We start from the raw sequence: 72,089 nt of genomic DNA on the forward strand, positions 1-72,089 counted from the left end.
ATTTCTTTGGAGGAGATGGTATCGTTCTTCCCCATTTGCAAAATTTTTAAGAAATAGATTGCATTCACAAAGGAGAACTTGTTAGAGGATCTTGGTGATGGCACTTAAGCATGCAGAGGAGCACTTATGTGTGTAGTTTCTTTTGAGGAAATATCTGTAGCAAAGTACTCTATGGAAATAGGCTATTTGGGCATAGGAGGTGATGGAATGGTTTCACAGTTGTGCACTCATCGCATAGTGATTCTAATTTGAGCAATGAATGCTCCACTCTTTGTGCACCTCAAGAAAACAATAGCCATTACTGACATGGCAATCATGCATTGGCTCTTCTTATGATGATTAGCAGTGGGATACACAAATAGATATGCAAATTAATGTTAAAGTTATAGTATCTCAAGTGAACAGCTCAATCTGATCCAAATATTTATTTTGTCTTTAGGTATTTATTTTACTTATTTATCAAAGTTTGGGTAGGGCAGCTTGCTAAGGTGAGTAAATAAGGACCACTTGGCCCCCATGGTAATATCATCAATTCATTGCCAAGGTTGGTTGGTTTAGGATTCTCTCTCTCTTTTCCATTCTCCCCATTGCTTTACACTTCACATTGTCGACTTTGACATGGTATCAGTGCGATGTGCTTGATGATCCTTGGAGGAATCAGCCCAAATGTGTTGAGGAAATTCCTTGGGCATTGAAGATCAAGAGCCACGGCATCTTCAAGTCTCTCATTGCAGCATTTGAAAATGTTGTCCAATAGGATAGGGCATCCAATAATTCAAAACGCTAATGTTTTGAAATGTTGGTGAAGGCATCTTTGATGAGAGATTTCTTTCTTGTTGGTGGGCTTACTCCACCAGTGAGCATTCTAAGATGTCGTCTGCAACTTTCTCCTCAATGCCATCTTGCTACAATAGCGTTTTAAGACGTCAATTCTAGAACTTGGTGTGAGACCCTTGCAATAGCATTCTGAAATACTAGGATTTTTTGGATGTTTTTTCTTGGCAAGTTCCATCTTTGACAAATGTTTTGAAACGCCCTGCTTTTAATGTAGCTTGGGAAAATTTTAAAGGTTTATTTAGAGTGCAAGGAGGAAGCTAAGCTTTCTCTAGATCTTCTACGTCAAGATCCCCCCCGCCCACCCGCCCGCTTGAGTTCCAATGACTTAGATGACAACACCAACACATGTATTTGGAAAGTGCATCGACCAGTACCAAGCCAATAGCCTATGTTCAACCAAAGTTCTCCACCCAAGGAAACCATCAAACTATTTCACTCAAAATTGTGAAGCCAAAAGCAAATGCATGAGTTTTCTAGAGGACAAAGGCAAAGGAAAGCTTCACAAGGATGGCAAAACCAATACTCAATTAGCTGCCTCAATACCCATGAGGTTTGATAGCCTTTGTTATAAATGTGAGAAGATGATTTTTTTGGATTGAGAATGTGAAGCCAAAGGAAAGCATAGGAACTGACAAAAGGACAAAGGCCAAGGCAAGTTAGAGAGAGATAATGATGATAAAGATTGTGAGTGCGCGAATGTGGTGTGTGTGCAGAGAATGTGGTGTGTGTGCAGAGAATGAAAAGGAGAGAGAGGAACGTAGGATGTGGGTGGAGAACCTCAACACTATTGTGTGTCAGAGAGCCCCTTATTCTTCCATCTAGTAAAGAATAAGGTGTGTACAAGTAATGGGTGGTCAAACCTCTTTGACGTGTCCGATCGAGGTAAGAGGCACACCGTCTTTACCCCAACAATCTCCCACTTAAAGGCAAATGTGTCAATAAGTGGTACTACTATAGGACCTAGTAGTATGTACGATAGGTAAGGGAGGAAACTCATCTCAACCTATGCCCACTATCTCTCTCAATGCATGCCGTCGTGTAGGCTCTAGCGGTGTGTGAAAGTGTATATCCCTGCTAGGATCAGCATGCATACCATGCAGGTATCTTGCAATTACCTGCATCACTCCATGATGCATCATGCTAGTGTTAGTCATTTCACAACTAACAACCCCAACTACAAATGCTCCCTCTGTAGCTGCTATGTTGCATCTTGACATTAAGAGGTCATACATGAGAGTCTCGAAGGATGATGACAAAAGCGTAATCTCTGCCATCATATCCATGCTAGTTGCATCAACACCATGAACAGTGCCCTCTTCCAATCTATTTGAAGTAGGTATCTCAACCCTCACTGCATCACCACCAAAACTAGTCACGTATGGACGCGTCAATCCTGACTCTACAGTAGTGGTCACTCCCTCATCATCCATAAGGACTGTATCCTCATGTCCTTGCATCACCATATCATCCTCTAGCATGAGCATGTCAAAGAACTCCATATTGCTCATCTCCATGGTAGGAGGCATTTCTATCCTAAGAGGATCAATCCGATGTGTCTCGCTAGAGCATGGTTGCTCTAAATCTACATCTACAAAAATGTCATGCACAGCACTTTGGAGCTCATCTGCAAAAGTACATGTCTATAAAGTCAATAAAACTACACTATCTTGCACATGTGACTCACCACTCTACTCTTTGACTGGCAAAGCATCAAAATCCATCATCACCATCGGTGACTGCTCTAGTCGTGCACTCAAGGAGTTGTCCTGCTCTACATGTCTATCCTTAGACCTTGCATGCACAACGAGTGAAGTGTCATGCTACTCATCAAAAAAATGCAATTGCCTAGACTACAAATGTCTACATGGCAATGGACTCACAAAGACTATGGCTTCTCTAACACTAAGAACATAGAGAAGAGTCAAATGAGTACCACGATGGCCTTGCTCTATCACAAGAAAACCTCTCCTCATCAAGTTAGACTCATCAGTCAATTGAACATGACACCCATGATCTCTAAGCTGTGAGATGGAGGTCAAACTCCTATGAGAATCAGGAACATACTAAACATCATGGAGCACCCACTCGCAAAGTGAGAATGAATGTCACAACACCATAAACACCATCTTGTCTTAGAGAAGAAAACGTGCTAAACCACTCCCTACGAGGAGTAACATGGCATGAAGCACTATAGTCAAGCTGCCGATCGTGAGACAAAGTCCATAAATGTCTAGGTGAACCTGCAGAAGTAGAAGTGTCTACCACACTCATACTCTCACCAGCAACCAATGGAAAATTTTGCTGGCTCCAACGCATAAAACAATGTCTCCTCCTGTGCCCTAGTCTGCCATAATGCCAACAAACCACATGTCTGCACCTCTGAGATTTTCCTGATACACCAACCTGTGTATCCAATGACAAACTGTCATTGCAAGGTTCCGTAACTAAGCAAAAAATGAGTCTATAGATCAGCCCACACAAAGTGTAAATGCATTGTCCACAAGAGCATAATCGCTCAACATAATGCAAAAGAAAACTACCTGATCAAACACTTGTCACCAAAACTATGGCAAATGTCACACAAAGCACATAACCCTCTGCCAAAACCAAGAACCAACCATGCATAAATAGTGACCATACATAATAAGAGTGCAAGAAAAATGACCATCCGCATAGGCACAAGCCAAAATATGGCTAGAACAACTCTCTAGCATCTGTCACAAAATGCATAAAACCTAGTGAAAATTCAGCAGAGTATTCTTTGTAACTGGAGAAAAATATCACCCATAAAACCACATCCAAGGTGCCAAAGTGGGAGAAGCTCTCAACCACTACAAATTGACAAAAATTTATGAAAACAAAGTATGGCAAAGTGGGAGTAAACCTCGACCGCTAGACCGCTATAGTCTCCAAAAGAGGACTCTAAACCATAAACCATAACACTAAATGCTTATGAGTAGAAATGAAAAAATGGCTCCACATTTTCACAAACAATTGTAATCCTCTCTCAATGTACATCAATGGAGTGACCGCACATGAACAAGCACCAAAATTATTGCAATCCAAAAACTTGATCAATGCAAAAACAATGCTCTCAAGAGAGCTCATCAACACTTGAAAGTGCTCGCCAAAATGCATGTACAATGTGCATCAACCATGCACCATAACCATATGCAAATAGATCCACAAAAACCATGAATTCAAGCACAAAATCACTACCAGAGTATCATGTGAAAACCTGTGAAAGAAGCTCCACCTGTGTGCTCAAAAAACCGTGTCTCTCAAGAGACGGCTTCGATGGTGTGTAAACACCTCCGTATTCCGTTGCCGAAATCACAAAAAACCTGAAAATTCTATATACAGTCAGTCTAAGTTGAATATCAGCAAAACGGCGAGGAATTTGCAAAAAGTTTCTTCTGCAAAGTTATAGACCATGTCAAAACGGATGTTTCGAGCGAGCAAAATTCTCATATCTACATTCTATAAGGAGAAAAACAAATCTAAAAACAGTGTTTTTGCGCGCACAATTTTTAGGACAGCACCTCACTTACACATTATCTTTCACACTATCTTCTAGGCTTTCACAAGAGCATACATCACTCTTAGCTGAGCTCATAAGCTCCCATTGCATTCTCACAAATCTTTCAAGATTTCTTGATCTCTCCACCGCCGAGAGTGAGCGAGTTATCGCCTTGAAACTCTCAAAGTCGTTGTGATTTTTGCAATCACCATGCGCTTTGATACTAGTTGAAGAGTGTGTGTACACGGAGTCGTTGTGATTTTTGCAATCACCATGCGCTTTGATACTAGTTGAAGAGTGTGTGTACACGGATGCGTGCATGCGCGGTGTGATTTTCATGCGGAATGGAGAGAAGGAGAGTATACACAGTGTGTGGATGGAGCAAGACTCTAGTATGATCTGCCCCTTATGTACACAAGAATAAGGTGTCAGTGGGCGGGCGCCCATAGCTTGGGTGGTTGGGCAAGGCACATGCGCCTATCCCAACAAAGATTTGATAAAGGAGATAGGAATGGCATACGTGCGAGAGGCCACCACAATTACCACAATGCTATTTTTCTAGTCAGTTGGTTGTAACCACAACTAGCTTCATCCAAAGAGAGTCTTGTGAGCAATAGAGGGGCAAAATTAAGCTCACTAAAAATGATTTGGACCCATGTGTTTGAGTTCAAGTTATTGGTATTTGGACCTATGGATTGGAGTTCAATACACATGTATCTAGCAATGAACAAAGCAAGTGTATCTAAAACACTATGGATGAGTGCACCAATTCATTGTTGCTATCCCAATTATGGACATAATGTGTTTCAAAGTTCATTTTCTAGGAAAGTTTGGATGTGATGTGCTCGCAGTTCATGAATGGGAATTCTTGGATGTAATGTGGCCTATAGTTCAATTTTATACATGTCAATCTTCTAAAGTAAACAATCATTGGCTACATAACCAAGGTGTGTCCAATGGAAGGTACCTCTATTGGGTGTCCATGGGTAGCCTCTTTAATTGACTTGGTCTTCCTACATATGTCCATTATGAGCTGTAGAAAGGGTGTCAAAGTCATAGCATCTCAAGTCAATAGCCCAATGTGCTCCCAATACTTATTCTTCCTTTAGGTAATTACTTTACTTATTTGTCACAGTCAGGGTAGGGCGATTTGATAAGGTGAGTATATAGGCACCACCTTTCCCCCATTGTAATATCATCAATTCATTGCCAAGGTTGGTTGGTTCAAGAGTGTTTCTCTATCTGTCTTTCTCTTTTGTGTATTCTCCCCATTGCTTTACACTTTTTCATCATTGACTTTTACAATTAATGCCTTACCAATGAGTGTTAGCTGCTTTAGACCTGATCTAAATATCCGATATTTGAGTTTGGACTTTGATGGCCTTCATGCCATTCCTTAGTTGAATAGTATGGTTGACTCTAAACACTTCAAACCTATTGGGATTCAGGCCAACTAGTCGGGCATCCCACTTACTACTAACCCATCTACTAAATTAACCATGTATACACTTATTCTTTAATACAACAGAATAAGGACCTGCAACAACAGGATAACGTTGTTGTGTGCTCCACCCAAAGCAGGTCTCTCTCTCTTTGCTCTCGCACTTGCACTCGCACACAGTTCCCGCGGCACCTTCAATTGGTATCAGAGCAGGGTTTGTGCTTGCCGTTTTTGCATCCATGCGCGTGCACTTTCAAAAGTGAAAATAGGTTTCCAATTTTGGCATCGGCAAATTTAGCATTTCGAGAGCGTTTCCAGTAGGTGTCCTGAGGTTTTACCCCCCTTTCGAAGCTGTTCGTGCAGTCGATAGCTTCATTAGAGCTACGCTTCAGGAGTTGTGTTTTTTCAACTCCACTTTTGCTACAGATAGTGGTACAGGTACTGAACACAGGTGCAGGTTGTTCAGAGACTATTTTGGGATGGTTTATAGCCGCTTTATGGCTCTTATGTGCTATTGAGATGGTGTTTATGGGCTAATTAGGAGCACTTTTCGGCATCGACATTGTCTTGGGTTTTTCAGGCATCCATCTCCTCAAAGGTTCTTGCATACATACAGGACATCCAGGTTTCTTACAGGTTGTAGTTTTTAGCATCAACACGGATTTCAATGGGAGTATTTGATGCGCATATGCATTGTTTTGGAAATTTTGATAGTGCTTGAGCTCTTTTGAGAGCAGTTTTACTCCTCGCAGGGATTTGTTTACTGCTTGCACATTTCATTTGGCGCATGTTTGAGCACGTATACTGCACCTTGCAGTATTGTTGACAGTGGATGTATGTTGAGTTGCGGAAACTTCTATAAGTATCTTTTGTAGAGCCGATTTGGCTTGTTTTTGGCAGTCCCGACCATTTTTGAGACTTGGTTTGGAGGCCCTTTCTGAGACTGGGCTGGTTTCTTGTCTGCATAACCTTTTGTGAGGGTCAATAGCGTGAGTTTTTCTTGAGCTGGGGGATTCTCGAATGTTGAGATCCTTTCGATGATACAAGTTTCTGGAGTACCCCTTTTTTGTGGCCTCGCCATAGGACATGTATAGAGAGGGCTAGGTGCATTTGACTCCGTGTTGGCAGTCTTCGGTCAGTTTTTGACTTTTTATGCACAGTTAGTGATAGTTAGTGGTTGATGCACCTGTCTTATGCTATGAGAGCATTACTTTTGATGCATTACTGATCTCTTGTGACAGTTTTGGACTAAGATTCTGTCAGTTTTTCTGCTTTGTGTAAAGGGAGCTTGTGTGTGTGACTTTCTCTCTCATCCCCTACAAGCAAGGCTCACCCCCTCCTATGTAGGGATTTGTAAAGACTTTTGGGACACACACAAAGTATCCAATTCCCCCCATGGTTGACCTTTAAACACAACCTTTGAATTTTGGAACCTTAACATTTTGGAAGTCTTAATGGGCTGAACCTTAGGGTATAATTAGCCCATTGTTGCACATGGCTCTTTTGCAAATGACCCCCCCTTTGGATCCCTATTTTCCCTCCTTGGGATCCCTACTGTGGCCGGTCTGCTAGCTTAACCAATATTCTAGCTTTTTCTCCCCTGGCACTTCCCATATTAAATGATCAGTTTAACATGAGAAAATCATTTAGGAGAATTAGGTATTGATTATTATGACATTACCTCTCTCTTGAAATCATAGTCGTCCTCAACTATGGTGTAGAGAAGATAAAGCATATTCATGAGTCCTTTTCTTAGTGGGTAGAGGATCCCTTTGTTACCCTACGACATCATTCCACAATGGATGACTAGTCCATTTGGCTCTTGAGAGCCTGATGCTGCCGCAAGCATGTCAACACATTAGTCATATCAATCTTCCATAGTAGAGTGACAAGCTCTACTTGGTGTTTGGGAGACGTCATCTCCGCAAACTTGATCTAAGCATGCATACTACTTCCTTTTTGTGCACAATAAAGAAAAAGAGAGTCTTATAAGACAAAAACTTTGTTCATTTTTAACATTTTGTACATTTGCTTACTCTTGGGAAGCATTGCAAGCATTGACAAGGTTTAGGTTATCCTTTAATTATATGTCTTGCATCCATCTAGCATCTTCAAAAGGATAATTCTTAAACTTAATAAGATATCGTCGGATAGTCTTACCGACTCTTAGTACCTTGTCTTCATGTCGGAGAATGGACTCGGGCTGTAGCACCTCCTCTTGGTCCTCGATCTTCGGTGGGTCTTCAGTAGTTGATTCTTGAGGTGGCTCTCCTTTGTAAGGCTTTAATAGGCTCACATGGAAAGCATTGTGTATGAGCCAATGATTGGGCAACTTGAGTTGATAGGCCATCTCATTGATTGGCCTAAGAATCTGGAAGGGACCATAGTACCTTTTTGCCAGTTTAGCATAGTATTTTTGGTGTCCCGTAGGATTCTTTCCCGTTGTGTACCTTAATCGAGCCTTGGGAAACTTTAATAAGACCCAATCATTTTCTTTAAAGGCTTGGGCTCTTCTGTGCTTGTCAGCAGCAGCCTTTTGCCTTTGCTATGAGATAGAGATAGCATCCTTAATCTTTTGAAAAGATTCTTGTAGGTCCCGGCTATACTCATCTGCAGCGAAGATCTTCCCATGTACCTTAAGTAGCAAGGGACTTTTTGATCTTCCCTCAATTACCTCGAAAGTTGCTTTTCCTGTGGAAGTATGTACAGTGTTATTGTAAGCATACTCCACTAAGGATAAATACTTCTCCCATTGGGATCTTTGATCTACTTCCGTTACATAGGCTTTTAGTAGATCGAGAATTGTTAGGTTAGCTATTTCACTTTGGCCATCTGTTTGTGGATGATAGGCCGAAGAGAAGTTTAGCCTTGTCCCTAAATTCTCAAAGAGACCCTTCCACAAATTACTGGTCATTCTAGGATCTCTATCCGACACTATGGACATTGGCAAGCCATGGTACTTGAAAATTTGTGAAATGAAGAGGGTTGCCATTTGATGGGCTTTGATAGTCTTTTTGACAGGTATAAAATTAGCTTGTTTACTGAGCTTGTCTACTATCTTCCATATTCCCGTATTCCCATGGATAGACTTAGGCAATCCAAAGATAAAATCCATGGATATGCTCTCCCATGGTGAATTAGGGATTGGCAAGGGTTGAAGGAATCCAAGTTGCTTCCCTCTCTCAAATTTTGTATTTTGGCATACCACACATTTAGAAACATACTCTTGTATGTTCACTTTCATGGTAGGCCAATAGAAATATGTTTCAATTCCCTTTAAGGTAGACTAAATCCCTCTATGCCCTGCATAAGGTGGAGCATGAGATTCATACATTACTTTCTCATGTAGTGAGTTAGTAACACATAGTCTATTGCCGTAGAGAAGATAACCATCTTGTAAAGTAAATGGTTCTTCATTCTTCCTTAATGCAAGGGCTGAAATCACATCTCTAAAATCGGGATCAATAGCATACTCATCTATCATGGAAGATAGATCATTGTGAGTTGCTATGGAAACCGCATTCACTATCGGTCGTCTTGAGAGTGCATCATCTACTTGATTATGCTTGCCAGCAATGTGAGCAATATGAAAATGAAATTGCGAAAGGAAATTTTCCCACCTCATTTTTTTGTCGGAGAGCTTGGTCTGCGTCATGAAGTACTTAAGACTTTGGTGATCCATTCGCAGAATGAAAGGAGTCCCCATTAAATAGTGCTTCCATTAGTCTAAGGCATGTAGAACTGCAAGGATTTCCTTTTCATATATGCCTAGAGCTTGCTCAAATAGGGTCAAGCCTTCGACTTTGATAGCCTATGGTGTGCCCTTCTTGGAGCAAAACAGCTCCAAGGCAATCACACAAGCTTCACATTGGACCTCAAATGGTTTTGAGAGATCCGATAGTGTAAGCACAGGTTGAGAGATAAGCTTTTCTTTAATCTTTTCGAAAGCATTGTTCTCCTTAGCAGACCATGTGTACCTAACGCTTTTCTTTGTTAGGTCATGTAATGGTCCCACAATTTGTGAGAACTTTTCTATGAAGCGTGTATAGTATGCACACATACCTATAAAGCTTCTTAGTTCATGAATATTCTTTGGTTTAGGCCATCCTTTTATTACCTCTAACTTTGATGGATCCATTTGGATGCCATCTTGAGAGATAATGTGACCTAAATACTGAATCTCTGGCAAGAAAAATTCACTTTTCTTTCGATTAACATAAAGTTTATTCTCTCTTAAAACTTGAAATATTACCTAGAGGTGTTGCTTGTGTTCGTCTAATGAATTAGAGTAGATGATAATATCATCAAAGAACACTCCAGTGAAGGTTCGATGAGGCCTGAACAACTTCTCCATCAAGCGGTTGAATGTGGCTTGTGCATTGGTCAAGCCAAAAGGCATGACAGTGTATTCGTAAAGACCAAATGTGGTGAGAAATGTGGTCTTTACAATATCTTGATCAACTATCCTTATTTGGTGATAGCCACTTTTTAGGTCAATCCTATTGAAGTAGGTCAATCCTTGTAGCTTATCAAATAGGTCTTGTACCCGTGGAACGGGAAACCTATTCTTGATAGTGATCCTATTTAGTGCTCTATAGTCGACACACATACGATATGTGCCATCTTTCTTTTGCACTAATAGCACAGGTGAGAAAAATGGAGATGAGCTAGGCCTAACCATGCCCTTCTCAACTAACTCATGCACTTGCCGCATAATCTCCTCTTGTTGAACTTGAGAAACTCTATACGGAGGTTTGTTAGGCGGTTAACTTCCTGGAAGAAGTTCAATTGCATGGTCATCATTACCTCGTTTAGGAGGTAGCTCACAAGGGATGTCGTCAATAAAGACATCTTGAAACCCCTTGAGAAAATTGGATAACTCTAATTCCTTTTGGTTGCTTTTATTTCTTTTGCTAAAGCATTAGGTTCATTTTGAGAATCTTTAACAAAAATCATGTACACAGAAATAGATCTCTTTATTGACTTGTTGAAAGCTAGTGTATGTACAATGGGAATAGTGTTACCTATTTCCTTAGCATCTATATACATGTCTTTTTCCCTGAACTTAAAGGAGATTCTCCTTTCAAGGAATTTAACATTGGCAGCCAGGCGATCAAACCATGGTGCCCCTAGGATTACATCCTCATGCTTGAGAGGAGAGATAAAGAAGTCCTCTTTGTCCACATAGCTTTGGACATGAAGCCTCAATTTCCCGATTAAGGGAGTGAATGAAGCTTCTTGCCCCTTGAAAGCATTGTCTGCGGGTTGAACATCTCCCATCTCATAGGCTTGTATGCCTAGCTTGGTAGCCAACTCTATAGATATAAAATTGTGAGTAGAACCAGGGTCAAAGAGAATAAAAGCATCATGTTCTCTTACCTTTCCCCAAGCATGGCATAGAGGAGATCCTTTGTGGTGAATTTGGTGAGTCTCCTCCTCTTGGATTTCAACCAACGTAGCTTTAGGAGGATCTTGGCAGTTGTTCTTTTGGGGACAAGCGCGATACGCATGCCCTTGTTTGCCGCACTTAAAACACCTGTTATCCTTGCGACAACGCTCAAGCTCTTCAGGAGAGAGTTTGTTTTTACCTTTGTAAACTCCCTTCTCTTTATCTTTGTTGGAGTTGCCCTTAGGAGACTTTTGGACATTGTCCTTCCCCTTAGGCTCGTTGGAACCCTTGTTTTCCGTGGGCTTATTATTTCTTTTAGCCCCCATTTGGAAATTGATTCGAGAGGCCACCATAGTATGGTGTATTGCCGCCGATATGGTACGTGGCCTTTGAGAATTGACATACTCCGCCATTTCTTCGGTTAAGCCCGCACAAATTGTTTCTTTTGCTCTCCAAAATCCAACTTTTTGAAGACAGTGGCTTTGAGTTGTAGGTCCCAAAACTTTTCTACATATTTGTGGATGGATTCATAGGGAGAGAGCTTTAAGCTTCGCCATTCGGTGAGTACTTTGTCTTTGGCATCGGTGGCCAAAAACTGCTTCATAATGGAAGCTCTCAAATCTTTCCATGTTCGCGGAGCTTCACCGTTGGCTCGTAGGCTAGACCACCATTTCCTGGCGGACTTTTGAAAGTGCATAGCTACATGGCGTAGCTTAGAGGACTCTGTGAAGCACTCATCTCCAAACGCCGCATCAAATTGTTGGATAAAGGCCAAGACTTTGTCCGTAGCACCAAAGGTGCCATCATAGGTAAGGAAAGAGATACTCTTCCCTCCCTCTTTGAACTTCTTCAGTTTGGACGACCTCTTCCACGCGGCATAGGATTTCCTATTGCCTCTTCTTTTTGATGGTTCAAAGGTTCACCATCACTTTCTTCAGAAGGTGAAGAATTTGAAGAAGGTGGAGAAGAGGGTGACCTCTTTCTCGCCTTTTTCTTGTCTTGATCTTCATCGTCTTCACCATCACTTTCATAAGAGGAAGAGGATGAAGAAGATGGAGAAGAGGGTGTCCTCTTTCTCGCCTTTTGCTTCTCTTGCTTTTTATCATCCCTCTTTGAATTATGGTGTGGAGAAGGGTGCAATGGTCTTCTCTGCTTTGGTGGTGATGGAGAGCGTTTAGCCCACCGTCTTCGTGGATCCATCTCTGCCGAGGTGGCGGGAGACTCACTTCTTTCTCGTTCCTTCAGTGAAGGTTCTTGAGTTCTCCTTTGGGAAGGAGATGCATCATCAAGAAGTAAACTCTTGAGCCCTTCGTATGGATTCTCTTCTTCTTCCCGAATCGGAGAGAGAGACCTCTTTTGGAAGTCTCACAAGGAGGCTTCCTAGGTGTTCTCTCGTCATGGTGATGAGCTTGGAGAATCCCATGAGCACGAAGCTGCCGTTGCACTTCACTTTGGAGAGATGGATTGCCCATGGCTTGTTGAAGCCTAGAAACAAGATAGCTAACAAGCATCGGAGCATCATTAGTAGCTTGCTCATTAGCAAAATCAAAGTTATCAACATTAATTTCACTCTCTTTACTATTGTCAGCCATTCTAACAACTTTTAGGTGTAAACTTTTTAGGTGTACTTTGGCACTTCAAGCCCTAGTTGCTACTTCTCTTTACCCCTTTAGAAAAAGCACTCAAGCTACTGTACCCGTGTCTCGAATACCATTAATTGCAAGGAAAAGAATAGAGGGTCGTTCAACACGAAAACAGCACCGGCTCCTGTCAAGCTTCTAATAGCTCAATAGTGGTTAAGCCGTAGGCAAGCCCCGTAGGACTCCACTATTAAGACCATAGCTCTCGACGGTGATGCCCCGTTAACTGCACGAAGGCAGGCGCACTGCAAGGCTGAAAAATCCCTATTCTACTTACTCACAGAATTAATAATACCAACCATTTATAGCTAGCTTGAGGACCTCCCTTCTTGAGCAAGAAAAGAGAAACCTTGTGCTCTGATACCAATGTAACATTTAATGGCCTAAAAACTTGTGTGTACCGGAAATTAGCATGAGCATAGTGGGCATTTCATTAGAATAGATTCCTAATGAGAATTACAAGAGTGCTTGGGTGGAGAGAGCAACAAAAAGCATAACACCTAGTTAGATAGCATGAAAAATACTTTCAAAAGAAAGAGAAATTAAGCTATTGAAAACAGTTGAGGACCGGATTTTCATGGAGCCGGTCCCCCCTCCAAAAGGCTTTGTATTATGGTTTCTCCCATCAAGAGAGACATTGCACAATACAATCCTTTGTGTTCCTTCAAGACTAGCTAGTGCAATGAAGATGAAAGCTTCATGCACTAAGCAAAACACGTATCAAACACAACATCAATTCCCCCCAGTCTCAAACCCAAGACCTCACACACCTTCGAAGATGGTGAGAGCTAGAAGGGTATGAGAGTATATTGAGAGGAAGTAGGAGTATTCTTACAAGAAAGATGTACATATCCTCACATAATCACTCATATTAGCATAGCTTAGCTTAGTAATTATCATGGTAGAGGAGATGAGCATGCATTGAAGCTTGGCTCTTGGTTGGATTTGCATCACAAAGCCAAGAGTTGTTGGTGTAGGCCTCCCTTCTCACAAGCTTGGAGTAGGTGATAAGCTTTCCATTAAAGCTTGAGAAGGGGAGAGAGTCTTCTTTACTTCACACATGAGATTGTGTGAGTGTGTGTCTGATAATGCTTTGCAAAAATCAGCCCCCTCTCTCTCTTGTTCGACCCCTCTTGCTATTTGCTCATGCTCTACTCTCATTGGACCTCCCAGGCCTAGCCAATGGTAATTAAGCAGTATAAGTGATAGCCTTCTGACATGTGTCCCCCTTTCCCCTTTTGTGAGAGCTTTAGGTAATTTAATAATTCAACTAAACTCTCATTGGACCCCTTTGCCTCCTGGCCAATAGGAATCAGGCAAGCCATTGGGCTGCTGAATGCTCATTGGACCCCTTGGGAGACTGTCCAATAGTCTTCTAGAGGACTTAATTCTCATTGGTTATTTTATTAAGTGTTTTTAAATTAATTAAACTAGATTTACTCTAGCCTAATTCTCATTGGTCCACCTCCAAGGCCATCCAATAGGAATTGGGTACACCTTGTGGGCATCTGGGCTAGGGAGCTGACATGTGTCCCTCATTCCCTTTGTGTAAAGGGAGATTGCGTGTGTGTGTGTGTGTGTGTGTGTGTGTGTGTGTGTGTGTGTGTGTGTGTGTGTGTGTGAGAGAGAGAGAGAGAGAGAGAGAGACTTTCTCTCTCATCCCCTACAAGCAAGGCTCACCCCCTCCTATGTAGGGATTTGTAAAGACTTTTAGGACACACACAAAGCATCCAATTCCCCCCATGGTTGACCTTTGGACACAACCTTTGAATTTTGGAACCTTAGCATTTTGGAAGTCTTAATGGGCCAAACCTTAGGGTCTTTTTAGCCCATTGTTGCACATGGCTCTTTTGCAGATGACCCCCCCTTTGGATCCCTATTTTCCCTCCTTGGGATCCCTATTGTGGCCGGTCTGCTAGCTTAACCAATATTCTAGCTTTTTCTCCCCTGGCACTTCCCCATATTAAATGATCAGTTTAAAATCAGAAAATCATTTAGGAGAATTAGATATTGATTATTATGACACTAAATCCCAACCTTTTTTTAAATTTTGATCATGAAATCTAAACATATGTCCAATTTTGTGATTAAAACACTTGTTTTTGCTATTTTTGCCCTATTAGCCAAGTTTGATGTGATTTTTGAATGTTTCTTGCAAACAAACTTTATTGGAGCAATGTCCTACTGATGCATTAAAGTACAAAAAGGGCCTTTGAGGTACATGGATCGTGATCCACGTTCCTCCAAAGATTCTAGTCAAACTTTTCAAATTGCTTTTGATGAGTTTACTTAAGCCCTTGATCACCAAATTTTTGAGTTTGGATCAATTTTTGAATCTCTACCATCAAATTTTCAAAATTTCAAAGTTATGGTTTTTTTGGCCAAAATATGGTTTTCAATATATTTTTCCTTGATCTTTCATTCCAAATTTGATGATGTTGGTTTCTACTTACCCTACTCCTATGTACTAAAAAGACACTAGGAACAAAAACAAACAAAAAAATGCAAATTAAAAGCGAAACTAAAAATGATATAGCACTCTAAAAGTAATGAGAAAATTGGAGAAGGAAATTGTTTTGGCTATAACAAAGGGCTTAATGGAAAATGATATTTTGGGCCATTGTGCAATGGGAAAGAGGGCCTAGTTGGAGATAATTAAATTTTAAAAAAAGGCTTCCAAACCACTGACCTTCATGAGCCTCTAGCATGAAGGGAAGAGATGATGTGAGGGTTGATGTCATCGTTTGAAGTTTGGGAAGCAGGAGTGCATGAAGGAGATGAAGAGGATAGACTACACACAGAAAACCCTAGCTCCGAGGCTAGGCATAGCCATCTAGTTAATGAGCAAGGGAGATGAAAACATTTATCAAATGGAGGACTAATGCAAAGAGAATTTGATGTCGGAGAGAACTCTAGAGAGGGTATCCATGGTGTTGCAGATCTCATTGAGGAATTATGCCACCATTGATTGCAAGGAAAATAAGGACTATAAAGGCATTATAACGAGAATAAGGGATTACATAGAGAACCCTAACTTGAGTAGGCTAGTTATAATGTAATGAGGGTTTAAGGATGAGAGTTATTTAAGTAGAGGGCTCGAGAAAGAACATTTGAGTATCCTTGAGACCAAGGCATGCTTAGCAAAAGAGAGAGAGTGGGTAGGGACGGTGGCCAAATGTAGCATGATACTCACCAATGGAGAGAGCAAAGGGGAGAGAATGGTGGGAGAGGATTTCCAAGCTTGAAAGCTCTTAACATGCGCTCAAGTGCAAGAAGACTCTTTTTATAGGGAAATGAGGTTTTAGAAGCTTCTTCTCCACTTGTGGGAAAATGGTGTCAAGATGGAACCATTCTTCTCTCCTACATGTGAGAGAAAAGACTGGACTTGAACCAAGTCTAAGGAGAGGTTGAGAGAGAGTAAAGATGGAGACAGTTATTGTAAAATAACAAAGAAATGGACTATTGATGCATGCGCGCACATGCACACACACAGTTTTACCCTACAAGCTTAGGTATGCAGGTGTCCATTGCCTTGTAGCATGGATGGTTAGCTGTCAAAATTGTACCTTGAAAAAACAAAAAAAACTTGTGTATCTTGTATTAAAATTCATAGTCAAAGGATCGATCCCCAAAGATGTCGAGGATTTAGTTGGCAAGTCTTAAAGTCCAATACATGCGTATAGACCTATTGGACCGTATGTGAATAACTTTTCTTTAATGTTTCCTTTTTTAGGTTTTTCCACAGATATATAACTTAGGTTCGCAATTGCAAGGTGATGTAATAATGAACAAGAAGAATAAGATCTAGCATCGTTGGTCAAAAAGTCTATTTTCTTTAAAATCAAGGCACGTGGTTCAAGACCATTAGATTTAATTGTAATCTAATGTTTTGTATTCTATTGATTATATTGTTGCTGGTTGAGCAATAGAGCTTTACCACAAAAATTTTCACAACGTATGAGAGGTGCATGCAAGATTTAGAAGTCATAGGCGATTTATTATGGTTGTATCCTCTTTAAGTAAACCCTACATCATGATAATCTTCATTTTAAGTGTATTAAGTAATTACTTTAGGTTATTATAGGTAATCATGGTAAGCACTAAGGAATATTATAAATTATCAAATGGTTGGTTTAAGATCAAAATGTCTAAGATTTATTTGATGCACTTTTGGTTCTTTACAGCGTGTACTAAGTAAAATTAACAGAGACGTCAAGAAGTGCTGACTTGTAGATCCTTACATTTATTGACTAAAAGTATACCAAGTAAGAAGTGTAAGGCTCCTTTTGATCCAAAATAAATTATAATAATTAATGTGACTTGTACACTTTCTATAAAGGACCAAAAGTATAATAAATAACTAGTTTATATATTTTTCATTTTAAGTAGCAAATTTTTGACATTGTCAATCAATTAAGTAATCTTCTTATGAAGATTTACCTTCATAAACTAAAAATAGATTATGTTCCACATGGCAAAGGATAATTGAAAAACTTTTAAAATTATCATGATTTCTTTTAATGACTATCAATACTCAATAGAAGCTATTGCATGTACTTTAAAAAATTCCTTCAATGAGTAATTAGGTCTCCCCAATCTAGGAAAATTAAAAAACCTTTCAAAACATCTTTAAGTGCATAAGTGAAGTGTGAGTTTAGGAAATGAAAAGAACCCCAAGGTAGAAAGTCAAAAGACATTTTGTGTCCATATAAAGAGGTGGTCTACTTCACATTGGTGCATTTGTGTTTTTGACCTAAGAAGGCCATAGAGGAGTGGTCGAGAAAATGTGCAAATCTCTCACTTTCAAAAGTTTCACTAGCACATTAAATGTAATATAACCTTTTTTTTGCACTTTAGTCTTTTTATCACCATGTGATTAGATGCGATATGATTTTTTTTTCATTTTAGTGTTTTTAAAAAGGTGTCTCTATGTTCGTGCTGATGTGAGGCATTAAAAATGTTTAAAGAAGATCATCTCCCTCTCTCTCCCTCCACGACTAGAAAAATAGATTCTGTCGAACCAGTGGAAATAAGGGTAAACTTGGAATTCTTTTGATTTTAGGTTTTTTTTTCCGATAATAACACTAAAACTTGTGTAAATTTCTTGGCTTTCTTAAAGGCAAGCTCAAAACCCAACTAGGATTTTACAATTTTAGTTAGTGAAAATACATCGGATCTCGGTTTTTTTCTAACACTCCCTCTATCCCTCCTCCCCCCCCCCCCCCCCCTCTCTCTCTCTCTCTCTCTCTCTCTCTCTCTCTCTCATACACACACGCACACATGCACACACACACACATACAATCTGTTGACAATCAAATACACCCATATTACCACACACACACACACACACACACACACACACACACACATGCAAACACAAAATATAGAAGTTTTTTACACAGATATTGGTCACGTAGAAGCAAAAATGTACTAATTTTGTGAATAAAATGCAGGCAACTACGTCATTAGCAGGGGATTGATGGACCACAACAAAGACAAAATATGGGGCCAAGCAATTAGCAAGTATTTGTAAACATGCCGGTTTTTTAGCATTGAACCATTTTTTGGTATTTCATAAGCTTCCATTGAAGGTAGCAGATGATGTACTTATTTTTCAAGTAAATAAAATATCTCCATTTGCAGTGACCTTTTAAAGTAACATGTTACTCTTTTAATAAAAAAATGGAAATTCCAACTTAAGGTGCAAGACCGGGTTTTTGGGAAGCAAAAAACCTACTATAAAAATCTAAAAAAGGACAGCTTGCCTTAGGTAAGAAGTGGAATTAAAACAAACCCCCCTTTTCTTTATATATATCAATTGAGGTTTTTCTAAATGATCTGGTTATGACATATGTTTAAAGTTTACCCAATAAAACGCTACAATTTGCCAAGCCATCACAGAGTAGTCAAAGAACTGTATTTGTAAAGGTTATAAAGAGGCGGATATATCTGTGGGCATACTCGCCCCGAAAAAAAGTGGACATTTTAAACTATTGCACAATGGGTTTTTTTAGAAAAAATAAACGACATTTTGTATTTATTAAAATGGTCTGGTAATAAAAATCTAAGTAAAACAAAGTACCATGTGTTATGGTTACTCATAAGATCTAATACCTAATGCTTTCCAAAAAAAATTTCAAAAATAGTGTAGCCTTTTAAAGGCTGAGTATCTCGCAAGGTCAAGCAACCACTTGAAGTAAATTTGGTGCAACTTGCCAATGCAAACAAAAAAGCGACAATGTGTCACAGTTATGGCACCATTCGGTGCACCATTGCTATAGAAAAGCATGCACAAGGTGTAAAAAAATGCCAAGATGAGAGAATTCTCTATAGCGCACACACCGAGAGGCACAATTCTCTAAAGCACACAGCGAGAGGCACAACTCCCATCCTGACACACACACAGAGTAGCACAAGAGCACAAGAGAGGAGCACAAGTACTACACAGTAGCGCAAGAGCACTCCTCATGCAATAGCCATAAGAATTTGCTATGCCACAAGCTGCAAATAATGCATACCCACAAGGCTTCCTCAATATGCACCTAACAGCACAACTCCCAGCTTGACAAAGCAAAAAACAGACTGCAAGTCTTCGCATAACTGAAGGTAAAGAGGTTTCTTTGATTTGTTTTTTGCAAGGTGTATACAATCAATTATGAGCATAAGTGCTTTTTATGGTTACTCACACACAACAAGTTCTCATAGCATATAGATAACACCTTGACTCAAAACACCACATACAGGCAAAAGCACACGAAAGAGTGTCTTCAGGTATATTTACACACACAAAGAAGAAAAAACTGGGACACTAGCTATCATCTCACATATAGCACGGGCATGGTGCTATCGCAATTTGGAAAAAAAAAATTCTTTTCTTCTGCTTTCATAAAAGAAAAGCATTTTCCTTCCGCTTCATAGTCATATAAACGCATGATATATTGGCATGGCTATATAAAAAGCTTTTTTTCATAAGCAGGTATAAATATATACATACAAAAAATACACTAAGTACACATGGAATGACTCGAGTATGCACAAAATCATGCGAGTGATGAAACATTAAAGTAAATATTGAAGGGTGTAGCAGTTGAAGCAACTTGGACAAATACATGAGTACAAGATATATGAAGATGGAAAATAACAACCACGTATTGCGATACAAGAGCTTTAGTTAAAGTAAATGTACCTTGCCTTGTGTTCATAAGTTTAAACAAAGAAGTAAGTCAAAGTATATACAAGAGCTTTAGTTAAAGTAAATGTACCTTGCCTTGTGTTCATAAGTTTAAACAAAGAAGTAAGTCAAAGTATGTACTTTATTTGGAGCATTTTGTAAGTAGGTAGCATAATTATCAATATGGTTCGAGTCATGAAGCATTAAAATTCTGACAACCTCCTATGAGGAAAAAAGTCAAGGTTTACTAGTTTTTTTGAAAAAAGTGTGATATTACCAAAAAAATGCTACCTAAATTTTTCACAAATTAAGAATGCAATAGAGATAATAGTAAACTTTGATAGCAAAAAGTCAGTGTGTATATTATAGAAGGTAACAAATGAAGGATTCATACAGATATAGTGAAATAAACATACAATTAAGAATAGTATATAAAGATATTAACACCATATCAAATTATTGTTGATCAACAGGATTACAGGTAGACAGCTAGGATGAGCATCACTCAAGACGTAATTAAGCTACATGAGATTCAGGACAAGCTTATGACAGCACATAGTAGAAAAATAAAAACCAAGCCAATAGCAATTAGGGACCATATTTCCAAACCATGTAAACCCATAAAAAATTTGAAGGACCATAATAGACCCTACTTACATAGACAAGCTAAAGAAAACATCATCTATGTATAGGAGTATGGTTGGGGTCTGGGATGTGACAACAATAACAAGCAGTGAGAACGTCCCCTTTCAAACCTTCCACACACACACACACAACCTATTGGAATCTATGATGATGGACATACTCCCATGAATTTCTCTACCTAGTGCATAGATACTCCCATTACTGAACTTCAACTTCCCCCTAATAGATTTAGGCATAATATTTGTGATACAGTAATCCTCTCTCTCCTACCCTACCCTCGAAGATCTACAACACTTGAAGCTAGCACATTGGATGAGCGATCTGGATAAGCACACATGTCATCACTCATAGATTCAAACAGAATAGGCTTCAAATCTTGAATGACGGATATTTCTAGCTACCGACACTTATTCAATATGTGAGATGGAGATAAATACACGCAGGTGCATCTCCACCTACTCAGTATAGAAATTCTTGCTTTCATGGTTCAAATGCACTCCTCAACTTAAATCGGTTTCCTAATGACTTTTTTTGGACATGACTACATATGAAGATATTATAGGCTTTGGTTGTGAGTAGTACACATAGCTCAAATGTAATGAGAAGTGTTGAGGCAATTGATTAAACACATGAAACATGTTTGTCTTGTTTGCATCTGATAAGCAGTATATCACATGCCTTTTTAAATCTAATTTCTTCGATAGATTAGATCTATTGTATTTTAGATAAACAAAAAAAACTAAAATACTAAAAGCTGGCCGATGCACTTCTGACGTATGACGATGACAAAAAATAGAAACATAATAAACTTTGATATTTACATAGAGGTAATGGATACATGGAAATTGTAAGCAAAGTTTTTTACTTTCAAATGATTGCTAGAGCCTTAAACCTCATGTGAGGGTCCCATTAGAGATGGCTTTGACTGGAATTTTGAAAAGTTATCCGCTGTACAAAGGAGATGTTGCACAAATTTTCACTTTTTTTAGATCTTTAATACTAGAAACTGGAGTGATACTTCATGCTGCTACCTTTCTTTGTCTGTTAAAAATAATTAAAGGATTAAAGGTAAAATTTGACTAGTTCATAAGTTGTGAATACTCATATTTTTCTTTGACATAGAAGTTCACATTCTTGAATATGCTTAATTAGTTTTGTTAAAGCAAATTTCATACTTAACAGTTTGTCGTACTAGTCTAATGAGGATTGACATTTTGCAAATTGTTTATCTATGTCGCTCAGCTACTGCGAGCTTGTGAACCAGCCAATACCATAGGTCAAAGGGTGTTGGTATCATACCACCATTTGGGATCTTTTTGTTCATAGATAGTGAACACCGCAATTTTGCGGTTAGGATATTTTGAGCGTATCTTCTAAATCACATACACACATCGGTGAATCACTGGCACAATAGAAAACATGCATGTGTTTGCCTCCTTGCGTAGTGGTGAATGAGATGGCATTGGAATAGACTTTTGAAAGTAGGTCCTAATTACAAAGGAGATGTTGCTCAATTTTTTTTGGAATTAAAAGATGCAAATAAATGACTCAATCTTGAAACATAATACTTGATCTATGCTATGTTGTTTGTTTTTGTTTTAATTCTTGACACCAATAACAAGGGTAGGGAGTCGTTGACACCTGTCTTCCAAATTAATGTCAAGTACTGATGGACTTGATTTTTTTGGATGGTCGTCGCAGGTAAGGGGTTTCCTCCTTGGGATTACAACGACAACTGCAACAATAACAGATGATCACCCATTGTCTACTTATTTGTATAACTGATTGATAGCCCTTGTATATGCTTCTTTGATAATTTCAACAAATAACATTGTATATGTCAATGTCTAGTCTATATGTCAATTGTAGTCTTATCTCTCTCAATTTTAAAGACTACTTCTTATGTAATGTAGACATAGTTCTTGGATATTATATAGAGTTTGTCTGGTTTATAGTCCCATCGTGTGGTTCAATAGTTTGTGAAATCAAACTATTGTTAGATAATCATTCTTAAATAACACGCACACTTATCCACATTTAAAACTTTGCCATACACACATACACATACACACACACACAGTCATATTCTTCTTTTTTTCTCAGCTACACCATTTTTGGTAGAAAATTCGGGTAGGGTTGTGCCTTCTTTACCTCAATTTTTAATGGAATTTTTTTTCACTAAATTCTTACTCTTTCACCATGAATTTTCATCCACTTTTGTAACGATAGTGGATTATTATGGTTTTTTTGTATCCTACACTAAAGATATGGCATGTCTGCAATATACGCTTGCTAAAAATGGCATTTACAAGATTTGATTATTATATGTGTCCCCTCCTTGCGCAAGCACACATGCGCACATGCGCGTGCGCGAGTGCGCACACACACACACACACACAGAGTATATTGGACATATGCCACATATAGATAACACCCCGTGATACCACGAACACACACGCGTACACACACATACGCACAAAATATAGCACCATTTGTTTTTCATAAAGAATAACGAAAAAGGACACAAATATTGATGACAAGCCACCACAAATCTACTTATCCTTTAACATGGCACATGCAACTACTTCATTAGCAAAAGAGTGATGGATGGGACTTGACACAGAGCATGGCTCCAAGCAAGACACAATTGAAGGTTTTTAACACTAGAATGGTAATAGGACACTTTTATGTCCTTGGACACTTTTGTGTCCTGTTAAGTGACCATTTTGCTTAAATTATTTGAAGAGTATGAAAATGAATTTCTAGGTGCTATATATCCACAAAGTTGCCTTATGAGTTGCAAAAAAACTTAGCATTTTTTTTTTAGTATCGATCTCACCATTAACCTTACTCTTGCACAACATTTTTGAACCTAAATTGCTTAAAAAACGGGTCCTGTTTTTGGCTTTTTTTCAATTTTTGGCAACTATACCACTCTAAACTTCATGTTTGTGAGGTTTAGATGGCTAGTGGTTAGAAATTCATATTTCTCAACATGTTTTGATGCTTGTAGGGAGAGCTAAGTGTTAAAATTAAAATTTATGACCAATTTACAAGAATTGCATAATCCTGTTTTTTTGGCCAAAATTAGCACTTTTATGATTTTTTTGGTGGCTTTCTTGATATCCAAATTCAATTTTGATTGTGTAAGTGTAATGTATAACATAAAGATAATCTTCCTTGAGTTTTGGGGGACCTAATATGCTATATAGCATAGTCTATGATGATGGTTGAGTTTATTGATTGTTGAAGAATACGATACATTTTAGAGTAGCAAGTATAACTTTCTCAATATTGCTAGTTTCTTAGGCCAATTGTGTGTATTTTGTAGGTAGTAACCATATCTAATCATAGACTACAAACTTGGCTAGATATTGAGTAGTTTCTATGAGTTTCTAGAGGTCATAATGCTAAACCCAGTTTTTTCATGTTTAGGGTATTTAGCACTTTATCATTGCCCCCAAGGTTCCAATTGTAAGAGATCCATTATCCTTTTGACATGCTCCATGGCTCCTTTTGGTTCTAGAGGCCCAAAGGGAACTAAGAAAACATGTATATAGTATCTGTATTGAGCGTGACTATAGAAACTTTGATGATAGGTCCGCAGAATGGAAAAAATGCAACTTTTTTGTACCTTTTTTTTTGCCCAAAAAAAAATTAGTGAGGTAAAAGCAACCATATGTTTTGGTCACCAACCCATTGAAGTTAACGGGGCATTTTATCTCATGTCCTACAAAAATCTCCACTCTTATTTATATGCAATCAACCGTAAGAAATTGTTGTTTTGGGCAAAATGCATTGGTCCATCAACTTTGGAGGCTTGTAGTGACCAAGGGATGAGAAAAATTACAAGTTTCTCATTGTTTCCATATGTAGTAGTTATTGAACTATAAGCTCATGAAAGGAGTTTTCAAAATGAGTGGATCTACTATGGTTTTGGAATTTTTTCCCAAAACCCTGAAAGGACACTTTTATGTCATGTTAGGTTACCATTCTAGTGTTAAAAAGAAACAAGTCGAACGGCTCCTTTTGTAAACATTTCCGAGATGGAACGTTTTTTTATTTTTTTACTGGAAGTCACCAAACAAATGTAGAAACCCTGAAATAAACAAATCCCCATTATCATCATTTGTGGAAATCCTAAAATAGCAAGGTATTGTTTAGCAACACTCAAGGTGGATACACTGGCCCAAGTGAAATACTTGCATGTGCTGAGTTAATTCACAGTCTACAGGTTTTTTTAAAATGATAAACGAGAATTGTATTAACTAAGTTTTCTTAAACACACTAGCCCAAGATTCAAGATTATATGAGCCTTGAGAAGACGCATGAACTATAGTGGAGTACTGTGATTGTAATTGCATATAGTATTAAGGTTTTGTACCATACGAATGGCCCATTGGACCATATGCTAAGGATAATATTTTCTTTTTCATAAGTAAGTGGAAGGAGATAATTCTACAAGGCTAAGAGGATACTTTTAGCAGCATCCGGTGGATGGCTATACCTTCTCACTAATAGGTGCACATGCTCAGTTAATGCACCGCATGCAATACCTTCTATAAAAACGTGGTGCTCATAAGCCTGAAAGCAACGCCATTACCTAAGCTCTGTGAAACACGCGTGCGTATTATGTATTAGCATACCATATGCTGCAGTAAAACACGCAGGCTCTCTTGCGCTCACCTGGCACTCACCTCCAACCTGGCGATCACCTTGCGCTCTCTTGCGCTCACCTTGCTCACACATGCTCTATATTGGTATCTGCTAGCGCAAGTAATATGCACTACGTGGGTTGCTGAGAAGAAAACACACACTCTCTATTAGGCAATACACTACACACAGCTACAATTAATTATTCTTAATGCATGCAAATTAGTAGCACACAAGCTGCAACTGCGTATCATTAATGCACAAAAAGTTTTTTTGCTCGCTTATCATACGAGTAAGCCTTGAACCGGGTGCATGATCCCAAGGAGATCTATTGCTCTTGTTGCGCAACATTCCGCTGACCCCAACAATTTGCAACCGGTGAATACACCAATCAAGACTACAAAGGCATCACAGAGAACCTCCGAGTACATACAAAACAAGCAGAATACAACATAACACAGATGGTAAATAATTGATGTCTTTTATCAGTAACCACCCACACAATGATTGAAGCACATGGAGCGTCTTTATGCCTAGTTACACACACAATAACTTTACTTGATCTCCATTTTTATAACTCACATGATGATTGGTGGTTGTATCTCTTTGAACCACACACACGGTTAGGGGTACACAAGAAGGTGGCTCTAGACACATGTACGCACACATAAGAGGTTAAAAATGATATGTTAATAGCCACGATCACACGTATAACACAGGTGTGGCAATGTCACAGCGGAAAGAAGATGAAAAAAAACTTTGTTCATAGTCATAAACACACATACACATGCAAGATTGAAAAAAACATTTTATTTTTTGGATTCCACACACATAGGCATGTACACAAGCACATATACAACCAACAAACATGAAATGTTTCACATATGCATATACAACAGTAAATATACAAGTATACGAGTAGTATAGCATTAAAAGTAAAACATGCATGATATAATGTAGTAATAAGCAGCATCATAAAGCTAATACCCAGCAAAAAAATGTATTATTGAAGGGTGTAGCAGTGACAGTGTGTAGTACCTTGGATAATAAGCATATACAAGAGAAATAACACAGATGGCGACGACAAACAGTAACCAGGTAATGTGGTACGTAAAGCTCTACTTACAAATACGTTTCCTTTTGTTTTCATGTACTAAAAAAAAGTTGTTAAGTTATAAGTTTTCCTTTGTAAGTATTTGAATTCAAAGAAATCTCCTCTAGGTTTGCTAGGTGGTATAAGTATGGGTAAAGATATGAAACATTTGGTACGACAGCCTCCTATGAGGGCACAAGTCAATGTTTATAGCCGTTTTTTTTTTAAAAAGAGTGATATTACAAACAAAATGCTACCAAAATTTTTACAAATTAAAGACACTTATAAAATGGGTTTGCAAGGTAAAAAATAACTATATGTACCATAGAATGTAACAATTGAGGGATTCATACACATGTATTTGGGGCAACAGTTAGGTCTAGTACATAAGAATAGTAACCATATGTGTGTAACTATTATTCACAAACAGGGCTACAAGCAGACGGCTAGGAGGAGCATCACTCGGGACATATTTAAGCTACAACAAATTTGGGACAAGCTCATGGGTACACATAGTAGGCAAAGGAAAACCAAGCCAATAGCAATTAGGGACACTATCTCCAAACCATGTAAATCCATAAAAATTTTCAAAGACCGTAAAACTCTACCTACATAGGTGAGCTAAAGAAAACACAATATATATATTTACGAGTATGGTTGGGGTCTAGGATGGGACAGCAATAACAAGCAATGGGGATGGCTTGGATACATGTCACCCATTTTGTATAAATTAGTTCTAATTAATTGTACTTGTGGTTGGTTGGCAGAGGTAAAGATCCCTGCACTCATCTGATAGGAGTTTCGGCTAAAGCTCCTACTTTGTCATGTATCAAAGTATCTTGTAATGAATTTTATATATCAAGAAATTCTTCTTTGTTTTGTTCTTTACACAATATGGTTTTGCAAACTATATTTAAGTCTCTCACTATATTATTCTAAATGATGGGAATTGAACTTCAAACACACACACGCACACACATATGCTCTACTGCTAATACGCTCTGATGAAAGCTGAGACACCGGAATGCAACGGACTTTGGAAATTGCATACATGCCAATACACATAATATTTTATTGCTTGAAGCTCACACATGAGCTCATTATTTTTCTCTCTATGTTTCTCTCTCTCTCTCTCTCTCTCTCTCTCTCTCTCTCTCTCTCTCTCTCTCTCTCTCTCTCTCTCTCTCTCTCTCTCTCTCTCTCTCTCTCTCTCTCTCTCTCTCTCTCTCTCTCTCTCTCTACACATCTGCATATTCTTTGACTATTTAGGCACGCCTTGCGTGTCTAATTCTTGCACACACTCACTCAAACAATCAAACTCCCCCCTCGTTGCTTGCAATTCCTACGAATTCTGAGCATCCTTTGCACTGATTACTTGCTTTAGTTATTGAGTCCTCCCCTGTTTAGCTCGTTTTGGCAGCATGCTACATTCAATTACCCTTGGCTCAATATGCTCATTTAGTATCCAACTTTCCATACACCTATTTGCGTTCAAGTTCAAAAGTTCTTATCTCTCCATTTGATAGCACTAGTTCAAACTACCTCAATTAGACTACAACAATCTTGAAAGCCGAAACATAACAAAACAAAACTCTTTTGTAAGAACACAAGTTCTCAGTGTCGATCATCTACAAGAATTGCAGTACAACTATACTCATGCCGAGCAAACAAACCGCGAATGAAATTATAAGTGCATCCTCCTCTTAGGTGGAAGGTTTACATAATCTATTTCTTTCTTAGGAAACACATGTCTTATCCTTTTTCACATTATTTTTGGTTGTTATTTATACCTTTTTTTACTTAAAAAACGATTGTCTTCACTCTGTATTATCTCTAACATGCATAAATTTAGCTTTTTTTATATTTTTTTGCAAGTAATTTTTACACTTGCAATTTAGAAGTGTAGCTTTTACTTAAAAATAATGATTGAAGTCAACTTTAAATAGATTGTGGACTATTGTAATTATAACAATTTTTTGGATTTTAATAAGCCAATCAAGATAGCTTTAAAAAGCTTTGATTAAAGAATTAGAATTAATGCTTATAGAAATATTATTTTCAAGGAAAAAAAGCATTAACTCTTTTTTTGTAGTTCTTACAACACTCTTGGTCACATTGGATATTAGTTTTTTACTTTAATCACAAAGACTAATAGATTTCAATTTACTAAACATGATGCCTCACACTATGACATTATGGGCTCCTTCACTAGCTATAATTGATAGAGTTTATTCTTACCCTTAATGGGACTTGAAGTAGTCCATAAACATTGGCTTTCTTACACATCATTAGAGTATCAACTCTAGCCACCCATGTGCTTATAAGTTATCTTACAAAAAAAACTATTTGTCATCTTCAAACTGTTTTTGAATGCATGGATAAGAGGGACATGGATAACAACTATTGGGTCCATCCTATACCTGCATTCCATGATTAAACAAAAATGCTAATGATGTTTTTGTTTTCATGATGGTTGCAGGTAAGGATTCTAGCTTCTTTTATCTTTGAACTCAAGTGTTGTTCAAATAATTTCTGGCAGGGATACTTCTTCCACTGCCGCTACTCCTTTTTTATTTCTTAGATGTAATAAAACATCAAAATTCATTTCAAATATACATATTTTTTTATTAAAAAAATATGTATGTAAACACTTTTATTTATCTTTGTCATGTCTCTTTTTGAATATACTGCTCAAATTGTGAATAAAGTATATGGATTAATACTGCAACACACACACACATAGGCACAATGGCAAAGATACATAAAAATTAGATTATTAGGTTTTGACCTAATTATCTAATTGGGATACAAACACACAGTCATTATTTCTTTGGATTGATTGGTTTAAATGTAGTTTTTATTACCTCTTTAACTTCTTCGTTCACTGTTTGTCAGGTATCTCAACTCTACAAATACATTGCTCAAGTGCAAATCCTTAATTCTCCAAAAAACATAATAGCTGTTAATAAGAAATTGAGAATGGCCCGTGCCAATTTGTACAAACATACCCTTAGGCGTTGGAAAGAGGGAAATGAGAAAAACCACCAGCACACTCGGTGAATGCCTCTCTATAGCCGAGTGATTTCACAGCACCCCTATCCCCTAGTAAACACACACCCGCCGGTCTGAGCCATTGGCTGCCTCCAACCCTCATGCACCACTCGGTCCTCCTCCTTTGCTTCTGGCTCGTGGCTCCCATTTTTTTCCCTTGCATGGCCACTAGGTGGCACTTCTAACCTTCCCCCCACTGGCCCTTCTCCACTGGCTGCTTCTCATACAAAAACGCCCCCTCATCATCCAAATGGCGCCGCCTTCCTACAAGTCTGCTCATTTTCTACAGATGGCGACCAGATTACCAAAAAAGTTTTTTTTTTTTTTTAGTTCCTCTCAAGTTGGGCCACCTTCCCATGAGAGAATGCTCGGCACGACTGTCGCGACCTCCGCATACCTTGATATCCAAATTTCACTGTGCTAATGGTCTTGATTCCAACCCAACCACCAAAAAGATTCCCCTGAATAGTGATTGCCGCGGTCGACCATCGTTTCAAGCTTGAAATGATGCCCGAATAGTAAACGATCATGTAGCCGCACTCGAATACACAAAGATTTTGACTCCGCTGACCTTGATGTTCAATTTGGCATAGATGCGGTCAAGTTTCCCGGCTTTCAGAGCTCCAAAAACCACGCTTTGACCTATAAAGGGCCGTATTTGACATGCATACCACTGTGGTGCTTGCTTAAAACTGCATATGTTATCATCAATCTGTTTGTTTCCATGCACCTACTGCTGACACTTTCTCGGGTCGACACGGCTTGGGCGCACCATCATTGCCCACCCCCTTGTCGAGCATTCATGCTCAACCATAGAATTATTTAGGTAAACCTTGTCGAGCATTCATGCTCAACCATAGAATAATTTAACTGACACTTTCTCGGGTCGACACGGCTTGGGCGCACCATCATTGCCCACCCCCTTGTCGAGCATTCATGCTCAACCATCCTTCCAGCTCTTTATAGCATGGCACTTTGTCACCCTGCATCCATAATCCTTCTTGCCAACCATAAGCATACTTTTGAACACTTGAAACATTGGTACCATAAGCCGCTATCATGTCATCTGCTATAGAACCCTCAATAGTAGAGTCCACTTCAAAAAAACCTCGCAAACTGATACAAAGATACGTGTAAAGCAACCTCCAATAACACATGTATCCATAGCATCACATAAAATAGCAAGACCCTGCCATTGGCCTCCACTTGCTGCATAGCCAAGCAAACATGTTTTCCTTGCAAACCTGTATCCAAACTCTCTGTAAATGGCTCCAAGGCCAACTTTTCATACTCAAGAGTATGACCTGCTAGAGCTTCAACCTGTTCAAATACCTCATTGCCTGCAAGCTTGGTGGCACCTTCCGCTTTGCATGGAGCCTCACTCTTATAGACTGCACCTCTATCAGTTTCCATAGAGTCATCTGCGGGAGCTAACTCTCCACGGCTACACACAGACTCTAGAACTACATTGTGCACCTCTACATGCTTATCAAGGCAAGGTTGCCCCACCCCTTGCATAGACAAATCAACTTGACCTACCACAGCTTCTGTTCCTAGCTCCTGCAAGTCATCCTCAAAAACGTGCTCTTCAACTAGGTCTGATGCACAATCAAACCATACCTCTTCCTCCAATAGGGACTCACCATCACAAGACACAAGAGAAGGCTGCTCGACTGAGTGGTTCACACAAAGCATCTCCGCACTTGCACTATTCTTCTTCAAGATATTCAGCTGGCTGATAGGCAACTCGTATACATCATTCATCACTTCATCCACATGAAAAACATCATAAGTCTCATACCTAAAAGACCGGGATTCTGTCTCCCATGTAGCATCTGTATCCAAATTGTTGTTGGAGCTATGAGAGCTGTCGGACTCTTGTTTTGAACTTGCCAATTCTTGGACCACTGCTACCTTCCTCGTTGCTGGTTCTGGAACCAACACTTCTCCTTTGAAGTCTTTTATCACCTTGTCCTCTTGAGCAAGCAAGCTGGGTGGAACCCTGAATATTCCTCTCTACACCTTTTGAGCCCTTACTGGTACTTGTTCTACCTCTTCTAGCCTGGCATCAGCTTCACGTACTTTGATCACATTCATATCAATAAAAGACATGGCTTTTACCTCTTGATGCTCATCAATCTATTTGGGCCTAGGTCCACTGGCTGCCATGATGGTAGACTGTAGCAATCCTGCCTCCATCTTCTTCTTCATCTTTTGACTCTTTGCTCTGGCGACTCTAACGGCTTCATCAAAGGTCCTTGGATCTTCATAGTCCACTCTTTCACGAACATAGGGATGCAAGCAAGATAGAAACCTTTCCAGCTTAAAGTATCCTACATGGGTTGCTTGGGTAGCAGCCGCAAAATCCCCCCAATAAGCTTCAAATTTATCAACAAAAGCATCAAAATTTTCAATTATGTCCTGCTTCAAACCTTTGATCTGCTTCTGAAGCTGACACCACCTTTCGATACCTTTGTAGAAAGTGCTCTCGAAATCCGATCCAATTCTGCTTGTATGCATCTTCCAAGCCATCGAACCAAGATTTTGCTTTACCTCGCAGCACCAAAGGTAGAGTTTGGAGCTTTGCTTCATCACCTCGCATCCATAGTACTGTCAGCATGAATAACTCAAAATCTGCAATCCAATCATCGGCATCTTCATTTCCTTTGAACACCGGACCAAATTCCTGCTTCATCTTGACTCACGAACACCTTGTTAGGAAGCAATCAGTGGGTCCTCAGTGGGGGCACCAAAAGATGGAAAGGGGGAAACGCGAAAACCACCAGCACACTCAGTGAATGCCTCTCTATAGCCCAATTTCACAGCACCCCTATCCCCTAGTAAACACACACCTGCCGGTCTGAGCCATTGGCTACCTCCAACCCTCATGCAGCACTCAGTCCTCCTCCTCTGCTTCTGGCTTGTGGCTCCCGTTTTTTTCCCTTGCATGGCCACCAAGTGGTTCTTCTAACCTTCCCCTCACTGGCCCTTCTCCACTGGCTGCTTCTCATACAGAAACGCCCCCTCATCATCCAAATGGCGCCATCTTCCTACAGGTCTGCTCATTTTTTGCAGATGGCGACCATATTACCACAAAAGTTTTTTCTTTTTTAATAGTTCCTCTCAAGTTGGGCCACCTGTTGGGATCGGAGAGCACACACACAGAGAGCCAGCACGAAGAAGGAGATAGACGCAGTGTGTGGTGGGGCGGTACTCACACTACAATGTGTAGTTGTGAGTATAGTTATTATGAATGAGTAAATGAATGGCTGTACATGGGCTGCTGAACAACGGGCAGCCGGGCACACGGGCCTTTAACCCAACAATCTCCCACTTAAAGGCAGTGTGCCTTTAAAGTGGCCAAAGTACAGCAAAAGAAGTCAAGCCATACCCATCAGCGATCTGCAGTGTGCAAACCGCTGTGAGGATAACGACTTCGTGAGTAGATCAGCAGGGTTATCGTCAGTGTGTACCTTGACAAGCTCTATGCGCTTGTCCTCTAGCACCTCTCGTATGAAGTGATACCTCACCTCAATGTGCTTTGTCTTCGCATGGAAGACAGGATTCCGTGCCAACGCTATGGCACTCTGGCTATCACAATGTAGAATCGGAGCATCACCAGCCATACCAAGATCTCCCACTAGTCGTGAGAGCCATACGGCCTCCTTGGCAGCCTCAGTGGTAGCCATATATTCAGCCTCTGTAGTGCTCAAAGCAACGCATGGCTATAAACGTGATACCCACGAAACCGGTCCACCTGCAACTGTGAACACATAGCCGCTAGTAGACTTCCTCGAGTCCACTAACCCTGCATAGTCTGAATCTGTATATCCGCAAACAGACATATCCTTCTCACCATAACATAGGGACAACTCTGAAGTCCCTCTCAAGTATCTGAGAATACCTCTCACTGCATCCCAATGACGCTTGCCCGGGTTAGACATGTACCTGCTAACCACACCAACTGCATGAGCAAGATCTGGACGCGTAGCCACCATGGCATACATCAAGGAACCAACAGCTGACGCATAGGGAATATGAGACATCTCTGTAGTCTCCAAATATGTCTGAGGGCAGTCATCATGGTTGAGTTTTACATATGGAGGCAACGGGGTACTAATGGCCTTCCCCCCTTCCATATGAAAACGCTCAAGCACCCTGTCAATGTACTCTTTCTGACTAAGAAAGAGCATCTTGCGAGAACGATCACGAGTGATCCGCATACCCAAAATATGACTGGCATCCCCAAGATCCTTCATGGAAAAGGTCTCATGTAGCCTATGTTTCAAGGCATCCACATCAGAAATACACTTCCCTGCGATCAGCATGTCATCCACATACAAAACCAAAACAATAAGACTACCATCTGCAGCCTTGCGAGTATAGAGGCATGGGTCCTCATAACTGCGTACATAGCCCAATGAACTCATGAATGCATCAAACTTACGATACCATTCACGAAATGATTGCTTCAGCCCATACAAGGTCTTAAGAAGCCGGCATACCATCTTCTTTGAACCATGAATAACAAACCCACTTGGTTGCTGCATGTACAAATCCTCGTGCAAGTCCGGATGTAAGAAAGCTGTCTTTACATCCATTTGCTTCAACTCCATGTCTTCTGTAGCTACCAAGGCAAACAACATACACAAAGTAGACATCTTCACCACTGGGGAGAAGATCTCGTCAAAATCAATGCCCTTCTATTGCTTGAATCCTTTAGCCACTAGCCTTGCTTTGTACCTAGGCTTTGCATCCATTGAACACAATTTTATCTTGTAAACCCACTTGCATGGTAGTGCCTTCTTACCCTTTGGCAAAGGAGTAAGCTCCCACGTTTTATTTTGGATCAACGAATCCATCTCTGACTGCATAGCCTGCTCCCACTTGAGCTTGTCAACACTAGACATGGCCTCATCATAACATGATGGCTCCCCACAATCAGTCAACAATACATAATCCATAGAAGGCACAAAACGCTGAGGCTGTCTTGCACGCCGCTCTGAACGCCTCAAAGACTGTGCAGGAGGTGCATCTGGCTATCCCACATCTACATGATCTCCCAACAAGGGCTGATGTGGCTGTCCCACATCTACATGATCTCCCAACAAGGGCTGATCTCCCACTTGAGGGTCAATGGGCTGCCCACGAGCAGCCATGGGACCATCATACCGATGACCATCCTCCTCAAATATCACACGCCGAACCTCAACCGTTCGCGGTGATGCTCTATACATAGAGTCCTCATGAAAAACAACATCATGGCTGCACACAATCTTCCTGTCAATAGGATCCCACAATCGATAACCCATCTCACCAGAGCTACCATAACCCAAGAAGATACATCTCTTGCTCTTTGGATCCAATTTGCTGCGTTTTGCCTTAGGTACATGTACATAAGCTTCACAGCCAAAAACACGAAGGTGACCATACGAAGGTGGCAAACCTGTCCATACCTCTTCAGGCACTTTGAAGCCCAAAGGAACACTAGGTGAACGATTTATCAAATGCATAGAAGTGGCAACAGCTTCAGCCCAAAATCCATTTGACAAACCAGCCATAGAAAGCATACTACGGACTTTTTCCTGTATAGTCTTGTTCATGCGCTCTGCCACACCATTTTGAGGAGGTGTATAGGGAGCACTAAGCTCGCGCCGTATACCCTTCTCAACACATAATGTTGTAAAAGCATGAGACATAAATTCACCCCCATTGTCCGTACGTAAGCACTTCAACTTACAACCTGATTGGTTCTCAACAAGAGCCAACCATTGCTTAAATATATCAAACACCATATCCTTCTTACGAATGGGGTATGCCCATACCTTCCTGCTAGCATCATCAATGAACGTAACAAAGTACATAGCACCTCCAAGAGAAGCATTGGGCATCGGCCCACATACATCACTATGCACCAAAGCTAGCTTTTCAAAAGATCTGTGTGGAACACTTTTCTTATGAGAAGACCGAGCATGTCGACCATAAAGGCAATACTTACAAAACTCAAAACCACCAAAATCTGAAACGGGAATGTAATCTGCACGTGCCAACAACTTCAAACCTTTTAGTGACATATGCCCCAAACGCTGATGCCATAAAGAAGCAGGAGGTTGCTCAGTGATCCCCACAATGTGATCAGCCACACTAGCTACACAAAGGGAATACAACGTATTCCTCTTAGCACCTTTAACCAAAACAAGGCTGCCCTTAGTGAGCTTCCAACCTCCATCACCAAAAGATACATTGAAACCAAGTGAATCCAACTGACCCACACTAATCAAGCTTTTTGCAAGAGCCGGCACATGACGCACACACTGCAAGACAAACGTAGTAGAGTTTGGCATAGCCAAATGAATATCCCCAATGCCATGAATCTGCATAGAATGCCCATCGGCAATCCTGACAGTACCTGTGCTCGAAGCATCATAGTCATGAAACCACGACCTATGAGGCGTAACGTGAAAAGAAGCACCACTGTCAATGACCCAATCCATAGGCATACTACGCTCATGAGTGAGAAGAAAAGCGTCATCAAAATAGGATGCAAGCAACACATCTCCAAGCTCTTCACTAGTAGCACTAGTCGGAGCACATACATGGTTATCTTGAGAGCTACACTCTCCCTGTGTTGCATTTAACTCCTCAATCTTGACATTGGACTTAGGCTTGTCCTTAGCATCATAGTCTTTCTTCTTACCATTTCCATTTTCCCTTTTCCACTTGTAGCAATCCTTTTTGAAATGGCCTTTTTTACCACAATGAAAACATTCCACATCCTTTTTACTTGTGCCTGCACGGGACTTGCTTCTAGATTTACCCCTGTTGGACTTATACTTGTCCATAGTCCTGCCTCTGACAACCATTGCACTAGAAGACTTACTACCTGCATTATTCTTTCGATTAATCTCTTCCGTGAGAAGACTAGACTCCACATTAGTACTTGTCAATTCATCCGCAGGAACCGAGTTACTTATGGCTGTCCTAAATGTGTCCCATGACTCAGGCAACGTGACAAGTAAAAACATAGCTTTTACATTGTCCTCAAACGTAATTTCCTGCGTAGCAAGTTGGCTGAAAATTGTATTGAACTCATTCAAATGCGCATTCATGGAAGCACCTTCCTCCATTCGCAAATCAATAAGCTTTTTAAGCCAATACACCATAGAAGCAGCCGAATGCTTATCATACATATCGCAAATCCGCTGCCATAGCTCATAAGCTCCACCCTGTGCATCTTTCACATTGTAATAAACAGACTTTGAAAGGGAAAGCCTAATGGTAGACCTGCACATCTCATCCAACTCCTCCCAATCATCCCTCTCCATGTTCTCTGGCTTAACTCCCTGCAACTTTAGAGGTCGAATCTGTTTCTTCTGCACCAAGACATCCCAAATCTGATCTTTCCAATATGAGAAGTTAGCACCATCCAACTTCTCAATATTGAAAACTGTGTCCTCTTTAGTGCCCATTACAACAAGAATGCAACAATGAGAAACTTGTAACCAACCAACAAACTGCCACAACAAAGTAGTGTTGCAAATCTGACAACACCTGCTGCTCAATCAAAGAGCAAACGCATAGAGTATAAATCAGCCCATAATATGGTCAAAAAACGTACGTAGAAATCCACAAACAAATGCATAAACCCGTGACAGCTGTAACTCAACCAGCCTAGGCAAACCGTGCCACAAAATGCATCAACAATGAGCTGTCATAGAGGCATAAACATACTCCATGTCTGAATAACCACAATAGAGACATAAGCTGACCAAGCTTACACAAATCCGTGAGCATAAATGGATCCAAGTGAGCATATAACCAATGCACAATCTCAACGAAGTCCAATCTCTACTGTCAACCAAGTACCTGTCCGTACTCAAACCGCAACACTGCAAGCAAGAGCAAACCCTCTCTATGTATAAGTGAACCAAATCTCCACAATATCATGCATAAAGAGTGTCTGTCAAACTGCCATATCCACATCCATCAACATACATAGATGATGTCAACCTGTAGCTCAAGAACACGCATAAACAGACTGCCCAGAAGAGTAGAAGCTCCCACTCAAACCACAACCATATGCATGGCTGTCCCACAGTCAAAATACATGTTTTGTAACCACAGAAGAAACCTGTATCCAAAGCTCCCTGTAACCTATAACCTGTACTCGTACCTGTACCTGTACCTGCACCTGTACCTGTACCTGTAGTCGAAGAAGACAATGTCGCCAAACTCCCACTCTATCTGTGTGTATGAGGCCACTCCAAGAAGAGGCTACACACTCTCAAATGAGCTGTGGGCTCACGTAAGTGGAAGACACTACAACAATGGCACCTGTAATGGCTATGGAAGCTCTGGCAGCAGAAAACTACCAAAGAGAGATGAAAAACGTAGCTCCTAGTCTGTAGCTCGGATGGGATTTCTAATGGCACGAATGGCTCCAAAAGGGGGGTTAAACCCCACGACGCCTACTGAAAATACTCGCAGAGTGCTGAACCTTCCAATGCCAAGCTCAGAAAAACCTTCTGCTCTTTGAAAATGCGCGCGTGCGCGAAACCGAAAAACGGCAATGAAACAGCAGCAAGTTTCAACACACTCAACAATGATGATGAAGCTCTCAATGCTCTCACTACCAAGCTCTGATACCACTTGTTGGGATCGGAGAGCACACACACAGAGAGCTAGCACGAAGAAGGAGATAGACGCAGTGTGTGGCGGGGCGGTACTCACACTACAATGTGTAGTTGTGAGTATAGTTATTATGAATGAGTAAATGAATGGTTGTACATGGGTGGCTGAACAACGGGTAGCCGGGCACACGGGCCTTTAACCCAACACCACCTTCCCACGAGAGAATGCTCAGCACGACTGTTGCGACCTCCGCATGCCTTGATCCGAATTTCATTGTGCTAATGGTCCAGATTCCAACCCGACCACCAAAAAGATTCCCCTGAATAGTGATTGTCGTGGTCGACCATCGTTTCGAGCTTGAAATGATGCCCAAATAGTAAATGATCATGCAGCCGCACTCAAATACACAAAGATTTTGACTCCGCTGACCTTGATGTTCGATTTGGCGTACATGCGGTCAAGTTTCCCGGCTAGGAGAGCTCCAAAAACCACGCTTTGACCTGTAAAGGGCCGTATTTGACATGCATACCACTGTGGTGCTTGCTTAAAACTGCATCTAATACCTATCCAAGTACGCTATCATCAATCTGTCTATTGCCATGCAGCTGTTGTTGACACTTTCTCGAGTCGACACGGCTTGGGCGCACTAGCATCCTTTGATGTACCCTGCAAATAGATACACACCTTTCCTTGCTAGAACTGCAAAAAATAAAATAAAATCGGGTTGTATTTCTTTTTTTGGCTCTTTTTCTCTAATTTATGATGATTTATCTATTTTTTAGACTGAATCCTTTTCCCTTGGGTTGGAATTTCTTGTTGAGATTGCTTCTTCTAAAGTAAGCATCTACGTTCTATGTTGCATCGATGATGCAACTGCATCTATATTTATTGTTGGATCAACAAATTTAGAGAATTATCCTCATGGTTCTTTATTGCAACTTCTTTCATTTAATGATTGGATCAAACTCGACGTAGTAGCTCTGGTTAAAAACAAGAAGGAAGGACTTACACTCTTAGAGAAGGAATTAAAACAACTTCCTCTACTTCAGAAAATTCATACACTGTCACTTGCTACATTTTCCTCCTCTAGTGCAAAGTTAACCAATTTTCTTAAAAAGTAATGCGGACTCAAACCGACCTTCATTACTACACCAGCTGCTCCTACTGTCAATGTGACAAGCAGTATCTTTAGTCGCAATCCAGTGATACTGAAAGTCGTTAATAATTTTCAGCATGACTTATGCTCGCTTAGTGAGTCCACTCTTCTAGAAATGGTTCCTAAAGTGTCAAAATGCTTCCCATTTCTTCCTTCAAAACAAGTAGAGGTTGAAGGTGCAAGTGTGGACAATCAACTTTGGACCCTTCCTAACAAAGGATTTCTAGCGCATATCTCACTTGAATCATGGATATTCTTAGCCAATTTTCCTGCTACCTGCATGGATGAATGTAGGGTTTATATTCTTAAAGGTACCCAATTCCTAGATAAAGGAGAGTTAATCAATGCTCCCTTTACCATGAACTTTTTGGACCCTACAAAATTATCTACTAATACTGGGATTTATGGGCGCACAAAGGGTATTACGTCTTTCTCCAAGCCAAATGCAAACTACTATTTGTTTCTATTTGAAACATTTACATGCCCTGTATCAAATGTGCCTCCAAGTTCCTTGACAAAAACAAAGCATCATGTGCATCAAGCATCATTTGGTTTGATCATGCAATCTGGTACAGTCTTAATCACCTGGAATTATTATTCCCAGACAAAGCTGCAGAATTTCACTTATCATTAATAGGTTCATGGCTAGCTAGACAAGCTCGTAACTTGGTTTTAGCTCAAATTAACTTCACTCAATTGTAAACCTAAAAGCTCTACTAGTAGAGGTAGAGCCAAAAATCTCCATGTAAAACATCTTCTTGACATGTGATTGTAATATTTTTGGGTTATTACCAATATGACGGGCAAGAAGATCTTGAATGAAAAAAAGAAGGACGCTCAAAACCAGATTTTTGTGCATTGTCTTTTTGTTAACAAAATTCTAGAACTATACACACCTAAGTCCATTTTTATGGAAACATTTCATCAACATTTGGTAATACTTCTTTACTTAATTCAGTTTTGTTTGGATGGAAATACATATATCCACTTAAAAATAGTTTTTACAATACTGACTTTTTAAGATTACACAGCACTCCTACCTATAATTTTGTTGATTATATAGAGTTTATATCACAATTTGACAACTTTGGCTCACACATTTGTACTTCAAACTTAGACATTTGCGAGGATCATGAGATTTGCACACTACTGAACAAAGGATTGAATCATTTCCCCCTACCACTACTCAACCCTCACTTAACTTTTTTTGTACTTCTTAACTGCTTAACCGACTTGGTTAATAAACTCCAATTGGAGTCAGAGGTGATCCACACCCTTTCTCAACTACTTTCTCATAACTTTTCAAACAAAGTTGGTAACCTGAAACCACAGTGTCTTAGTACGGACACTACTTAGTTTACTCTTGATATAATCACAAAAATCAAAGATCTAGCATCTAAATTCTTTATTGTGAGACTAGACAAGGCTAGTAACATAGTAACATAGCATCAATTATTTGTAAACAACTGGTGTGTTCAGCTGAACTTGAAAGATTGAATGGTGATGAATTCTATATTTCTTCCCTTAAATCCAGTTGATACTAGAAATCTACAATATCTCAACTTCAAGAAATTGGTTACAATACGGATAACAAAAAACTACCTGTAATTTTTTTCACTTACAAAGCACATAAACTTTTAGATGCGTCTCAGATGCCTCCAATGGAATCTATACTGAAATTATGGACTTCTTGACCAAATGTCTTAATTTGATCCTATTTGAACTAGAACTCCACTGTGCAACTAAACAAAAAACCACTCACGAGTTTTTGGGGATCAAATACAATTCATTCTGGATTATTAAGAATAGTACCAAACTATTTCTAAACCTCTCAGAACATATTACACATGTCTATACGACAGACATTACACAATGCTACGAAAACGTTCCCATTTTTGGACCTTACGGTTTGTTCTTGGTATTAGAAGAGCAGATTGATCTTGCTTTTAGAAATAGAGCAAAAAACCATTATTTTTTTATCTCCCTCATCAAAGAACCAACATGGGTTTAAAAATGTATGCACACTACCCCTCTTCATTTTAATCAAATTAGTTTGATAGTTCACCTTCATTGGCTACTCAACAACTGTTTTATCCAACTTGGAACAAACTATTTTTTAATTAAAAAAGGGATTCTTATGGGATTCTCTTGTTCACCAATGCTATGTAATCTTTACTTAGCTTATTTTGAATACAAATGGTATATCAAACAATTACATAACTCTGAGACACAGAGAAAACTCACACAATTTATACATACTGCAAGATATATGGACGATATTCTCAATTTCAACAATAAATTTTTTAAAGAGCAGCTTATTAACATCTACCCCTTAGATGTGGTTAAAATAGAAGATACTTGTGATACCATTATATTATTAGAGGGAGAACCCTTTTTACAACGAGTACAACTTACCTTACAAATAAAAATCACGTTACTAGAACCATTTACAAGTGACTTTACAACAAGATATAGTTGGAGAAAATATAAATTTCAGTTTACTACTATTGAATTTATGAAAGAGAAAAGTAATCGCTCATATAAAAATGCAATTAATACTTGCTTTGGAATTCTATACCTTATTATGTACTCTTATAGTGATTCCTTCATTGCGTTAAAAGAAATCTCTAAACTAGCAAACATATTTATGTACAATGGGTTTCTAAAGCATAAAATATTGAATACCATTATTCAATCTCTCAATAAAAATGAATGTCTTGGACTAAGGCCAATATAAATACTATCATCAATCTGATGAGGTAGTAGGCCCCACTCTATGGGTCTACTGCCTCATAGAGTGAGTGTGCCTGGGTTTGGGCGGGAACACACACACACACACACACATTGTAATAGCTCCTACTGTTACATTTAGTTTTGGACTTTAAAAATGGGAGCACATACCCACACATGATCTTTTGACAAAATATTTTGAAACTGAGACTTATTAAAAATAGGGAATTTCCCAATTTTTTATTAAAAGAATATCTCTTTACCTACATGTTTTAAGCCAAAGACGGATTTAAAATTCTCACAAACTCAGAGGAAATTTTATTTAGCTCCCATTGCTTCACATTGTGAATGGACATTATAAAGAAGAAGTTAAAACTCACAAACTTGGATAACCCAAGAGGACATAAAAGTGTCCTTTTAGGGTTTTGAAAAAATCTCCAAATTTGGCCCGTTGAGATTAGAAAAGTATGAAGATTAAAGGTTTTAATGTAGAACGACTCTAATTCTTGTTGAATCAAAAAACTCTACCATGCTTGTATCGTTCACTATATGGGGTATTGGGTGGTGTCCCAAAACTCAAGCATGAAAAGTTTCATCTTATGAAACCCACATGCATAATCAAAATTTTCTTTGGATTTTATTAAAGTTTCCTAAAAAATCAAAAAAGTGTAAAATTTGGCAAGAAATCTAGAGTAAAAAATTCTTGTATTTAGGTCAACATTCACAATAACCATTTGATTCACCCTAGAAGCATGAAAACATGTTGAGAACTACCTTGAGAACTACTAAGACTAATTCTCTAGCAGTGTATATCTCAAAAAGATGAGTTTTCATGTGTTGTAGGTACAATTCTTTGGAAAAAGGCCAAAGAAATCACATGTTTCTTATAAAGCTTTGATTGATAAATGCTTTGCAAGAATAAGGTTAAAAAATCAAGCTTTTTTCAGCTCATAAGCCAACTTTATGGATTTATATAACACTAAAAGTTTCATTCTTAAACTTAAATAACTCAAGGGAAATGTTCTCTTAGCATGACATAAAAGTGTCCGAGGACCTATAATTATCCCATTACCAACCTAGTGCTAAGATGGACCCCTTGGATAGAAGTTGAAGGTTCAACAATAGAGACCCACTACATTACTCCTTAGTGTTTGATATCTGTGCAGATTTGGGCTTGCTCTTTATCCTCGCATTCAAGAGTAGATTCTTCACCATCAATAGAAGCTACTAATCCAAGGACAAAACCTCTAGGAATTTCTCATATGGATGAGAGATTACTGTTGCATGTCCTTGAGGTCTAGCATTATGAGGCTGGTCTATTGGGTGATCCATGTATAGGAGTCAAGGTTGGTAGTGTTTCAAGTCAATTAGCCTCCTATGGATTTGTTGAAATTAGTTTTATCACAACCCATTTTGATAGGACTAATATGGTCTTCTTCTTGCATTATGTTGGGCCCTAAATTCTTCTTCAAGTAACTCCATCTTGAAGAGTTGAAGGCTTCATAGAATCTAATATATCATTCAAGGGAGGATTAAACCCTTACAAAAGGTTGCTTAGTATTCATGGAAGAGGAATAATTCTTGAGCTTCATGAACTCCCCGGGGGTCCTGGGGTCCACCTAAAAAATGTAAGTGTAGCACGTGAGTTCATCCGGAGGGGCTTTTTTATATACAAAAGAGTTATAGAATTACATGTACAAGAGGGGTTTAAAAATGGATACTTGAAAAAAGGTTACAAGTTTATGAAGGAAGAGGGGCCTTTTAACTCATGGTGAAGTGTGTGTGTAGAGGTGTTTTAAAAATAACTCTTGAACACATGTGCTATAAAGGTGGCCCTCGGGGATGAAGTAGGAATACTAAGCATCAATAGTGAGTCTACATCAGGTAAGTTTGTAGAGCTCATTCATATTTCATGTCTCATTGTAACCTGAGAGCACACTCATCTTACATTGGGTGAGTGTGCTCCATCCTTTGAAACTTCCTCAATAACTTCCTAGGTTACTAATGCCTTGTGAACCCCTTGTTCTTGGCACTCCTACTTCCACTAAGGCTTCTTAGCACTAGTAAGCTTATAGAAAGCTGATGTAGATTTGTTCTCTAGAGTTATTTGTACAAAGAGAAAGTAGTTTTTGAGTCCTTTAGTCCATGCTCTTTAGTGACATCACTCTCTTACCAAGAGAATGATGTTGGTTTCATTTTCTTTGATAGAATGTTTGTTCATCATCTCCATACTTGGAAAGACTAAATGTAATAGAGGTAAATAAACATGGACTAAGTGGATATTTTTGAAATACTATTCATTTAGATATTAAATTGATTCATTCAAGGATAGTTAAGTTATTGAGGCTTTCACAAAGCAAAGAGGTTAGTGGAATATGGGGAGGTATCTTACAATATCTACACCCAAAATCGCATCTTAGACTCATCATGTTTGGAAATTTCAAAATCTAGTGCAATTTCAGTGTTGTCATCTCTGATTTTCATTTTCCATATTATATAGGTGCAAGTAGCTAGTGAAATTTTTTTTTCTTGCACTAAAAAAAATGATTACAATATAGTTGTATGATAAATCAAGACTAAAGGATAAAATTTACTCCAAAGATATCTCAAATATGAACAAAAATTTCCAATAGGAGCACACTTAGGTTGCAACTTTGTTACATCCACACCGCACTTTTCAAAAGTTCCATACCTTACAATATGTCTCAAAGGCTTAGGAAACAAATTTCTTTTTTAATACATTTGGCACTCATGAAATCTTCTACACCAATGCACAACATCCCTATTCATACTTGGCCACATAAGCTAAACATTCAATAATTTTCCTCTTGAAGTTTCTCTTCTCATAGCACCATCAACCCCTTTGTGATACATGTGTTCTCCAATTAAGACATATCTTATAGCCCTTCATGTGATTGCATGCCTTTGTTGAGAAGCAAATACTTTTCTTGAGAAACCCATTTGCAACACATGATCTTCCTCATGAAGGGACTCCCTTCCAATATACCTTGGCTCTCTAATTCCCACTGCATGGATGTCCTTTGTGAACACCTATCCTATCAACATGATCATCACCTCTTATATTCATATTTTGGGGTACATGCCATATTTGAAAAGAAGCAAATTACTTTAACAACTTTCTCACTTTGAAATATCATCCCTTCGTGCCTTCTTGATTCACCTTCCATGTACCTTAAACTTACCACATAAACAACATAGAATCACCTTTGATTAGAAGCCTCCTTACATGCATTTTGACACATTCTTCCAAGCCCAAATAGAGGCTTTCATACTCAGCTTCATTATTACTCTTTACATCCACTTCTTGGCTTCCAAACCAGCATCATCTTCTAAAATAACATTGCTCCTCAAACCTTTTTATACACTATTTACATGTTGTCCTCCACCCTGATTCAAGTCCTTGCACTTTGTAAAAGAGATAAATCCCTATTTAATTAGTCTTGCAAATCTTGCAAAAAGTACCTCCTTTGCACATAAATCATGCAAGAACTTTTCTCTTCTCGTACCACTACAATGGTATGTGGCCAAAACCCCTCATCTCCCTATAGCCCTTGAATTATTTATTTCTCTTTGGCAAGGGTTTCTCTCTAGGTGTGTCACAATTTCTTTCATGGTCCACACAAACAGTAAGGAATTAAACCACTCACTTCCCATCCCTGCTCTTTATCCTAGCATAAGTTGATCCATCATCCACCATCACCTTTGTTTCCATACAAGTAGCAATGATGTATGGCATCTTTATCCACAAACACATAACCAATAGGACCCTTATTAATGCTCCTTTTGAAAACCCCATCAAAGTATAAGGTGCCTTCTACATCTTGAAGCTTTGCATGCATAGTTGGACTTGATACTATCTTCTTTTCCAAATCTTTCTTAAACTCTTTTTTTTTGCATGAATCTCTTTAAGAGCGAGTATATCCGCCATATTTTCTCTCACACTATCATCTTTTGTAAAGCTCATGTCAAATTCATGAAAACTAATTATCCACTTTTGCAATTTAGAGCTATCCCCAGGATACCGGTGCCTTAGTGCGTGAGGCAAAAACCATCAGGCCTGAAAGGTAAACCCATCACATACCAAATATCTCTCATGACCTGCAACAATGTCCAAAATCTCATCTTGAAACGGAAGTGGATAGTGACGCCTCTTTGTTGCCACATTAAATGGCTTATAGTCTACACATATTATCCATTTATTACCCTTATTTGGAGCTATAACCACAAGGGAACCCAGTTTACATCATCCACAAGGTAAATAAAACCAATTTGTAAAAGCTTACTGACCTTCATGTCCAATACCTTTCAGTGAATGGTGCAAAGTCTCCTTAACTTTTGAGCAATATCCTTTGCACCTTCTTTGAGCTTTATTTCATGAAAAAAACTCTTTGTCCCTCATTTGAGCATAATCTTTGTCAAACAACGTGGGATACTTATCAAACAATGCATCATACTCCTCTCTCTTGACTAGTCAAGTCGCCTGCAAGTATATCCACAAATTCAGCTTTTGGTCATCTTCGTGGTCATTTTTTTAATTTAATAGAATCCCTTTATTGCAATTTTCATTATATACATGTACCCCACAAAGATCTGCATGAAGATCAAGAAGACTTTGATATATCATTAGTACATGCAGAGGATGCATTAGAATGTCACACATGTCATAAGTGGATGGTAATGAATCTTGATGCATAGCTAATTCACCATTAATTTCCAACACCTTACATGTTTTCATATCATATATAATCCTCTTGTCTTTAGGCCTATCCACAAAGAGGTCAATACATCCCCTGTACCAGTCTTGCTGCAACTTCATACCAATCAACCAAGATCTACCCAATATAATTGGATACGCCTCAAGATTTTCAAGCATCACACAAATGTCCATGAAGGCCCTTTGACCCAAAACATTAAGCTCCAAGTCATGAATGACACCTAAGTATTTCACTCTACTATTATTTTCCATCTTCACACTAAACAAAGATTTTCCCGTGATCGGCAATCCCAATTGTTGCATTGTTTCCTTTGTCATAATGCACACTTGGTCTCCACCATCCATGTAAACCTTGTTACCCCTCATTACATGTATCCAAGCATCAACAACAGGCAAAATATTAGTGACCTTATGAAGCTGCACTACATGTGCATTCTGCATCTTTACCTTCACCATTCTAACACTAGCTAGTTTATGCCAATGCCTTCTCATACTTGAATGAAATGCAAGAGTTGCCCATATGATATGTTGGCCTTCTTATTCTTTGAGTCTTCTAAGAGGTTGTAGGCTAATTGAACCTTCTCAAGATGAAAAGAATCTATGCATATCTTCCTTCTCCTTGATCTTGCCTTTGCTTGCTTACTATTTTGAACCTCTTCGATAGGTGCTTTGCCTTTATCTACATCTCTCCTTGGATTTTGTTTGCTCTTTACTCTTTCAAAATGCCTTCACTCTTTAATTTTTGTGTCCTTGTTATCTTATTTGAAAAGACATCAACCTCTTGATCTTCATCTCCCTCATCGACTACCTCCGAAATCTTTACATTAAACTGCAGGGGTGCTTGATCTTGATTTTTCCCTATTGTTGTGCATGTCCTTGTCCTTGGAGTGGTTGCACATTCCCATCAACATGACCTTAATTACCTATTTGCCTTTGCATTATAGGCCATATACCTCCTGGATCTCCCCTTGGTTGATTTCAATTGGGTGTTATATGCCCTCTCTCCCCACAATTGTAACACGTTACATTAACACCTCTATTCCTTTGAGACTATTCTCCTTGAGGTCTTCTTACTTGTTGTTGTGGATAGCTTGCATAGCAAGGTTGATATTCACTATTTCTATGTCAATCTTTGAATGTTGTGGTGAAGGGCTTCTTGTCCTCTATTTTCCACTCTTGGAGCTTCCAGATGGATTTCCCTTTCAACATGCGTATCCAAAGGCAAAGGCTCAACCACATTGTTCATTGGTACATAACCATACCTTTGATGTACATTTGATTCTCTTTCTCTATTTTCCATCTCATGTCTTCACACCTTCTAAGCAACCTTTATTGAATCATTGTAGGTCCCTGGGTCCTTGAGCTCCACCTTGTCTCTATGCTTTGATGTAAGGAGAACCACAAATCTATCTTTCTTCAAGAAATCAAGAGGAATTTGATTATCTTCAAGTCCCTTTATGATCCTCCTCCAACAAGCTTCAAACCTTTTTATGTGTACAAATTGATGTCTTCATGCTCTCCTTGTTGCATCTTGCTTAGTTCTCTCCACAAATACTTAGTATCCTCATCCTTCTCAGGCTCTTCTCTCAAGGCATGAGAAAGAGGATTCCAACTTCCCTTTACATCATCTTCAAGCCTATCTTCATATTATTCATGTTGGAGAGGGGGAATGTGGAACATACCCAGCAGACACACAAAATGCCTCTCTATAGCCCAGGGTATTCACATTACCCTATCCTCGCAAAAATCATGTTTGAACAAAACACTCAAAGAAGCAAACCTACATTTGTACACAACACGACACACAGACTTAGTGCAACACCACAAACACGCCCAATCATTCCGTCATGCCCGATTCACTTCCTTCCACACAAACAACCTCTCTCAATCTCCCTTTGCACAACAAACCTCGGGAGGGCACACCTACTGACACACGTCCGGAAATGCATGCACACAAGTAGAGAAGGGAAGGGGGAAGGGAGAATCGACACCAAAAAATGGCAATGATGGCTTCACTATAATCCAAACAACCATGTACATTCCTACTTCATCATCAAAGCCTTGATGAGCACAAAACCAAGAGTCGGTAGCCCTCTCTGGCATTGTATAGCACAAATGGAAAAAAGCCCCTCGAAATTCACAAAAACCTCTTCTTTTAGGAGATTACAAAAGCTTAAAAAAGAAAAACTTTTGTCTATCATGGCTTGTGTAGCCCTTTGAGTTCCATTTTAGCATTTTCTTGCATTGCACACACATGGCACACTTCATTTGGCATCTACTGCATGCATGTTGTTGACAACTCGACTGCCTTCCACTTTCAACTCCATGTGAAGCACTTCTTGGTCTCCTTCTCTCTCTGTCCACCTTTGTGAACCATGGGAAGGCCCCCCAAGCACTAGCGGCAGTGCTAGTGGGGATTCTCGCTAGCTCTCAAACTTTTTAAAGGCCCATGCAGGCGCGGGACCCAACTACTTATGGAGGCACCATGTCAGCACTGCATCGCATGCCCTTGATAGTTAGTGGCTCATCATCCAAGCATCGGCAACAATACCACGCACGGCAAGGCGGTCAGTGGACCACCGCCAACGCCACGCCCCTTCAACATGCAACGCCCACCACGGGCGGGCAACCATTGCCAAGAGCTCACAAAGATCACTCTCCCAACTTTGATGCCAATAGGTGGCACCTATTATAGTATATGTATCCCATGATATAGGGTTGTGGTGGTTACCCACGTGGGTCAAATGACATGTCCATGTGGTAACACATAACAATCTTGCCCCCAAAGCCCTCCATGTTCATTAAAAAAGCTTCAAAAAAACCATTTTCTCCCCAACTTCATTGCTTTGAAATTTGATGCTCTATGATCCAATTGCCCATCCATTAAAACCTCCTCCAAGCTTACTTACCAAACTTTTCTCCCCTCAGTTAACTCCACATTATGATAGCCCCCAAGCCTCCAACAACGCGTATCAAAATGACCAAAAATCATCAGACCCTCCTACTCAACAACTGATGCAAACTTCAACAGGCTATAACTGAGCAACCATAAACCCGATGGACATGCCATCAATTCCTACTAGTTCCATATGATGCCACTACCTCTGCAAACCCTATCAAGCTTCAGAAAAACCTCGCATGGCACAACTCTCAATGCGATCAAAGTGGCTTAGAACCGGCCCTTGGCAAATCTTCAAAACCCCGTATCTTGGCCACAAGGACTCCAGTTGTTGATTTGAAAACACCGATGCGCTCCATAATACAAGCTCTACACATCTATTCAATGAAACTAACTTTGATCATCTATCTTCACCCGCCTTGTCTGTCCAAGATTTGCAATGTACTTTAGCCTCAATCATCCATATCTTTCACTCCATAGCTATGTTTGATGAGCCGTCTGGACCAACTCACTCAACACCTCAAGCTCTACACTTCCAAGCAAGAAACCAACCCTTTAAACATCCTTCATTTTCCATCCCATCTAGCCCTTTTCGGAGCCTTCTTGGCATATAAGACCACATAAGACATACACTTTAGCTATCACCTATCCGCCTAGGATCTTCACATATGCTTTAGTCCTTTGCCATGCACGTGCCAACATACCCATACGTGCTTGTTTCCTCTGCTATGTTCGACACACTTTAGTTGCACCATCATTACCCAACCCCCTTGTTGAACATTTATGTTCAAAAACAAAAGTTATTTATTCATCAATAAACTGCAAAAGCTAGCAAACATGATCGAAAAACCAAAAACCATATGTACACAATTTTATTCTAGCATACTTGCAAACCTCAAGTGGGTTGTCCCACCCCGTGCATCATATCGTGGCTTTCACCTGGATCAAACACATGGCACTGATTTAGTTTATCCATTAGCAGTACCTTTCCATAATGTTTTATCCCAACACATAACTCATCATGCTCATAGTCCACCCATGGCCTACCACTATCGCTCTAAGCATTCTCCTATATTCAAGCATCTTTAAATAGAGCAGCATCGTGCTCACCACCCTGCTCAATAAACACAATTGACATACCTGGCCCTCCCTCCCAACTGTTGGGGGTAATTGTAGCATCACCTAATCAACTCAAGACCAACAAAATTATCAATCCTAGGACTGGAAAAATTATCAATCCTAGGATCAGCAACCCGGCTACGACATGGAAGCGTGAGCATCATTGGATGTATCGTATGAAAGGATTCAAGAGAATGCTCTTCTAATGCAATAGATATTAGCCATGAATCACTAACTCTAATCACACCATAATCATCAATCAAGTATCACCTACACACATTAAGCCCACAAAGTTCGATTGGCCATAGACTATAATTTCAAAGCACACTCTTGACAAGCACACACTAATTGCATTGGTTTTGGCCTCTCCAATACCACATGCTAATCAAACAAACAAAGGTGAATGGTGCTTGAGTTTCATTAAACGCATCCACACACAAGCAAACAATAGGGCACATACTCTAATCACAAGATTAAGAGCCTACTTAATAAACCTAATTAGAAATATTAAATATCACAAATCTAGTGCTCATAGAAGGATATGAGTGGTCAATAAGTAAGAAGTCATCACACACACGTAAATCTAGAATAATGAGAAGGTGAAACTGTTAGGAAATATGACGTAGCTAAGTAGATAATTGAGTAGATTACTTAATGGAGAGAGACATACCCCTTTGGTTGAAGCATGTAAATTTTCTCTTCTAAATCACCATGAGAGAATGCCGTATTTACATCCATTTGCTCAAGATATATATCATGAGCCTAATTGAGTTCATTTTTACAACAGGAGAAAATATTTCATTGAAGTCAATATCTTTTTTTTGAGAAAACCTTTTTACCACAAGCCTAAACTTGTACCTTTTCTTCCCACCTTCTTCTTCCCTCAGCTTGTACACCCATTTGTTTTAAAGTGCCCGTTTACCTTTACTCAACTCAATCAACTCCCATGTTTGGTTGTGATGTAATGAGTCCATCTCGACTTGCATGCTCTTCATCCATTCTTCTTTGGATTCGTGTTGTATAGCTTCCTCGTATGATTCCGGCTCTCCAAAATCTGAGATCAAAAGATGGTTAAAGGAAGGAACAAACCTTTCTGAAGGTCTACTTGCTCTTGTAGACCTTCGGGGAATAGGTTGAGGCTCCTCATTTGGTTGACGTTGTTGCACATTGTCACTATTTGTAGTCCTCACCGCCCTCAAGCTCCATGTACTCATCGCCTGTTTCTTTTGTTTTTTTTAGGAATGCTAATCCTACCAAGTGCTAATCACACTAACACACAATTGCATGGCAATAAGCTTAGCTAGCAGACCAATCTGGCTCTGATACCACTTAAAGACAATAGGATCGTGCTAGCTATGGTGGATGAAACAGGAACATTGTGCACACAAGTGAGTGCGTGTTGGCTAGTTTTCTTTTTTTGAAACCTCAAAGTCAAGGTACAAGGTGGTCTCTTTGCTATTTCAAGAGCTAGCCCCATCTTTTCAATTGGTAGCCTCATGTGAGCATTGAATAATTCCATACCTACTCACGTAAGCGTTGTTGCTGGCTTGCAATCCCACACACTCCCGCTACTGTGCTTCACACTTCCTCTCAGCTCCTCACGTTGTTGAATCAAAGGGGCTGCCCAAGTCTAATCTCCTCACTGCTATATTGAAGCTCGCCATAGCCAATCGAAACACCTGCTTCCCTTGGCGTTGCTGACATCAACCCTCCGCCATCTCCCAATACTCCCTGCACAAAGATAACTTCACACAGGTGCCTTGCTCCGCATTGCTATGTCCTCACCTTCCTCGCTAAAGTCCAACCTCATGCTCGTACAGGTTGAGCACTTGACAAGTCCATTGTCTCAGCTCAAACAATGTTGCTACCTGAGAGCTTGAGTCTCTGCTTCAATTTCATACTCATCGCTCCATCTTTTGACGCCCATCATTGACCAGCGATTGATGTTTTCCTACTATGTGTGCTGCCGAACAAGCTTCTATATCATCTGATGTGGCTTGTTCACAAGTAGGCTGATTGCTAAGACAACCTGCTACTCAACTTGTTTACAACCCACTTCCTGCAGCACCAAGCTAATTTGCTTGGCACCTCGCACTGCTGCCCCATCCTGAATTGCTGCTCCCAGCTATTAATTACCTTGTTTGCTATACAACACAAGGCGCACCTTCAATAGCAACTGATTCACCCACATTGCCTACGTGCTCACATCATCTGCAAGCCCGAGTGGGCATCATCCATCAATGCCAGTTTGTAGACATCATAAAAGCTCCAAGCCATCTTTTTGGCTCTACCTCAAATCAAGCTCATAACCAATCAAACTGTGTAGATCCAAACTCAAGCTCGCCATACTTTGTGAGTTGTAGTCTGAGTAGACCCTATCTTTGCAATATCTTCATCACTTCCCTCTTCCTGGTATTGGATCCAAGTGTTCTCGGTAGGTGCTTCAGGCAATTGTTGGGCCACTCCGATAGCTTGATAAGCAATTCTTGTGAGTATTTTTGGAGCTCCAAGGTATGTTACCTTAGCATGCTTCTTATTCTTGGCTAGGAGCTCCAGAATATATTCGGCATGATTATCATTACTGGCTGAGTTTGCTGGTAGGCCCATGTATATGCTGTAGTGGTTTGGCATTTTGAAGCATCCTGGCCTTTTGTCTTCAATAACAAAAAATTTGTATGATATTTTGTTCGGCAACTCAGCCTCTCCACATATCATGTTGGCAAACATGGTCATTGGTCCTTTCATGACAAAGACTGCTCCTTTCATGACAAAGACTTCTTGCCCTTCTAGTTCTTTCTTGCCGTTCATGCGAGTACCTTTTTCTGATAAGTGTAGAGCCTCACCTACGATCCCTGTAGTGATTAATGTTAGGTTTCAAGCCCTAGACAAGGATTTGTCTCACCGTGGGAACATCTCCCATAAGTATGCAGTTACACCTAGTGAGAGCCACTCTTTTAGTGGAGTGTGCATGGAAAACTTTTACCTTATATATATATGTAAAGGCTTTGAATAAAAATTTACAAGCGTTACTTTTTCCTTGTTTCTGTGTCGACTCTCTCTGCTCTCCCATTCTTCTGCTTTTCTACCTTCTCTCTCACCATGGCTTGCAGCTGCCATCACCCTCCATAGCTTGCACCCAACACTGGTATCAGAGCCAGGCGAGCAGGTGAAGAAGCCTCTACACACGGAATCTCAAAACGCAGGAGAAAATCGTCGTCCGTGATTGCTATAGAGCCTTAGGGCATTGCAAGGCGGTGGAGCTTCAACTGCCTCTCAAGACGCAGGGAAATCGGCTGTAGGCGGTAGAGCTTCAAGCACCGCATCTCGAAACGCTGCTCCAGGAGGCACACAGAGCGTCTTGATACACTGCGCGCTAACACAGAGCCTCTTGATGCGTATACGCTGCAGCAAATCCCGATGAGGGTGCAGAGAATTCAAGGCAGGTTGGAGGCAGACACACTGCGTCTTAAAATGCTCTGTTGGGGGCCTTCATAGGTAGTTTTGTAGTAGGCATTACAAGGCAATTATACACAACAACCAAGGTCGATGATCATTGCTTACCTTCACCAAGCATTACCAGGCAATTATACACAACAACCAAGGTCGATGATCATTGCTTACCTTCACCAAGCATATCAAAAGGGTGGTTGCAGCCGAGATAGGAATTGTTGTAGCGGGCAAGGCTCGACTACGAGCTATCATTGAGTAAATTTTGATAGCATATCAAAAGGAAGCTATTAGAAGCTTTTGTCTGCAGCGATTAAAAAACCCCTCTTCAATCTACAAAGCATATCGAGCATGGCATCAAAGGTGGATAAATTTAATGGATCCGGCTTCCACACCTGGCAAATCAAACTGAAGGGATATCTGATGCAAAAGAATCTTTGGAGCATCGTCAAGCCTCTATCAATCGACGAAGCAGGCACATCCGTTGTTGTTATGAAATCACTATCTACCAAGCAACAACGCAAGGACGAGCAAGCATTAGGTATTATTCTGACATCTTTTGAAGATGATTTTATTCACTACTTGGATGACGTGCAATCTTCTAATGCTACCTGGATACAGCTAGAGAAGGTTTTTGGTGCTAAAGCTAAGTATTCAATGATGAGTCTAAAGATGGAGTTGTACTCTCTTGCTATGCGTGCTGATGAAAACATTACATCTTTAGTTAACCGACTGAAGAGTATTAGAACTCAAATTCTTTATGTCAAATCCTCAGTGCCAGAAAAAGATCTCATAGTTGTTTTGTTAAAAAGTTTGCCTGATAAATTCCATCAGATTGTTATTGTTTTAAAAGAGAAATATCCGTTGCCCTCCTTAGATGGTATGATCAATTCATTGCAAGAAGAAAAAAGATGTGTATCCCGTACCAATTCTCCTATTATTCCTAGTGCATATGCAGTCTCACCTGTAGTATCCCCCATCAGTTCTTCTGGTACTTCCAGTGCCTATGCAGTCACTAATTGTGCTTCTACCTCAACTTCATCTCGACCATCCATTGATACCAGATCTTGTGCCATTTGTGGATGTAACAATCACCAGGCAAAGGACTATTTCAAGAAAAATCCTTTTGTTTACTGTGGTAAACCAAATCATCCTTCAAATCGATGCTTTCAAAAGGGTAAAAATTAGATTCATGTGATTGATGGAGACACCGAATCTCAAATATTTTTTGTTGACAATGATATTTTTTTAGATCAACTCTTTTCATGTTTTTTCTAGTCAAAATAAATTGTACGGGCTATAGACACTGCCACACATGAGTCGTAAGACCTCTCAAATTATCAGCTTTTTGTCCAAGTCCTATTTTGTTCTGCTTCTCATGAGGTTATTGGGTACACCTTAAACTCAAGGTTTGGTAGTGAACCAAAAACTCCATTTATTGGTGGTAGCCTAATAGAAGCACCAGGTTATGGATACACCAAAATCCTTGGTTGTGAGAGAACGAGTACACCAAAAACTCGAGGTATCATGAGAGTGATGTATGTAGTTCGGGCTTGAGGGGGGGGATTGTTAGGTTTCAAGCCCTAGTCAAGGATTTGTCTCACCATGGGAACATCTCCCATAGGTATGCAATTACACCCAGTGAGAGTCACTCTTTTAGTGGAGTGTGCATGGAAAACTTTTGCCTTATATATATGTAAAGGCTTTGAATAAAGATACACAAGCGTTACTTTTTCCTTGTTATTGTGTTGACTCTCTCTGCTCTCTCTCTCTCTCTCTCTCTCTCTCTCTCTCTCTCTCTCGTTCTTCTGCTTTTCTACCTTCTCCCTTGCCATGGCTTGCAGCCGCCATCACCCTCCATAGCTTGCAACCAAAAATTAATATTTGAGCTTTGTCATTATCTAATGTAGTAACCCCATCAGTTTCATCTTCTTTAATGCTAGTATACAGTTCATGGGATCTCTGAATGTCCATGCCACATGGTGGCAAGTGCGTGGAAGTAGTTTAGCAGGTTAATTTTCTCTAGAGCTTCTTCTACCGGAAGTCTTCTGGCGAGGTTGTAAGATTCCCTTGGTATCATGGGCACATTATCATGTTGTTTTCTTCGTCTATGTAAATAGCTTCATAGACAGTACTACCTTCTAGCTCTAATCTTTCTCTTTTGATTTATATTGATGATTCTCTAAGAAAGTCTTTTAGAATGATGAACTCAGGTATTTTCTCTAGCTTTTCATTGTAATTCCACTTCTTAGGGTTGCCCTTGGTGTCGGGTCGGACTTTATAGCTCTTATAAAATTTATCACACTTTTAGTGATCCGTCGCTAAATTTGTCACTTTCTTGCTTCCATGCATTCGTTTTACATGTTGATTCTCAATCTTGCTGAAAATATCTCTATAAACCATGAAAATTTTACAAAAAGTGGAAAACACTTTCTTTTGTTCAAGATGAAGAAAAGAACCCGTTTCTTTTTTAGCTATGATGGATAACAATTTTTTTATTAGATTTTGATTTTATGGCCTTGATTTACATTATAAAGATAGGCTTTGGTGCAAAAATGATGAAAAGTGGTTGAGCAATTTGGCTAGAAACTAGGATTTCAATATTAGCCGTTGTAGATTTTTTGAGCTTTGTACACAAAATCTATGAGTCTTTTGATTTTTGACATCATGTAGATGAATTTCTTGTAATATCCACAACGTCCCATAAACAATTAAGCCTCTCTAACTATATTTGGATGCTTACTATTCTTTTTGGGTACTACAACAATCGTAGATGCCCAATCAATATGCTCTATCTCGTAGACGAACTTGGCTTCCTTGAATTTATCAATGTCTTCCTTGATCTTCTTTGCAAAGGTTTCATTATAATTATATGGATGTGGTCTGCTTGGCTTAGCATCTACCTTACAGGGAATTGTGTGTTGAAAAATTGGAGGATCAACCCCTTCCAAGTCCTTATAAGACCAGGCGTATACATCCTTATACTCCTTGAGCATATTGGTACTTGAACATCAAGTACCAAGAGGCTTTGGAGGCATTGCAAAAGTATCACAAAGCATGGAATCCACCCACTACCTTGCCATCAGATAGTTGTGTCGTAGACAATCCAAGCTAGGAGGGGGAGAATGTTAGCACCCAAGCTAATAGAGCTAATACTCCCCACCATATTGAGCCCAAAAGTTGTAATCCCATCTTTTATTTATAAATGAAAATACCATCGAGTCCAAACTTTTTACTTTCTTATGTTCTTTAAAAATATGTAGTTAGTAATTGGGGCCATGAGCTTCTAGATTGTAAGTGTTTATTACTCAGATATGATCTCCAGACCCACTTTGCCCCAAGTTTGAGTCAAAACCATCATTTCTAAGCCTTGGCTCAGTACAAAGGCCAACTTTTGTACAAAATAACCTAGTTAAGTTTTGGATAATACAAAGTGATCATATTCATGTTGTTGTTGTCTGTGTCTTCTCTCTTGCTTCGTCCATTTGTATCTCTCTCGTATTGAGTAGCACTGTGATTCCAACATAGCTACACATTTGTAGGTGAAAGCTCTTCCATTTGACATACATTTATCGTGGTATTGTGTAACTTTGAGTGTGGCTATCTACGTTTTTGTTTTGCTGTTAACGCACGATCAATGCATCTAAACCAAGTTTTGAACATAGGAGTAGATAGAGCTCTCTTAGAGGGATGATATAGACTACTTCGGGTGGCCAAATCAAAGTGCTAAAAAGAAGCTACTCAAAACAAGCGTGATTTTGCAAAGGTGTTGAAACTAGTTGTTTTCAGCATAGGGATGTCTGTTATGACTTGACCCATCCTTTTAGTGAGTTTGAGTGCACTTAGAGTGTTGTAACTATCACAAACCATCATACGAAACTTGTTGTAAAGTAGATTAGCTTTAGATGTTTGACATACTTGAGATTAAAACTATGGATTAGTAAGTTAGAGTGGGTTTTTTAAGAGGTTTGTTACCTCTTGTAGCCTCCATGGACTGGCAGGTTAGTTACGTCCCACGGATTGACATTTTATGTGTGTGTGGTTCTCGCTTTGCTACCATATATATGCTAAGGCTTGACATACCACCCACAAAATGGAAAAAACATATTAAATATCAGTTTTCAAAAAAATGAATTTAACCTACATTTCAAAGGGCTAAGATTCCAAAATTTTGTTCAAATCACAAGGCCATCTAAATTCAACTCCTATTGTGAAAAGGGAAAATTCTCCAATAAGAAATTGCACACGAGATGTTTTCAATTTTCTTTTTTGAGTAACTCTTGAAAGTGTTCTTGGCAAGCGAACATTAATACCAATCTTATTTGATAAAGAGAGTTTCTCAAGCAATCATTTGCTCTCCAATTATAGAGGTCATTATGTGAGTTTTTGCTTGCCAAAGTTCATGCTCTTTAGGACTTTCAAGGCAATTTCATACAAAAGTCTATGCAATTATGGACACTTACAATCAGCCCCTACCTTCTTGTCCTCCTCCACCCAAAGAATACATCATTACAAACTATTACATCATGAAAACATCTCGTTGCAAATAAACAATGTCTAACTCCCAAAGTTTTGTAATCCAAGGAATAACCAAGGCATTCAAATTTTTTGTATAAAATTGAAGAGATCACATTAAGAAAAAAAATCTACAAAACACACTTGAATTTGTAAAAATTTCCTTTAACAAATCTATAATTTCTTGTGTTAGGACCGTAGTATCACTTAGATGCGCATCTAAACTGGTAAGTTGCACTCCAAAAAAAAAGTGAGGCCTTTTTTTAATGGCAAGCTAATTCAATGCCTAGGACTCTCGTGAGTAATTGAGTTATTTAGTAGAATTTATAGCTAGAAATTCATATTTCAACCTTGAACTTATAACTATAGATCGCCAAATTTTTCCCTTGAGAATCAAGGTCAAACCAAGATTTCAACTAAGAAATTTACAGTAAAAGTGGGATATGTTATGTTGGTAAGGTTGTATTTCAAAATAGCTAAGGAAAGTGGAAACAGTATAACTCTGTTTTAACTCAGCTAAAGGAATGGAATCACCATTAGAAGGTCCACTGCAAGAACCATACCTTTAATTGATGCTTTGTGCAATTAGTTTTGGTAATTGAATGGAAGTTGCAATCCTATTCATTGAACAATGCAATCATTGAAATAAAGTGGAAGTCAATTTGCGAAGGACTATTACTTGATGTATTAAAACGTTCTCATCATTAAGAATTTTTGCGTGTAGGGCTACATGATTCCACTGTTTCTAACTATGCAACTTTTTAGCTCAATGCCTATCCATCTACTTTGAGTGTAGAAACATTTTTCAATAGTAGGATGAGGTAGAAACATTTCTAATAGTACTATGATCAGATCTAAAGCCTTGATAAAGGAGATGCCATGATTGGCCAATGACAAATTTTTTATCAATATTTCTCCAATGCTTTTGGATGGATTCAAAAGTGGTTTTCTTTGAGTGATCCTCATTTGGAGCCGTTCCTCTATATCTAGTTGTTTATCTATTTATTTAGTAACTAACTAACTATAAATTTTTTGGCGTATCATTTTATCACTTTTTTTTACTATATTATTTATTTTTGCACTAGTTTATCAATTTATAATTTAATCCTTAGTTTATTGATTAAGTCATCAATTTATTTATCTCTTTATTTAATTACTTGTATACGAATTAATCTCTTTATTTAATCCTTAGTTTATTGATTTAGTTATGGATTGGATTTATCTCTTTATTTGTTGATTTAGGTATCCATTATTATTTGTCTCTTTATTTATTATCTAATCTTTTTAATCTCTACATTAATTTATTCTTTCCTTCCTTCTTTCTTCTAAGTTATCCATTGATTAATTTATTCATTTATTTAATTATTAATTCTTTCTTTCCTTTCTTTAACTTATCCATTTATTGATATATTCATTTACTCATTTGGTTTTCTTTCTATTTGTAGGCATGCCCCCATAAAGCAAAGTGCCCTTTGGGTGGTTGAGGAGGACAAGGTTGTCCCCTAGGCCTATACATGGAGTAACCCACAGCTTACAAAATTCAAAAAGAGCCCACATTCTTGGGATGGGCCTAAACTTCCCATTCAAAACAAGACTTTAAGATAGAAAGAGGGGAAAAGGTGCAACCTTGGGCAGGTGCACAAATGCTTCCTTTCAATGGAAAGCATGATAGAAGTACTTAAAGTTGATATGAATAGAGGGGAATGGCCCCACATTGAGTGTTAATGGGATCCCCACTTACATTTCTCTGTTTTGCACTACTTAATAGTGTGGGTGCTTCTTCCTCTATAAATATACCAAGTGTATGTCTTCATGCACACACACTTGCTAAGAGAGCAAGCATGGATAGTTGAAATGGCATAATAAAATGGTGGGTGGGTTTGTGCTTGTGTGTGTGTGTTAAGGAAGCATGGAGAGCTTGAATGATAGTACTATAAAATGCAATATCTCTTAGTGTGAATGTGAAGAAAAAGGTGTGTGCACAATTGTCATAGAAGTGCAAAAAGCATGAGGGAAAAGTTTCCTTAGCCAAGTAGGAGTAGGCTAGAGCAAGGAAAGCAAAGCCCTCGGAGAATGCTCAGCCCGATCGAGGTAGTTGCATGGGACCTAAGTAAGTAGAGTTAAGCAAATCGTTGCATATAATAGTGCTTTGCTCTCTTAGCTTCTCCATTTTATAGCTAACCCATAAGTGGGCATCTCATTAAAGAGTACTAGCCTTGAGTGATTACTCATGGGGAAGCCTCATGCTCTTGTGTTCCCTATTCCCTTGCAAGGCCACATCAACCCCATGATGATGCTAGCCCAGCACCTAAACTCTTCTGGTTTTCGAGTCACCTTCTTGCTAACAGAAAAAACTCTCGTCGCCTTGCGCAAACATGACATCGGCGCCGCTAATGAAAGTGTGCGCAAATGCGGTGCCATCAACACCTCATGTAAGAACATGCAAAATGACAGCATTCTCTGCAATGACAAGTCAGATGAAGATGCCAAGGAATCCAAGCTTTCACCCATTGAATTCGAAACACTTCCCGACTCGTCAATGAGCGGCACGGATGATCAGAGCTTGGCAATGAGCGCTGCTGTGTTGCGTTTTCTTGACTCCATGTCGCTGGTAAGAAGGAAGGTGGAAGAGATACTGGAAGGGTTGGATGAGAAGGGTGAACCTGCAACATGCATAGTGTCAGACAGCTTTGTGCCATGGACTCAGGATGTTGCCGACAAGTTCGGCATACCGAGAATCGAGTTTTGGTCATCCTCAGCGACGGTGTACTCCATGGGATATCACATACCCTGCCTCATTGATGGAGGCTACCTTCCTGTGCAACCAGGTAACGGAATTCTCCAAAAGGGCTGAATAACACGTCTCTCTCTCTCTCTCTCTCTCTCTCTCTCTCTCTCGCGCGCGCTCTTGCATTAGTGTGGGTGTGTGGGCTTGTGTGGGTCTGTCAAGAAGACGAGAAAACTCAAGTAAAGGTCTTGAGTTCAAATCCCGCTGAGTACACCTTCTCCTGTTCTTCTCTCTCTCTCTAATTCACCGTTAATGGAAAAATATGTTATTCTTCAAAATAAGATTAAGATATGCAACATATTTAAATGGCCCTTCTAATTTGATCTTCACTATATATAACTCAATTTTCACCTTTCTTGTAAATGGCTTCATTCACTCTTCAAATGTGAACCTCCGGTATGTATGTGGGTGCTCGCAAACACCGCAAATGCACACTTACACACACACTTTTGTTCTAGTCCTCTACCAAACAAGATTAGCAGTCTTTACATTGCACTACCAACTCATTCACCATTTCAATAAAAACTACCATTGATCATTCAAAATGGTCAACTGCAACTTCATAATGGTTCATGGGCACTGGACTGTGTGTGTGTCTGTGTGTGTGTGTGTGTGTGTGTGTGTGTGTGTGTGTTCAAACCTTGCGGCAAGGATAAGCACACATCCATGAGAAAATCTATGTCAATATATATATATATGCATTCAAATTTCAAGAAAAACACATGCTCAACTCACTAGCATCTTTGTAAATGTATAGCATAGACAAGCATTTGGAAAACAAAATTTATGTCATTTGAATGCCACTGGTAGTGGCTAGTAGTAAAGCATGCAACATCAAGTTTTGTAAGGATGTGTTCAAGCACAACAAATGCTCACAATTTTCACCATTTGAAGCTTCCTCGTATTCTACATTATTAGGTATGGATCGTGAGTTCAGCATCGACATGATCCCTGGTCTTGCCCCATTCAAGCTTGAAGACTTCTTCTACACTAATGCAATATCCTCCCCTGTCTTTGAAGTCATTAGCAAGGCCTTTTCACGAGCTAAGGAAGCAAAGAGCGTCCTAGTCAATTCATTCTATGATCTTGAAAAGGATATCATTGATGCTCTCCATAAAGAGGGGGTCCCAATTGTGGCCATAGGTCCCCTAATACCTTTGCAAACACATACCATTAAGTTGCAAAGAGGTGAAGAAGTTGTTAGGGTGGCAAGTATGAGCTTGTATGTTGATGATCATGAGAATTGTCTTGCTTGGCTAGATACACAAGCAACACAATCTGTTATCTATGTCTCTTTTGGAAGCATGGCGAGCCTAAGCAAGGAGGAAATTCAAGAGGTAATTTTGGGCTTGGAAGCGAGCCAACAACCATACCTACTAGTCATTAGACCAGATATGATGTTAGGATCAAGCAGAAGCATTTCAAAAGAAAAGGCTCATATTTGCAAGTGGGCACCACAAATAAATGTTTTGGGCCATCGAGCGATTGGAGGGTTTTTGACACATTGTGGGTGGAATTCAATCATGGAAGGCTTATCCATGGGGGTGCCCATGATAGGGTGTCCACTTGAGTCAGAGCAACATACAAACATGAAATGCCTGAGGGATGAATGGAAAATTGCTATCGGATTTGATCAACATGATTACCAATGTCAAACAAAGATTTGCAATTATCAGGGATCATCAATAAATAGAGTAAAAATCAAGAAAGAGTTGGTGGAAAGGGCAGTAAGAGCTCTAATGCAAGAGGATATCGGGGTCACTTTAAGATCAAGGATACAGGACCTACAGTGTGTAGCCCAATGTGAAGCCCACTTGAAGGCCTCCACTATTCAAAGACTCTTTGAGGAAATATCAACAATAAGCAGCAAAGTTTTGAAGGGAAATGCAAAAATACAATAATAAATAAAGATATGTATATAGAGACTGGGGGGAAGAGAGAGAGAGAGAGAGAGAGAGAGAGAGAGAGAGAGAGATCCTTTCAAAGAGAATGCATGCAGGGACAAGAAAAGGTTTGAATTTGGTGTGCACATGTGAAGGAGAGAGGTCTAGCTTATTTAGATGACTCTGTCACAAGTCAAGAATATCGCATTAGCATGTGTTAGGAGGAGATACACTCAAGGCTTTAGGTGTGGAAGCATATTATTTGTGTATGCACCTTGTGAGTGATTGTCTATATGGGGGGGATAGAGAGAGAGAGAGAGAGAGAGAGAGAGAGAGGTATGAAAGCATATTATTTGTGCATGTTACATGCGTCTACTTGCTTGTATCTATACATGACGGTGGAGAGAGAGAGAGAGAGAGAGAGAGAGAGAGAGAGAGAGCTTTCCTATCTCCCACAAAGAGCTTTAGCATCATCTCTGGATATAGAAACAATATTCTAACTTTATAGCACCTAGTGACATTTTAATGGAGAGGGAGAGTGTGTGCCATTGCACCTCTTGCCAATGTGGGATACAACCAAATCCAGGGAAGGCCATAGGGTTGAAAAGGCCATTGTTGAATTTTTCAAATGATAAATATGACAATGTATATGGTTTGAGCTTTCAATTCATCGTGTTTATCGAGATTTGAATCCACCTTGAGTTTTCAATTGTGCTTTTTCTAAGGTTTATTGTGCTTTTCCTTCCATTAACAAAGATTATTGCAAAAAGAATTGTCTTATTTTGATGGCAAAGTGAAGGATAATGCTAATTTAAATCTTTCAATAATATAATGTTATTACCAAAGAAAGAAAATAAGCCATATTACAAGAATATTTGTAAGTGCACAGTGCTATTAACAAGGGAGTAATTAGGTCTCCCCAATCTCAAAAAAAAAAAAAATTCTTTCAAAATATCTGAATTGCATAAGTGAAGGGTGAGTTTAGGAAACGAAAAGACAAATGAAAATGGAAAGTCAAAAGACCTTTTTTGTCCATATAAATAGGTGTTTCTTTGCTCTTTCATTTTTTCTGTAGTGTTTTCTTCTACGTTCTCTTTAGTGCTTTCCCCTCTCTCTCTCTCTCTCTCTCTCTCTCTCTCTCTCTCTCTCTCTCTCTCTCTCTATCTATGTTGTATTCATCTTTCTTAGGTAATATTGTTGCAAATCTATGTGCTTCGTCATTGCCTATCGTTACATGCTATATATTAATGCATCGGTTTTCTTGTTTTTGAGTGGAATCTAGCACCTTTTATTTTTTGAAGCCATTAAGAATACCTTTTAATTTTTTTGTTTCCCTTATGGTCAATGGGTGCCATGGATCGGATTGAGCATGGCCTATGATATGTAATTCTTTTTTAGTATTCTCTCACTCTCTCTCTCTCTCTCTCTCTCTCTCTCTCTCTCTCACACACACACACACACACACACACACCCCTCTAGATTTTGCGCACACATTCCACACTCAATATGGTAATATGTGTTGTGGTCTTCTCTCTATCCTCACTTACTCATCTATCAAAGTGGTCTTATTATACCAAGTACTTAATTTGTTAGCTTCTCTAAAGGAATGTGGTTTATAGATTAGTTTTGTAGGTGGTGGTTGAGATCAACTCACATTTTTGTGGACTTTTGTAGATGCTACCTACATGCCGCTTGAGCACACTCAACGATGTAAGAAAGAATCAAGATAAGGTTATGCATTCCAATCAAACATTGGAGGAGTGCTTTGCTTTAATTCAAAGGGATCATGATCACGATCGGCCTTTAAAACTCGATCCATGTATTATTTGTTCAAGCGTACAGTCACCAATTGATGGATCATATGTAAAAGAAGGTGTACCTAAGATGATAGTCCATTTGTTGGATGGCCATTGATGCTTAAACATTTCACAAGAAGCCGAGAATAGAAGAATTTCACAACTGCCATATAAGCAATGAAAGGCTGCATCACAAACAACAAGAACAAAGGTGATCCACTTGGTCTAGAGAGATTGAACTATTTTCAAACACTCCCCAAAGGTCGTGGGTTCAATTCATAGGAAACCTCAGAGCGGGTGAGCGCCATAGCCAATCGGTCACACAGAATGGAGTAGGCGGAAGGGTAAAAATCACAAAAGTGACTACACTTTCGTCAAAACGATCAATCTCTACTTGGTCTAGAGCGATTGAACTATTTTCAAACACTCCCCAAAGAACAAAGGTGATCACCAATGAGATACCTAGATAAGCAATGAATTTAGGGTGCATCATGATGTAACAATTATTTGAAACTAGTTCCTTTGTGCATACCCTTACATATAGATTTCTTTTCAAAAACAATAAGCCATCTAGAAATTAGAGCAATCCATCGTGACGAGTACAAGGGTATTTTAAGAGATTTTAACATTTTAGAGTTATTCTGGGAATTTCCATTGAACAAAAAATGAACCTATCATCCTTTGTTACCTCCATATTATAAGTCCATCCCCTTCTCCTCCTCCTCTTAAGGCTCCTCTTCTTCATGCAACACCTACTCTCTTGTACCTCCTTCATGTCAACTTTCTTGTTCAAAAAAAAAAAAACACACACACACACACAGCATTTGTTTAGGCATCACTAGCATAGTAGGCAAAAGGACGTTGAATCTATTGGAACCATTTGTATATGAGGTGGTGTGTGTGTGACCCTCATGGATTTTTAGATGAAGTCGTGTGTGTGTGTGTGTGTGTGTGTGTGTGTGTGTGTGTGTGAGAGAGAGAGAGAAGAGAAAGTTGCCCTTTTTATAGGTGAGGGAGCCATGTTTTACATAATCACTTGATTAAGCTAAAGAGTTAGCCCAAATCAAATGTTCTTTGGATATTTCTTAAAATGGAAAATATTAGGACTCAAAATATCATGAAATTTAGCATTTTTGGTCGTTGAGGCTCCATGTGAGTGCATGATGTATGTGGGTCCCACCTAGGCATCTTCTGTGTGGCTCCAGCAACTTGTGTGTCTTGTTCTTCAAGGCATCTTTGAGGTGTCACATTCACATGCTTATGTCTTTTATCCTCCAAATATCTTATTTTATGGAAAAAAACCAAGATTACCTCTTTTCACTTGATTCACCTGTTTACCATCTCTTCTTGCAGTGTAGTTGTGAGAGGGTTTTTCACTGGTTTCCCTATAACTTTTGACTTGTAACTCGGATTGACATGCTTCAAAAGGCAAAATTGTCCTACTAAAAGAGCTTGACTTGGTTTTGGCCTTTTCTCCATGCCCTTAGGTCGGAATTTTCAAATTGAGATGGTCCAAGAAGCTTTGGATCTTCCTTTTCATAAAGTCTTCTAGTATGCCCTTCCCTCTTGTATGTATCCAAGAAGGTATGCATTATTGAAGGGTAATATTATTAGATAAATATGAAAAGAAGAAAATAATTTATATATGGTAGGGTATAGTTGAGATATTAGAAGAAATATACAAATGCTTTTCCCCCAGACAAAATGAGGCACAATCATTGATACTTCTCTTGCAGTACTTTCTAATAGTAATGTACATTTATATTACTTCAAAGGTAAATACTAAGGTATGGTAGAAAGCTTTTATTTATACATATGAGTATTATATGAAGTATACTTATGCGTCAAAAAGTCACAAGATAAATCGTTTAATGCCCGTTCCCACTATATACGTGCCACAGCACGACATCCACCCCTTCTAAACCTGCACATCCTCCAGTATGTGCTATATTGTCTCTTTGTAAGATCAGCCCTCTTGTACATCTTTCTTGCTTTCTTCTTCACTGGATGATTCCAGAGCTTCATGTTCACTTTGATCTTCACCTGTGTTTTGCTCTTCTTCCTCATCAACATCTTTTAGATCATTGTCTCCTCTTCTCTTAAACATTTTGATCCTTTTTCCTGCAATGGGAATCTTTACTTATGTACCATCTAGTTCAGACAAGCTGTAAGTAGCATTTTCATGCACATGCTTTACAACATACGGTCCAAACCATCTTTTTGAGAACTTACGCATGACTGTGTGCTGGTTATCAAGGCTACTATCGTACACTAAAACCCAATCACCTTTGTCAATTGCTTTGCTCCTAAGTCGATGTCGCTTATCAAAGTAGTCCTTGTTTTTCAACCTTGCATTTTTTAGTCATTCTTTTGCAGCTTCAATGTCTCCAGGTCTTCTCTCTAGTTGCCTTATATTTAGTGCAAGGAGATCTTCCATGCTAAGCCCCTCTTGCCAAGGTAGTACATTCCATGTGGGAATTGTATCTTCAATCGGCATCACTGGCTTTTGACCATATATTAGCTCCGCAGGCATGTAGCCAGTTTACTGAGCTATGTGTTGTACGATCAGCCCATGAAGCATATGGTAACATTTTTGGCCACTCACCAACTCTTCCTTCACAAGCCTTGGCCAAAGCTTTGATGATAGGAGGATGCCCTCTTTCACTCTTTCCATTGCCTTCAGGGTTGTAAGCTGTAGTAAGAGAAAGCTTAATTCCTAATCTAGAAAAGAACTCCCTTGCTTCTTCGGCATCCAGTTCACCTCTATCTGCAGTGATTTTTCCCACACAACCATAACGGCAAATCACCTCTTCAAGAAGGAATTTGCACACAGCTTCTGTGGTTTTAGCTGTTAATTCTCTTCCTTCAACTTGGTTAGTTAGTTCCTCTCGTGCAAGAACCAAGTATCTCATCTGCTAGAGTCCTAAAGGCATTGTGACTAGATCCACAACCCATTTATAGTGCATGGCTAGTGGATATGTAGGTTGCAATCCATCACGATGTCGGACATTTGAATACATTTGACAAGTTACACACGACTCTACAAACTGAGATACATCTTTATACATATCCTTCCACCAGTATTTTTCTTTCAACTTGGAGAAGGTTGCCCACACACCTTTGTGTCCAGCCCATAGACTCTCATGAAACTCTTGCATAAGCTTTACTTGAGTCTCTTTTTTACATATAACCCTTTGTGGTGTAGCACCCTTTTGTTTAGGATGCTTCCACAAGTAACCATCCCTCAAAAAGCACCCATATGCTTTCCTGCGTATCCTCTTGAATTCTTGTTCAGACCAATCATCCATTTTTGTTAGAGTACTCAAGTAGCTTCCAATAAGAAGCCAATCACCTTCATAAAGATCTTTCAAGGACAATTCAAGTGAATTAGTCATGCAGACATTGTTACCTTTGACATGAGAGATAGAATAGAACTTTGTGCCTACATCATCTCCCTCATCAATTATTTGTGACTCATCTTCATACCTTGCCCTTGATAGCATATCTGCCACTGTATTGTCTTTACCTGCAATGTGCTTAAACTCGGGATTTAAGGACTTAATGTAGGCAATCCACCGCAACATAGCAATGTCTAATGTTGAGCAGCTTGTAATCATCCCAAGAAGTGGTAGACAATCTGTTTCTACAACCACACATGCACCAATTAGGTACTCTTTCCCATTTTTCAAGGCTGTAACCATACCCCATAGCTCTCTCTTTATTTGTGGATAGTTTCTTTGGCGAGCACTTAGTACCTTTTCTCCAAATCTTACCACATACCTGCGTCCTTCTTCGTCATCTTGCCCTATTGCCCATCCAATCCCTGTAGGACTGGTGTCTACTGTCACAATTGTTGGCCTTTGACACTCATAGTCTACCTTTCTCAAAGTTGGTGGTGACTCGAGCAACTCCTTTAGCTTTTTCATGGATTTTACATGTGCTTCTGTCCATTTAAACTTTTGATTCTTTCTAAGAAACTGATAAAAAGGATCAGCTACATGTGCATAATGTGGAATCCAAATAACATAGAAGACACATGCTCCCAGAAACCTTCTAACCTCAGTGCTGCTAGTGCATGTTTCTTTCATTCTTTGGATGGCATCTACCTTTGATGGACAAGGTTTCCTACCATATGGCCCGCACATGTACCCCACAATGAGCACTTCTTTGACACCAAACATAGACTTTTTCCCTGAAAATGTAAGATTCACTTCTTCCAACCTAGACAAAATTTTGTCACAATCATTTATGTGATTTACCACAAACCTGCGACATCCCTTGAGATCCAAAGCTTCATCTTTGTCACTTTCTTCACATCCTTTGATAGGAAAATCATCAATGAAAGGCATTGTGATTTGAGGAATAAAGTCAGGTAAGACTTTATTCATCCCATTCATCATATGTGCAACCGAGTTGGTTGCTCGCTGTGGCAAGGTACACATCCTTACCAAACCCAAAGGTGTCCTCATGGTTGTCAAGTCTCTGCTTTCGATTGCAAGCTGAAATTGATCATACCCTGAGTAGAGATCCCCCATTGAGTAGATTGCCCTCCCTGCAAACGCCTTTGCAAACTCATCCACAATTGGACCTGTACCTATATTTCTAATTGTCACCTTGTTCACTAGTTGCATATCTTGGATGAAGCATAGAGAACCATTCTTCTTTGGAACTGTGAACCATCTGTTTGAGTATGGAGCACAAGAAGGCTCCAAGATTCCCATTTTGATTTTCTCATTCAGTAGCTCTACTAACTTTGGCAAATGAGCCTTTGGAACCGGAATAGGCCGCAAATTCCAAGGCACATGAGGTATTGTGAAAATTACCATAGGAGCTACAGTAGAAGGATCAACACATCCTATCTCATGTGGCTCAAATGCAAAAGCCTTACCATGATTTGAAAGCATTTCTTTGAAGCACTTTGTCTCCTCCTGTGTTAGAAACTCCTCGCGACCAATCTGCAACTCTTGGAAAGACTCCTTTGTGAAGTTATGCCCAATCTTTTTAGGATTCCTCAAACTTGGTTGTAAAGAAGCCTGCTCAATCTTTTCCCTAGTGTTGGGTGGTAAGGGTGAAGCTACTGGTTTCACCTTCTTTGCTACACTCTTGTATTTAGTTTCAACATGGACTTATAGGCCAATTGTTTGATTTTCTTTAAAGGCTTCTATTACTTGATACATTTCCATAGAGCAAACTTCACAACTTCATTTTCAAGATGCAAACTAGACCCCATTATAGCCTCAAGCTCACCCATAGTATCTACAAAAGAAACTTGTTCACACAAACCCAAAACATTTTCAGTAGGCTCTAGCAACCCATTGTTTTTCATGCCTATTTGTACATTATGCACATATTGTCTCTCACATCTCTGCAAATCCTCAAGTTTTTTAAAACATACTGATCCATTCCTTATTACTAAGGAGCTCGTTGAAAAAGTTTCACCTATTTTTGGATTAGGCGAGACCCTTTTTCTTTCTGTACCACTGCAATCCCGCTTTACAATGGTACTTGGCCAAAACCCATCATTTCCCTATGGTCATGAAACTCTTTGCTCACCTTTGGTAGAGGATGTTCTCTGAGGTTGTCACGATTTCTTTCATGGTTCACACAAACTGTGAGAAATTGGACAGCACGTTTACCATCTTTGCTACGTATCCTAGCATATGTTGAACCATCGTCCATTACCTTTGTTTCCATTCGAACTCCCACAATGTAGGGTTGTCCAAGGATGAGATGATATGAAGATGTATCCTGTACAAAGAAATTTTGGTCAATCTTTACATCACCTATTGTCACCTTCACACCTGGATATGCTGCATACAATTTACCGGATGAATTGTTTGCCACTTTTACCATCCAGCCATGATCTGTGTCCATTGGCCATTTGCACTTGTTGTAGAGACTCTTTGACATTATGTTTATTTCTTAACCATGGTCAATCAAGGCAACAAATGGCTCTTCAAGATCACCTACCTTGACCAAATTTTCTGTTGTAGCCCTTGCCTAGTGACTTCGTGAATAGTAGCTCCTAGGAATATCTTCAACTTCTTCATCATCATTTGAGAAATGCACTTGCTTCACTCTCCCACTAGATTGGTAGCATCCTACCATAGTTCCATCATCCTCCTCCTTATTTTGCAGCTGTATCCCTTGTGTCTTTGAGGTTTCCCCTTCAACCTGTGGACGAGAAACTTGAGCCAGAGTTTGCCTCTTCCTCTTGATGATGCCAATGATCTCCTCATGGAATTCACGCTTTGCAATGCCAAGAACTTCTCCTAGAGTAAACTCAATCTTGCTATTTAAGAGCCTTTCCTCCAAGACTTTCTTTAAATCTGTAGCAACCTCAATATCAGATTGTAGTTTATAAGTTGGGCCTTTTGTCTTACCTTTTGCTGGCTCTTTCTTCTTTCCTGTTGTAGACTCCTCCATGAGTACTTCAGGTGGAGATGCTCCTTGTGTTGAGGGTGTTTAAGAAGGCATTGAGTCACTTCTTCCCCCACTTCTAGAAGCTCTTTTTGATGGTCCTTCATCAGCATTCTCACGCCTGCGCTTCTCTTCTACAATCGCCTCATTTTGTTGGAATTTTGTAATGTAGGCATGCACTGACAATGAGTCCACTGGATCATTCCATCTTGTTTCTAGACGTATGCAATCACCTGCTTCCTGTAGAATCTCTTTTGTAAGCTTTCCCTTTTTAGCTAATTGCATGACATTTGGCCAAATTTGACTATGATGGTCACTCACCTCTTCATCAGTAAGATGCTCAATTTTTACTCCATAAGTAGCTGCCTCAACTGAAGAGGTGGCATGGTTAGTTGCCATATCTTCAACTAAGGTTTGCATTCCCCCCTTCCCAAAGTTAGTTTTCAAGGGTAGACCTGTCTCTCTTAAGTGGATTTTACCATCCTTAAAAAGACAACGTCTTTTGACAAAGCATCACGAAAATCATCAC

At 39.5% G+C, this 72,089-nt stretch overlaps 1 protein-coding gene and 1 pseudogene across 2 annotated transcripts; one reads left to right on the plus strand and one right to left on the minus strand.

Annotated features, from left to right (window-relative positions):
* Window positions 1-1,835: 1,835 nt before the first annotated feature.
* Window positions 1,836-31,652, minus strand: LOC147427824 (uncharacterized; annotated as a pseudogene).
* A 28,833-nt stretch (window positions 31,653-60,485) lies between these two features.
* On the plus strand, window positions 60,486-66,030 carry LOC147427825 (UDP-glycosyltransferase 85A1-like). Of its 2 annotated transcripts, XM_086496648.1 has the most exons (3): window positions 60,486-61,501; window positions 62,380-62,798; window positions 65,019-66,030. In XM_086496648.1, the coding sequence occupies exons 1-3, from the start codon at window positions 60,904-60,906 to the stop codon at window positions 65,256-65,258; spliced, it is 1,257 nt and encodes a 418-aa protein (XP_086352774.1). In that variant the 5' UTR covers window positions 60,486-60,903; the 3' UTR covers window positions 65,259-66,030. The 2 variants fall into 2 exon arrangements, with proteins under 2 accessions (XP_086352774.1, XP_086352773.1); XM_086496647.1 differs by lacking the exon at window positions 65,019-66,030 and having other exon boundaries at window positions 60,488-61,501; window positions 62,380-64,027.
* The last annotated feature ends 6,059 nt before the right edge of the window (window positions 66,031-72,089 follow it).

This window comes from Adiantum capillus-veneris, chromosome 23 (genome assembly GCF_014529385.1).
Source record: "Adiantum capillus-veneris isolate H3 chromosome 23, ASM1452938v2, whole genome shotgun sequence".
Taxonomy (NCBI): domain Eukaryota; kingdom Viridiplantae; phylum Streptophyta; class Polypodiopsida; order Polypodiales; family Pteridaceae; genus Adiantum; species Adiantum capillus-veneris.

Bases quoted from the DNA above. Each gene is read 5' to 3' on its own strand.
- LOC147427825 (XM_086496647.1), top strand. From the start codon at position 60,904: ATGGGGAAGCCTCATGCTCTTGTGTTCCCTATTCCCTTGCAAGGCCAC. The intron at 61,502-62,379 runs GTAACGGAATTC...CTACATTATTAG, and splicing joins CTACCTTCCTGTGCAACCAG to GTATGGATCGTGAGTTCAGC.